Raw genomic sequence first — 72089 nt, forward strand, 5'->3', positions numbered from 1 at the left:
AAACCACTTTCACACTATTTCTCTACAGTTCCACTACCAGGTTGCGTGTCGGAAGAAACCAGCGCTTTAGATTTTCCATGCAATTTCTGATTTATCTTATTTAATTACGATTATCATTTCTCGCTATGTACGTGGAGACCAACGGAACATTTTATCATCGGGAGGGGAAGTTTCAGATTTTGTGAAAAGATCCGTCTCAAAGATAAACGTCTTTGTTTCAATGAATCAATGAATGCTACACAAACTCGGGGTATTGTATCCATGACAATCTGTCTCCTGTTTTTCTATAGTACGTGGCCTGCCCTTCTCTGAACTTTTTCAATGTTATCCATCTATCCCATCTGGTAAGGATCCCATACCACACAGCAATACTTTAGAGTAGGACCAGCAAGTTCAGTGTACAAAGATTGTATTGGATTTTTCGTAGTTTCTACGAACCAATAAAACACAATTTTTTGTTCGCCTTTCTCACAACACTTTCCAGTTTAGCTAGTTTGTAATTGATATTCCTAGGTATATAGTTGAATGTTTCAAACCTAATATTTTTAAGTTCTGGGATAGTCTTTCAGCCAAGTTTAAACTACCCCATGAAACCACTAAAGAGCTGGGTTCAGGCCACCATGCACTATCAGGTGACTGCCTGATGCTTGATCTAGACCACTTCGGAAACAGGAGTAGCTGGCAAGTCGTAGGACACCTGGAGTCTATCCTTCAGTTCCATTATCTTTCAGTTCTTACTGGTCTTATAGAACTGGTCGACAAGTGTCAACGCAGTTTCCATCAGTCCACAGAAAGCAGTGAACTCCTTCCTCCAAGATTGGCAACGGGCAAGAGTGCAAAGTCAAAACGTAGAAATGAATTAGTGTCACAAACTAGTTCCTTCTTACTTACAAACACTTGCAGTTAAAAATATTAAACTAATCGTAATATAGAAATGTGGCAATTATCTTTGTTTACGTGGGAGAAGCCACTTTTGATAATGTAATATTGTCTAGGAATGAACAGAGCTCATATTGACGCACTTCCGTGAAAGATTTCCATCAGGGCAGAAGTATGCGTATAAATTTTCCTCAATATGTCAAAATCCAACATTTGCCTAATGACGAAATCGTCAACTTACCAGAGGGTACACTGCCATGGTAAGGAATTTGGGAATTATTATGTCGAAAAATGTGAAACCTCTGGCGTAATACTGTCTCCAGCCTCAACCGAAAGCTAGGTACGGAAGTTGAACTAGGATTAGATTAGCTGGTGGTAATGATGGGCAGGATATTATTTATGACGAGGTGTATCTGATACTGATCTACTGATTTAAGTCTTGGACAAAAATGTTAGAAACTTTCAAAGATAACCGGTCCGTCGATGTCCCATTTCGCTCCGAAAGCGGGAACCGCCTTCACCGATCTGGCTGCAGCGGATCGGGCGCGACAGAATCTCTGGTGTGCTTGTCCCAGAAGCCAAAAACTGTACCCATAAATCACTCTTGGCAGTAGCTGTGTCCAGATCCTCACACCTATCATTAAAACAGGAACACCACAAGGATGGCCTTTTTTGATCTGCTTAGAAAAAGCCTTACTTATATCTAACTAGACTGTGCAAGCCCCCATTAGAACAAAAAGCTATTGAAATTTTAAGGACATTAATGAGTTGCCACCAAGTTGCCAAATACAACGGACCAATCATAAATAATTTTCATGAAATTGGCAAGGAAAACTAAAATAACGATATTAACTTTATCGACAAATTACAAAAAATTACTTAGCAAGCAATTTATAAATACTCAAGGCAGCCTCGGAAACTGTCAACAACTGATAAAGGAAACCTCTTAGAAGACAATAAGAAGATTCCATTCTCCACATACGATCACTTGGTCAAAAAAGAAAGAAACCACGACAAATCTCAGAACTGCAATTTCAATTTTTTCAAGTAATGACCTCAACCCTTAACCGCACCAAGGAACACCATTGTAGACCAGGGCACTACCGCAGTACAGTCACACACACAGCCACAAATCAGTTTAGAAAAACAGGTCGACGTTTCCGTCTTAGAAAACTACACTTCTCATCAAACAACGCCAGTAAGTCTGGGTCGCACAAATTGCAAGCACTGAGCAACCGCAATACACCCACCCACACCAAACTGTAACTTACTTACAAGAAGAGGATGCCTTGCCGCCCTAACGGACTACCTTGCGTCGTAAAATGATTGCCAAAACAGTGGAACCTCGCTTATCGATCATCTCCCACAACGCTCAGTTCGCATAACGAGCGAAACAAATTGCAAAAAAAAAAAAAAAAAATGTAAAAATGACTCGCTTAACGAGCTATATTTCGCCTGACGAGTTACGCCGATTTTGTGTGACGTCACGAACCGTTCGTGCACGGCGTGGGAAGCGATCAACAATATGAACACCTTTCACTGTACGCAGCGGCATATGAATAATGTCCTTAGTACGTACTGCAGTCTGGGTTTAGCTTTCGTTCTGCTACAGTCTTAGTGCAGCTTGTGATTACACGTTTATCTGAACTTGTGTTCACATTGTGTTTTTTGTGTGCAAATTTTAATAACCTTCGCAGTAATGTCCCCAAAGATAAAGCCTCAAGAAGACGAGCATAACAGAAAGAAAATGACCTTAGAATGAAACGCAAAAGCACTGAAAAAGGCGTTGCTGATTTAGCACGCGGAGAAAATCGGTCTACATCAATTAATAGTCTATCCTCAGGAGCTAGGAGAAGATTAATGAGACAGATACTTCAAATGGAGTGACAATGGTTTCGTATTCCGGGCGATGTCGAAAGGTTGCTCCTTGTAGGGATAAATGAAAAGTAGTTGCAAGTCGACACTATTAACGAGAACATAATGTGTAAGAATGTGAGACGATTTTCGTCGAACTCCTTAAGAAGACGCCAAGATTGCCGGCGGCCGAAAAAGTGTTTAGGGGAAGCCGAGGGTTTTTCGAGAAGTTTAAGAGTGGAACCGGCATCCACAGCGTTGTGAGGCACGGTAAAGCAGTTAGCTCTGACATAAAGGCAGCAAGGAACTTCATCAGCAACTTCAACATGCTCGCAGATTTGGGTAGTTACCTGTCGCTACAGCTTTTTATTTGTGGCAAGACGGGTATGTCCTGGAAAAAGATGCCGAAGCGGCGTCCATAACAGCAAAGGTAAATTCATTGTCGATCAGAAGCGAATGAAAGCCCGTCTCACATGCTATTCTGTGTCAATGCAAGAGGCGATTTGAAAATTAAGCCACTGCTTGTTCACCATTCACAAACTACACGACCCTTCAAGAAGTGGTAAGTCCAGAACAGCAGGTTAAATGTGATGTGGACATCCAACAACAAAGCTTTGGTGACACGAGATCTGTTTTGTGATTGGATGGATGAACTGTTTGGTCCTTCCGTGAAAAACCAGTTGATTAACATGAATCTGCCATTTTATGTCTTGCTTGTTATGCACAACGCTCCTCACCATTCTCCAGGCCTACAAGACCACCTCCTTGAAGAATTTCAGTTTATGAAGGCCAATTTCTGCCTCCCAACATCACTCCGGTACTCCAGCCTATAGAGCAGCAGAACTTTAGAAGCCCTACAGTAAAGCACTCTTAGAACATTACTTTGAATTAGTTGAAGATACCACTCTAACTCTCAGACAGTTTTGGACATATCACTTCATTATCGTTGACTTCGTCAAGATGATGGAAAAGGCGTGGGAATGGGTATCAAGAGATCCCTCACTTCTCCTTGGAAGAATCTATGACCAGAGTGCGTTGTCGAATCTGACTCTGAGGTATTTCAGTTAGTACCTTTGAAGCCTGTAATCAACGAGTTTGTGTCTTTGCTCAAGAGCATGGAACTACAATTATATAAGAACGATATCGGGGAGCTTGTGGAAGATCACAGACAAGAAATGACAGCCGAAGAGATTATGGAGTTGCAGAAAGTTTCACAAAAGGAAGTTGTTGAGGGGAGTTCTTCAGAGGAGGAGGAGGAGGAGGAGGCGGTAACAGCAAAGTAGCGGCATTCTGGCGCCGTCTTGGGAATCGGTTACATCGTACATTGAAAATCACCATCCCAGTAAAGCAGCGGCTACGAGCGCAACAAATTTATTTGCCGGTAATGCTGTGTCGCATTTTCCCCTACTGTCGAATCGTCAGCGGGAACAAATGACTATACCTGCTTCCTACTAAAAGAGAAACTTAACAGTGTATCGTGAATAATAAAGTACATAATACTGCACGTGTTATTTTCCTTAAATACATGGCATGAATGAGATAAAACTTTTAGTACTTTTTACGTATGGAACGCATTGTCGTATTTTAAATTAATTTATATGTGAAAAATTGTTTCTCTTATCGGGTGTTTCGCATTACGAGTAAGATTCTGGAAAGAGTTATGCTCGATTTGCAAGGTTATACGCCCAACAACAACTGAATGTTTTAATATAATTCTAATTTCGTTCAGGACACCATATCCTAGGTATATTATTCTGGGAATACCGGCCATGGCCTTCTTTTTCTGTGCGGATGACCACGTATTCCCCGAACTCTTACGAGACTAGGTAGAAAGTCTTCCACGAGTAATGAGTGTGCTGGGATAGCGCACTACGAATGTAGTGAGTGGTCATACAAGGTGAGAATATGAGTCTCGCGGGAGGCGAATGAACCGACACCAAATCCATGGAAGTACACAGTTCTTGCAATACCGGCCGTTACCTTCTTATTTTCGGATTCACTCTGGCAGGACTTGGTAACAATGTCTTCCACGAGTAATTAGTGTGTTGGAGTGGGAGTCTACGAATGTAGTGCGTGGATGTACAAGGTGAGAATGAGGGTTATGTGGGAGGCGTGTGCGAGATAGTCCCTGTAGTCGCACTATCCTCTGTGCCCTCGGTGGCTCAGAAGTCCGGCTTTCGCCGCCGTGCAGTGCGGGCGTGCTGTTGTTTCCGCCTGCGGAGCGCGCGCGCTCATTGTTGTTTACATTTCAGCGGCCGTCTCTTACGTGTCGCTTACGTGCACTAGAACCATGGCCAACCGTTTCCGAAGATCAACTTTACGATTCAACTTCTGCAACGAAAACCCACGACCAAACGTCTTGCAAGTGGAACGCTTCCTATGTGACGATGCTAAGATCCCAGCTTCCAACATCTTGGGCACCCATTTGTCCATATTAAGCAGTACTGTGTACGTGAAAGCCATCAATGACGCGGTATGTGAAAGAATACTTCGACACGAACCATGGATTACGCATTTGCCACGCCGACGGCAATGTCGGAGCGGTCACTGTCGACCATGCCGGCTTAGGAATGCGCACCATACGACTTTTCGAACTCCCGTTCGAGCTACCGGCGGAAGACGTTATCGCGGCTTTCCGCCCCTATGGCACTGTACTTGGCCACACTGCCGAACGCTGGGCGCAATTCCAAACGTACCCTGTTCTTAACGGTGGACGGCAGATCACCCTCGACCTCCATCACCACGTGCCATCTTACCTGCAAATTAGAGGGTGCCGCGTGGTTGTCATATACGACGGCCAACCCAAGTCCTGTTCCGGGTGCGGAAAAGAAGGCCACCTCAGATCTGAGTATCTTCAGCGACGGATCACCCAATTGCCAGCCGCAACCGTGGCACCTCCGGCTCCGACGACGATTTTACCGATCACCTATGCATCGGCGCTCTCTTCTCCTCCCACCGGCCGCCGCTCATCGGACCACGTACCGGTGACCCTTCCAGCTGCTATGGATACTGTCGGGGCCGACATGTCGCGCTCAAAGCCAGACGCTACTACGGCGCCACTACCAACAGCGACGGCTTCCGACAACCACCCGCCTGAACATATGGACGCCCCTTCATTTGACGTTCCCGCGACGGCCTTCCTCTCAGAGCGACGCGACTCTCTTCCGTCTTCCGACAAGGGGGACGAACCCACAAACAACGCGGTTCTAGGCGCACAGTCCGGAACCGTCCGACTGCTAGGGTCGCAGGTTCGAATCTTGCCTCGGGCATGGATGTGTGTGATGTCCTTAGTTTAGTTAGGTTTAAGTAGTTCTAAGTTCTAGGGGACTGATGACCACAGCAGTGGAGTCCCATAGTGCTCAGAGCCATTAGAACCATTTGAACCGCAAACAACGTTAACCTAAAAGGCGCAAGATGAGGCGCCGTACGGTCTCGGAACGAGACGGATCACCTTCCCCTGATGCTTCAGAGGCCGTCCGACCCGACGAGGCCTCAGAGAACGTACACGACGATTCGAAAGACGACAACATGACTCCGACTGTGGATGTTTCGATGCCAACTCTACTGGCTCGCTCAGGTGCTCCGGAACCAATGGACTCCACCGATGCGACTGCCGCCGAGACGTCCTCCGCCCGTACGACCGAAGTGGAAACTACGACCACCACAACGACAGCGCCCTCTATGGTCTGGAGTGAGGACGTCGATGAGGACCCGGATCATATGCTGGGGACTGATTTACCCCAGACGGAATCATCGTTACGCCGCTGATAACGCCGTCAGGTGGCGCACGGCACGACTCGCCGTTGCCTCGCCCCTCTTCATCCTCCGCCGGTGGAGTTCCCCTCCACGGCGGGGGAAGGCTCCAAACCTACCGAATAGCGAAGATCAACACTAACACCATTACCTCACCCGTGAAACTTCAACTGCAGCGAGAGATGATATGGGCGTCGGACGTCGATAACGCACTACTACAGGAAGTACACTTGCCCACACTTCCAGACGTCGCGGGATATAACATGTGTCCTTCTCCTGCTGACCACCTGGGACACGGCATAGCCATCTACGCCAGAGAAGGCATTCCAGTGACTGATGTAACATACCTTCCATCTGCCAGAGGCATGGCCGTCACCGTCACCGTCGCAGACGCGACAGGGCCCTCTTCTATTCAGAAGAAATCGCTTCTTTGTTTCTGGGACTCTGCGACCATTACTTGCTTGGGGGTGATTTTAATTGTGTCTTGCACCCTAATGATCAAGTGCCCCACTACAACACCTGTCAAGAACTGCGTCTTGTCCGAGATCTGTTGCTCCGCGACACATGGGAAGTTTAGCACGGCGACGCGCCTGGACATACTTACCAGACGAGCCACTCCGCGAGCCGCCTGGACAGAATTTACGACTCTCGGGAACTCACAACTGCAGTCCTAGGTACAGTACTTTGGCCCCTGGCCTTTTCGGACCACTATGCCTACATCTGCAACATTGTCTTCTCCAAGCAAGTGGCCTGGCGCAGTCGTGCACCGTGGAAGCTAAACACCTCCCATCTTCCTGATCCCGAATGTCTTCAACGTGTTACCGAGACATGGGCCACCTGTGAACTTCGCTTACCTAAATACTGCACGACCTTGACCTGGTGGCTGGAATGTGCCAAATGGGCCATTCGACGTACTTTGATTCAGTATGGAAAGGAAGTTGTTACGTGGCGCCGGCACACTACCGACTATTTCTTCGCCGTTCTCCGCGCCCTGGACGCCCAACCGCCCTCCCCCGACACCCAGAGGGAACGCAGCAGGATTAAGGCGCAAATTGTAACTTCGACTGCAGGGGGCTATGGTGCGAACCCGATATCACGATTCGGCGGAACAGGAACATCCGACCATGCATCATATCGACTCCGATAGGAAACATCGGCGACAACAACTCATCACCGAGATCACAACCTGTCGCGGCCAGCACGTCACTTGCGAGGCCGCAATCGTTAGTGCCTTTGTCGACCACTACCGCACAATGTACCAGGAGGAGACTGCCAACAACCACGCTGAGGAGTCTGTGTTACCACACGTAACTCGCACCCTCACCGGCGACGAAGCGGATGAGCTGATGGAGCCCACTACGCGTGACGAAATCCACGATGCAATCAAAAACGGTGCTCTGAATAAGTCACCTGGTGTCAACGGACTGCCGATAGAATTTTATCGCGCTCTCTTCACACTAATGGCGTCACGGTGGACAACGATGTTTCATGAACTGCTGACGGTGGGGAACGCCGTACTGCTGTCCTTCGTCACGGGAATTATTATACCCATCGACAAACGGACACCAGGTGTGACGACAGCACATTACCATCCCCTGACTCTGCTTAACCCAGACTGTAAAGTTTTTACACGCCTCCTGGCAACGCGATGCCGCAAGATCCTGCCTAGCATCCTATCCCCGGGCGGCTCAGTTAATATACAAACGGCCACAGGAGAATGTCGCGATTTAATTGCACTGGCAGCGGCGTGCAGACTCCGCGCCGCAGTGGTTGCCATTGATTTTGACAGCGCATTCGACAAAGTGCGGCATCCTTTTCTGTTCTCCGTGATGAACCGCATGGGTTCTCCACCAGCCTTTATCGACGTAATCCGGCGCCTGTACGGCACCGCCGAATCGCTGATTCAGGTTAATGGCCGTGTGGCGGGACCAGTGGCGATCCGACGTTCCGTACGGCAAGGCTGCCCACTTTCGACCCTACTCTATGCCATCAGTCTGGAGCCACTCATCGGGAGTCTGACGAGCCACCTTTCTGGTCTCACTTTGCGACAGCACAGTTTTCGATGTCGTGCGTACGCGGACGACCTCCTCCTCTTGATCCGCTCACGGGGTGAAACGCACACGGTATTTGATTTGATATCAACGTACGGCACTGCAGCGGGCAGTAACATGAATATGGCTTAATCCGCGGCGATGCCCATTGGACGCGGCCTCTCACACGACGACTTAGCACCTCTCCCGTGTGTACAAAAACTACGATACCTTGGTATCATTTTCACCTCCACCGTGCGCCGCTCTGCTGCCATAAATTTTCGGCGTGCTCTCCAAACTATCCGCACGACGGTGCGACAAAATCTTCTCCGACGACTCGACTCTTTACAACTTGTCCAATACCTCAATCAACATGTGGCACCCAGAATGGTCCACATTACACAGGTTCTTCCGCTTCCATCAACTATTGGACGCAGCCTCCAGGCTTCCTTCGGATACTTCCTTACGGCCGGTACGCTCTTTAAGGTCCGCTACGACGCGCTCACCCTTCCCCCGCGAGCGGGTGGCCTCGGTCTTGTCAATGTGCGACTCCGCGCGGTGTCCTTGTACATGTCCACCATGCACAAGCAGTGGCACGGGGACACCTCCCTTACGAGGAGCTTGCTGTAAATTCTTGTGCCCGCGACCATAACACCACCAGTACCAGTCGGACACATCAAGCACCATCTGACGCACATTTCTGATTCCATCGTTGACTTCAGTTATGCTCACACACACTTACCGACCACTCGTTCTCTTCGACCTAAAGATTTTTACACACCACTCCTTCGTTTCATATCCAGCAACAATATCGAACTGCGACATCCGTCTACGCGGTGGCCCACGGTTTGGCGTCACATCCACCAGCCATCTCTTCCCTCCAACGTCCGGGCAACATGGTACCAAGTCGCAAATGAAAAATTCGCCACTAATCATCGTCTTCACGCCATCGGACTAAAGGACTCTCCACTGTGCTCCATTTGCTACCTCATGGATGGCGATGTCCATCAACTGACTTGTGTTGCCTCCAGTGACGTCTGGAAACTTTCCCGACAGTTCGTTGCCTGTTACCTCCGTGTTCCGCCGGACTCGATTGACCCATGGAGTTTTATCCATCCTGAGAATACTTATTTCCCCGTCACCAAAAATCATGCGATTTTATGGGTCAAGGGATGGACCATCACCTGCATGTATAATGATGGCGACAAATCAAGCCTTGATTTCTGGCAGTACTTACAAACCGCCCACAGTGAAGTCGAACAGCGACAGCGCTACCGCGCCTTCTTCGCTAATTACCTACACGCGATCTTTACGTCACCCCCGCTCAGTTGGATGGTGCCACACGTCGACAGCACTCCCGCACCCCCTGCTGAAATCTGAGACACCTCGCGCTGCTTTCTACATTGTAACCCACAGTGGAGTAGCCGCATTGACACGCGCCTCCTTTCTTTTATGCACTACACCAGAAAACTATGGTTTTTCCCTCATTCCACTGTATATTGCTTTACACCTCTTAGCTTCCATCAGTATTATTAGTTTTTTCCCCTACACCTTGTTCATAAAAAAAATTGCTCACCTGGTACGAGTATCATGTCTTTTGTTATTTTCGCTGGAAGGGTGGCATTTTTGTTGTATTTAAGTTTGTACCAATAAAGATCTTTTGTTCATTTACCCTGTTCCTGGTGAAGAAAAAAAACATAATAAAAATAATAAAATAAAACGAAAATAAATAACAAAGCTTGTTTGAGGGAGTGATTCGAGGACGGGACGGGAAAGGCATTGCGGCCAGGCCTCGGGTTCCAACCCCTGCCCGCCTTGTCTCCACCTACTCATAACTGAACACTCTTTAATTCAAAGTAAATAAAAAATAAAAGAAAAAAGACAAAAAATCATAAAAAAGATGGATAGAACGTCTGCCATGTAAGTAGGAGATCCCGGATGCTCTGTGCATCTCTCCTGAATTGTTCGTGTCGTCTGTCCGATGTGTGAGCGGCCACACTCACTGGGGATATAAAACGCAGGCTTCCGAAGCACCAAATCTTTTTTAAAGGAACCCAGGAGTGGTGCAGTCATTGGTGGACTGCGAAAAATGACTTTCACTTTGTATTTACTGAGGACCCGTCCTATTTTTGACGAAAAGCTTCTTACGTATGGCACGAAAGCCATGGATTAAAAACCTTCCGTGTCCTCTTCCCGATTTTCTTGCGCCCACTGTTGATTTCATTTGTAGTGCCTTGCGTATCTGCTGTGGAGACTACCCGTTAACTTCAGAAATTCTTCTCAGGTGTAGTAGCTCGTCCTCCTGACTGCCCTCGTCAGCATTGAACTGTGCTCGGTGTACTAGAATTCTGAGTACACTCATTGTTTGCGAAGGATGGTGGCAGCTATCTGCACATAAATATAAACCCGAAAGAGTCTGTTTTCGTTACACTGCATTTCCAAAAGTGCCATAATCCTTACGCCATACCAGCATATCCTAAATTGGAAATCGTCCATCTATTTCGAGTTCCACCGTGAACTGAATTTGTCTGTGGATAGAATTTAGATAATTTAAAAATTCATTTGGTTTGTCTCCACGATAGGGCCACACTACAAACGTGTCATCAACATACCTCCTAAACACTGTGCGTTTCAAGCTATCAGATTCCAGCGCTTCCTCCTCCAAGCCCCCCATAAAGCAGTTGGCCACCAAGGGTGACAAAGGACCACCCAAGGCGACACCGTCAGTTGTTCATCAATTTCGTTATTGAATAAAAATTATGTCTAGGTCAAAACATGTTTAATTAAAGCTGAAATCTTTTCATCGATAGTCTTTGTAATGAGAGACAATGATTCCAAAAATAGGAACCTTTGTGAACAACGACACTACATCGAAACTAACAATCAGAATTGTTCAGCTTGAGTGATTTCAGTTTGTCAATGAAGTCCGCAGAGTGCTGAGTGGTGAGTGCATTTTCCCATCAGGGGCCCTAATTACGACGCTAAGTGTTTGGCGCCATCATAGGTTTGAGAGCCGATGTTATTCACTATCGGACATAGAGGAACGCCATTCTTGTGAATCCTTGGAAGTCCATAAAGCCTTGGAGTAACGGCACCACTTGGTTTCAATCTTCGCACAACATCTGGTTGAAGGAGGGAGGCGTTCAGAAGCGAGGCAGTCTTTCTTACGACCTGTTGGTGGAGTCTTTACTGATCTTCCGACATGTGCTGTCACATTCCCATGCATATGTTACACCTCTTTGCCGCCTATCAACGTCTCTGTCGCCTTGTGCATCTTTGGTCGCAAACGCAGTGGTTCGGTCCTTGGGTTTTAAATGACGGAGGAACTGCTGGGCCTTAGTCATCTCGGCTCACTCTGAAGATGGCTGGACGGTATTCAGCCGAAGTACTCGTATTAGAACAAAAAACTGAATTTATGCGGCTGCACGCCCGAAATTTTATGGAACATGTTAGCAATCGTCATGAAGGGTAGCAATTAGTAGAAAATACAGTACCTACCACAGAACAGAAATAACTACAAGACCATGTTAAACATGCAGACTTCGTTTAATAGGAACGACCACTGCTCATGTTTAAAATCCACACATATTACCAAAAGAGGATGTATGTATGCATTTGTGTGTCTATGTTTCACATCTCCTCCTAAACCACTGACCTATTCTAACCAAACTCGGTACAACATCCCTTACTGTCAGACAACAATCGCTGCCGGGGTAAGCACAATTCAGAAGATATGACGTCATAAACAGTGAGATGAATGAAAGAGTGCAAAATTGTGCATGACGTTTAAATTTATTACTTTGTGCTAGTAACTCTATTCACAATAAATTTCGCAGACGGTATCCAAATATGCCGCTTCATGGAACTTCAAAATTGTGAGGTCATCAGCGCTAATATGGGTGAAAACCTCTCCTATTGTGAATGACATTTAAATTTATTACTTCTTTACGACTAAATATACTCGCTACACATTTTGTAGACAGCGACCACATACTCGTCTGCCGCCGAATGTACCTACGAAATTATATTTTTGTATGACACATAGGTAAGGAGATATGACGTAAAATACACTGACATACATGGGAAGCGCCTCAATGTGCATGAGGTTTAAATTTATTACTTCTTTGCCTCTAACTCTGTTCGCAGTGTATTCAGCAGACGGTAACTACAAATGCCGCTGAATGTGCCTACACAAGTACATTATTATACGACACTTAATGGAAAAGAAATGACGTCATAAACACCAAGATGCGCGAAAAATGTCGAACCATACATTGAGTTATATCGCTTTTATTCTTTACTAATAAGACACTCGTACAGTCGAATCAACTTACGGAAATCCCCGACACCCAGCAGCGTGTTTTGCATCTGCGATGAAAACACGGCTGTAGTTGAAAATAATACTAGTCTACAGAACTATGAAGAAGCATGGCCATAGAGACGTTTGCAAAATGGCGTTGTAGACACGCAAAGAAGTTTTACTTATACATTTGTACATTATGCATCATTAACAGGTAAATCATTATGACCGCTGCCCACTACGATGATGGATGCAGCCTAGTGACATTGCGGGTTCGTGACGCTATAAGGAAAGTACGTAAGCGGAGCACACAAGGGCGGGGGATCAGCCTAGTGAAGATATGGGCTGGAAATGGGGATACCTAATGAGATAAGCGGCTTTCACAAAGGGCAGATTATTATTACGCAGAGCCTGTGAACGAATATCTCGAAAACGGGGATGCTGACCTAAGGTTCTCAAGCTCCTGTCTTGAGAATCTACTGAAAGAGGTAGAACGAGAGCGAATAAACCACTAGGCGCGAAATGGATGGACGTTCACGACTCTTCGCATAAAGTGGGCTTCGGAGGCTAATCTGCTCTGTAGAGTAGGACAGATGCTGGTCTGTGACATCTCTGTCGAAAGAGCACAAAGCTGGTATACGCACAAGTGTTTCAGAGCACACCGACAATCGTACATACCATTGGGATTCGACCACCGATCAATGGAAACGTATCATCTTTTCGGGTGAATCGCATTTTCGCTTCACTGGGAAGCTGGTCGTCTCCAAAACACCGCCATGGAGGTGTGCGGCTGCTCGACATGTGAAGAGCGCCACGCACGCCGGCTGGTGGGAACAGTATTATCCTTTGGTAGACATCCTCCTATGCTGCCATAGGACCTGTGTTTGTAATTGGAGGTACGCTGACAGCTGCGAATCGCCTGCATCCCTTCACACACGATTTCTTCCCCACTGCGATGTCGTCTTTCAGCAGTATAACAGTCCGTGTCTCGGAGCCAGAACCATGCTATAGCGGTTTGAAGAGCGTTGTAGTGAACTCACACTGATGTCACAGCGACCATATTCTCCAGATGTGAATCCTATGAAACACTTCTGGATCGCTATACGACGCCATCCAAGCGTACGCAAATCAGCGTCCGTTATTTACGCGAAGTACATGACATGGGCGGGGACATCTAATGGCACATACCTCTGTAAACCTACCGACAATCTTCCGGATCCCTGATACGCAGAGTCAGAGTTTTATACACACACAAAAAGTTTTGCTTCACTCCTGAAGATAAACATTGACTGTGAATATTCAGAGATGTCACAAAATCCGCCCAAGATGTGAACAACCATGCACGAGCAGCGCCTATTAGACGGAGGGGTCTGATAGCCGATCAGTTCCAGTCATTCCACCAGGAAGGAGGTACACGGCTCGTGTTGTGTGTAGTTCATCCACGCTTAGACAGTCAGTATGGCGGTGGGATTGCGTCCTCAGTGTTACTCTGTGCCAGGAACGGTTCTCAACAATTCGATGACATGCCTCGCCGAGGCCTCCCAAGGGCTCCTACTGCAGTGGATGACGGCTACCTACGGGTTATGGTTCGGAAGAACACTGACAGCAGTGGTACCATGTTCGATAATCCTTTTCGTGCAGCCACAGGACGTCGTGTTACGATTCAAACTGTGCGCAATAACCTGCATGATGCGGAACTTCACTCCCGACGTCCATGGCGTGGTCCATCTTGGCAACCGTGATACTTTGCAGCGCGGTGGAGATGGGCCCAACAGCATGCTGAATGAACCGCTCTGGATTGGCATCACGTTCTCTTTACCGATGACTGTCGCATATGCCCTCAACCAGACAGTCGTCGGAGACGTGTTTTGAGGCAACACGGTCATGCTGAACCCCTAAGACGCAATGTCCAGCGAGTGCACCAAGGTGGAGATTTCGTGCTGATTTGTGGTGGCATTATGTGCCATGCCGACATACACTGGTGGTCGTCATGGAAGGCGCCGTAGCGGGTGTACGATACGTGAATGCCATCCTCCGACCGATAGTGAAACTATATCAGCAGCATATTGGCGAGGCATTCGTCCTCATGGACAACAATTCGCGCCCCCATCGTGCACACCTTGTGGATGACTTCCTTCAGATAACAACATCGCTCGAATAGAATGACTTTTAAAACAATGGCTCTGAGCACTATGGAACTTAACTTCTAAGGTCATCAGTCCCCTAGAACTTAGAACTACTTACACCTAAGTAACCTAAGGACATGACACACATCCATGCCTGTGGCAGGATTCAAACCTGTGACCGTAGCGGTCGCGCGGTTCCAGACTGTAGCGCCTAGAAGCGCTTTGCCACCCTGGCCGGCTAATTGAATGGCCAGCATGTTCTTCACACATGAACCCTGTCGAACAATCTTGGCATATATTGAAAAGGGCTGTTTGTGGACGACGTGACCCACCAACCACTCTATGTGATCTACGCCGAATCACCGTTAAGGAGTGGGACAATCTGGACCAACAGTGCGGAGATGAATTTGTGGATAGTATGCCGCAACAAACACAGGCATGCATCAATGCAGGAGAACGTGCTACTGGGTATTAGAGGTACCGGTATGTACAACAGTCGGCACTACCATCTCTGAAGGTCTCGCTGTATGGTGGTACAACATACAATGTGTGATTTTCATGAGGCTGATGTGATGTTTATGTTGATCTCTGTTACATTTTTTTTTTTTACAATTTCCAGAGCTCTCGGAATCGAGGTGATGCAAAACTTTTTGATGTTTGTATTTTGTTTGAGACTGATGAACAAGCCATTAAATAGGTGGTCATAACATTTTGGCTCCTAAACGTATTTCTCTGTACGATTGCTTCATACTATCGAAGATTTATTCACCAGTGAAAGCAAATACATTTTCTCGATGTTATACAGCAAACAAAGTCAATCTTTGTTTCGTTTCAAATAGAAATTGTTAAATGGCACGCAAGCAATTGTTGTTTTGTCATCTAGTAGATTTTAAGTGACAGCCCTTCTCTCACAGCACGTAAGCAGTCTTCAGATCAGATGCTCAAAGCGTCTGCCTGCATTTCCAGACCCTTAGCAACTAACTTGATCACACTTCTCTGAACTTCTCGCAGCGTAGAAACAAGCGCAGTTGAAGGGAAACGCACTAACAAATCTTCCCTCCTCAACGACGGATATGAACATGTCTGGTCGTTCTGCTTCCCACACAGAAGAATCCTGGCCATTTAGGTCAGCAGAAGGCCCCAAAATTGGGCTTTTACAACCGGTCCATTTCCCAGGAAGGATTCAGCATAAATACTGTTTCACGTTTCTTCCTAATGTACAACCTACAATCGCACTATCATGTGGGAATCAAAACTTCGGTTGCATAAGAAGTGAAATATTTTCTTCAGACAAATTGTTTGTGAGAAATGTACGATTCTTTGCTCTGTCATTTGGTTTGTCACCTGCAGGGATCCAAGATGATAGGCGTTACGAGTAATGAAAACAGTTTCAATAGAGGTGATATACAGCTTCTAGGACGGCTTCTTCATTAGCTGGACTGTGACTATCCCGTGCCCGAGATCTGGTGAATGATCATCATCAAGGGTGATAACGTGACTCCAAAAATTGAAGTACCAGACAAAGACAAATATAATTGTATTGATTACCTCGACATGTATACCTAGCAGGGACTCTCGAACAGCAGCTCTAGGCCTGTTAATAGATGCACTAAAGACCAAATGCTTATTTACATATTTGTTCTCTTAGTACATCATACTACTGCCCGCACTATTTTACACAAGAAGAGAGTACAATATGTGCCTGATTGTACACTGAGATATATTGTGTTGGTTCGCTCCCGTCGATTCTGTAACTATGGTAAAGCGCAACGAAACCCTTAAAGGTTTCTTTGATGACGTTTTTACATAAGGTTTTATGGAACTCAACTTTGAGTTTTCTAAATGAAATTGTAAGTAGCAGTACATTCCTTGACAAAGAGACCGGAGTGATTTTCAGAATACTTTAGGAGTGCTTTTGGAGAAATAATCATTATGAGTAAGCAATCGTTAGAAAATCGGTGGCGAAGTGTATGATGTCGTCAACCATATTGCCAACAACTAATCGGCTGTATTTATGTTTAAAGACTTGCAGGAAGAAAGCATATGTTCAACAATATTCAGTTAAACACTGTTGGTAGTGAAAGAAGTTAGACTTCAGTCGCGCCGTTTACCTAGCAATATCAGGTTTCCATCGATGTAGCCAGTAATAACAGTATAAATAATAATAACAATAACAACAATAATAGCAATAATACTAGTGCACTGAAAAGATGACAATAATAAAATTGGTAACACAGTTAGACAACTAGCTGTAAAGTTGGTCGCTAACCATGCTGGTGACAGAAGGTCCTAAAATGATATAGGGACTGGAAAGTGGTAAGTATGAAAGTGCTAAACGACAGAAAGAATGACAGGAGAGCAAACCCGAAACAAAGTAGAATATATTTGATTAAATAGTGTGAAAGAATGTACTTAGACGATGAGATTGCTTGACTTATTTGGCTGCAGGCAAACTACCTACGATAAAAGAAGTTCGGATAGATGGAGAGGGAAAGAGATAGATGTAACTGAAGCAAGGGGCAGCAACGTCTACACTGGACCGGAATGCATAGAACAGTGAAGCGTGTGGAACAGGTAAAATAACAACTTAAAAGTGGTAGTGTAGAACGATTTCTGCTCTCATTTTAGTGTTATCATTAAATACTTGCTGCTGTTTTCTGATTGAGTTGTTGTAATAGCTGTACTACGATTAACCAGAAATATACCACATAACCCAGTCTAAAATTAGAAGGGAGATGTCGCTAGACACAGAACTGAACTAGAATATTCTAAAGCATAACTACTCCCACTGCCCTAATGGGCAGTACATCTTCTCAGTACTGAAAGAACTTACTTGTCATACATATGATTGCAAATGTTACCACATTTCCGTTATTTAACACACATTTCCTTCTCAAAATATGTACTGGATGAAATTTCGCTACAGACAAGTTTCTGCGGTTAGTATGCAATGAATACCTCCGTTTCGCCCAAGAGCAGTGCCTGCATTGTGAAAAATTACGATGACATGTCCTTCTGACGTCCATGCATGCAGTCATAGTGCAAGGTTTGTTCCCTTCTGACAATGCTAGAGCTCATTTGTACTATAATTTCAGGCTTGGTAAGCATCATTTTTCATCATAAATCCTGGTTGTTGAGGTGATCATTTTAGATAGGTTGTATGTAACGCATTTTTTATCCGAACAAATATGCATTATCTCCTCCCAGATGTAACTAAAAAATTTTTTTTTAATATAAAAACAAAATTTATTACGCAAGGGGTGATACGCACAGTGAGTGACAGGTGCAAACGGTGGACTTGAAAAATCGCAAGTCCTTCGGGCTCACTTTTCTTTTACCTAATTAATCGCAATTGTGGACTGTATGCACCAGGGCACTCATGTCGCGTCAAGGAGCACATTTTTCCAATTCGGTGACTAGCATATAGCATTGACGTTGATTAGGCAAGTTGTTGATCGTAATGTAATTTAGCATGCAGTCTTTCGAGGTGAGGGAACTGTGCTTATTTGGAAGTGTGTCGTTCGCATGGCTAAGGTTGCTGTCGGGTGAGGTCATGGTTGACTGTGTAGAGAGCAGAATGATCACTTTATTGCTGGTCTGGTATCCATGGTAACGATGCCACATACTTTCAAAGGTTGGCACTACCACGAGACACCGACGGCCGCGCCCTCTAGCTGGTGCTGTGCATCTCTACGAGCTCCGCTACAGATTCCGCCCATTTCATCAGGTGCAGCCAGCCAGGACACTTCGCTTCAGCATCGCACCTCATTCCAAGTTATGTGTTCTTATTGCCTGAGTAAAGGGGATTTAAATTCATACAGCAGTACCGACGTGTTTTACCTTTTCCTGATCCAAACCACGCTTCGCCTTCAGGGGGGATACAAAAGCTGGCAGTTTAGAGAATACTAAGAACCGACATCAGGTATACAAGATGATGGGCGGAGTGTCCGAGACGGCTTACTCGCTGTCGGAGGAACGGAGGGGAATGGGCCTTAACCAGCAGAGCGTTCGCCAGTGTGCTGTACAGATCCGTATTTAACAGCATACAGGACATTACCAAGCAGAGGCAGCCGCCTGAGATCTTATTAATTCCTTGCCGAGTCGCAACAGAATAGCGTGCTAATAATTGATCCATATAGGGGAGAGAGCTTCCTTTCTGCAGTGGTAACATCGGTTCCAGTTACATCACAGTTATGTGCTGTCATGCTGGGCTAGCACTTGGATGGGTGTCCATCTGCCGAGCGTTGATGGCAAGTCGGGTGATCTTAGCCCTTGTGAGGCAAATTGAGCAGCTACTTGACTGAGAAATAGCGCCTCCGGTCTCGTAAACCGACATACGGCTGGGAGAGCGGTTTGATACCGACATGTCCCACCATATCCGCATCCAGAAACGCCTCTGAGGCAGAGAATGATAAGGCGGTCGGTCAGTACCGTTGGACGTTCATGGCATGTTCAGGCGAAGTTTAGTTTAGTTTTAGAGGAGAGCACGCCTCGACTTTCACAACTAGCCCCAACAATGTTCTTCCGTGGGCCTTCCTGACAGCACCATATCAAATAGCGTAGAAACATTTTGCTTTGGTGTCCTTAATAGATCAGTGCGGCTACATGTCCTTCACAAGGTTGTTTGCGAAACTGCTGCATTTTTCTGAGGGTCAGTTTGGCTTCCATGCCAGTGGACCGGCATAAATGGTGAATCTACGTCTTGATTGGCGAGCTTACTGTGACATCGGAGAGCATACTGGGTGAGTACTTGTTCGATGCCACAGTAGAGGGAGGATTGGTGGAAAAGGATCTGTCTGTCTGTTGTAGGGGGACAGTACCGAAAAAGATGCAATTGGTGAGAAGCGTCGCTCATACTAAACCATTGGCAGAGTGTGCTTTTTCAAGCAACTCCATGTTAAGTGTTCGTTTCCTGGAAATAATGGAAAGGAGAATGGACAGTGGGTCGAGAGAGGACAGTCATAATTAGACTGCTAGAGTGTGAATCATAATGACATGGAGGTGTGTTGTGTGGTAGCCGTAATGCCTATCGTACATTCAGTGGTAGTAGCGAGGCGAGTGTGGTCGATTTTGCCATGAAGCAAATCTGAGCGACTTTTCTGACGAAGAGCCTCGGTTCGTGTGGAATTGCAATTCCATGTCTGGTTCGGAGACACATTATCTGATCCTGTGTCCAGCAGTGGAGGCTGTGGTACTTCAGTCAAGTCACCGCATTGCAGACCCCCATGGTGCGTTTTAAGCATTGCGCTGATAGATTTGCTGGGAGGGGGAATTCTTACATTTACTGCTTTCGCCTCTTCTAACAGCAGCAGTCTTAGCTCGAGATACGAGGTACGGCATACAATAACACGTTTGCCATTCACAATCCCTGTAAACCCAGTGATTTATTATTAGCATTACCACATTACAATAGGAAACCGTGGTATAGAGACGCCACCCTTTCCTGACTTCAATTGCACTGCAGAACTCTATGCATTGATCCTAGTTAAGAGTTATTTATCTTTTCTCATCGATTTTCACCATTGTGTTTTTCAACAATAAATCTGTGTAATAACACCGAACATTTGTTATTGCAGTAGAAATCCATCCCTGTAACCATTGTAGATTCGTTTATGTGGGAGATACTTAAAGCAGTTAGAAATCTAATGTCTTGTGTCCACCTGAGGTTCACTGTCAGGGCCAAATTATTGATCAGTGTCAGACCTTGAATGTGTATAATTTTATTGTGGTGTAGCTGAATGGTGGTTCCGTCACGTACAGTGATACATGGTGCTGCGACGTAAAGAAAAGTACACATCACCAATATAAACTCACCCCTATGACTTTTTGTAGACTGAAGTAAATAAAGTGAAGTGCTTCGGTTTTCGTATTCTAGTACATCCTGCAATTAGGAATATAATAATACAACAAAAATTCTCTATCACACTTCTGCGAATAGTCCGTAAGTTCAATGAGTACAATGCTCGCACTTCATTCAGTTGTGAGTAACTATAAAAAATAATAATAAGGGAATAGGTTTGCCATTTGAAGTTAATGAGGAGAAAATAAAAAAAAATTAAACATATGGTACTTTGTAGTACTATATATGCTTTCTTAAGCAGTGCAGCGTGCACGACAGAAGTGTTCAACACAGAAATATAAGTATCAGTGTTGTCCTTCCGACGATGATCTAGTTATCAGAGATGGAGCACACATTCGAATAGCAAAGGAATAAAGCACGCTACTAGCCGTGTTTCTTTACGTAATTTAGGAAAAGTACTGCACGCCTAAACTTCCGTGATTAGCAAAGTTCTCAAGCAGTTCGCGAGTGAAAAACGTGCTATACAGCTCTTTTATCCCTGAACTCATTGACTACGATCTTTATGATGAGAATGAGCTCCACAGCACAAATTCTTCCTTTGTAAGGGCCTTAAACGAGTTTTGTTTTTACTGTAATGAAACAATATTACTCATGAGTGAATGCTTCTGAACATTCTGTAAAGTATAAGAAAGGCACCGTTATTGTAACGCCACAAAAGATTTCTGCAGCCGCATAAGTATTTTCTTTGTTGTGAGAGTAAACAAAACGGAAACGTAAATGGAAACGTTTATCCTTGCGTCAAATTCTAAAAGCAAACTGGTTAACGACACGTACTTGTAATGCATTATCAATATTGGATACCTCAATTAACGAGATTGTAATTTTCTGTAGCAGACCCTTCACTCCGACAGTTTCAGTAGTAAATGACGGTTCCTTGTCAGTAGTGACGGACGGTTCCTTAAGCCATTTACTCAGCCTTCAGCATCGTAAGGGATAATGTAGCTATAGCATACACATACAGGAGCTATAGTAATCAGGAAATAAACTATTTGGTCACTGAAGAGTAGATCTGTGCCTGTAAGAATAAGAGTTTGACTTTAGCTAAAATCCCTGATGAAGGTAGACAACGTATTCGGTGCCGTTAAACCACTGTACTACTTGAGCAGGATGTTTGGTCTAGCCCCCTTTTCTTTCAATCCTAAAACCAGTAACTTCACGTCTACTCTGTATGACAGAATTTATCCTCTTGTACTGGTAACAGCTGCATTTGTACTGGGAGTTCTAGCCACAACAGAACGAGACGAGGCTACGCATTTCATACCAACTGTCGACTTGAACGATATGATTGAGATAGTAATGGTTACGTCATCTGGCACACTGATTCTGTTCAAATCGTTTCTTTCCAACTACAAGATTGTTAAGGATATTCTAAATAAGATAATCGAAATGGACAAAGTTTTCCTTACTGATTCCGTAGCGGAGTTCAAGAAAATATTCAGGATTCTTATGGTAGAAATAGCAGTGCTGGTTCCTACGCTTCTGTTCCTCTTTGTGTGTGATTCGTGGACGTGGAAGGAATCCATGAAGACCTTCGACCTATACTACTTTGCTGCGCCGTATCCTTATTACGCTGTGGTCGTAATGTCAGAAACGCAATTCTTCAACTTGGTGCTGCTGCTGAAGTGTCGCTATGCACGAGTGAACCAAAGGCTGAGATCAGTGTGGCAGAGAGCAGAGTCAGCTTCATTCCTAAAGCGGTCAACACCTTGGATGGACATGGTAGCAACTACCGACGACGGCCGCTCTTGCAGGAGACTCTTTATTGATACAGTGATGCGGCAAGCCAAGGTGAGTCTGGTGTATTTCCAGCCATGTTGTACATAAAGTCCTGAGTTCAAACCTGTCTACCGGGTATTCCAGAAATATTGTAACAAACCCCAGGGGGTCGTAAATAGTGTGTTGAGGAAAAAATCGAGGATAGAATTCGTGTCTGGAAACGTCATCCAATGATGCTGCAGGGCGGCCAGATTATGGGTGCAGGCGCCTATCACTAGGCCACCCCTCTTGCATAAAATGTGACTCTTTACATTAACGGGCCACAGGAGAAACGTTCCAGAATGTTGATCGTTATTTAGTGATCATGAGTAATTGCTACGATGGCCAATGGAGAAGATGGACCTGTCTACTGCCTATAATAGCCTTGTCTCTTATGAATCTGATTTTTGTTGCCTCAGTGGATGACAGTTTTGGGCAAGGGTTTCCATCTACAGTTCATTTTTCTCCTGGACTCCCCTAAAATCATCAGTGTTTTTCGGTATTCAGAAGAAATATAAACTGCACATGGAAAATTGTGTCCAGAACCGTCATTCACTGGCGTATTCATAGGAAACAAGCCGTTCTACACAGCAGTTAGCTCCATATTCTCCACTGGCGATCAGTCGCTATCACAGAATAACAAACAATATTGAAAGACGTTCGGCATACGGTCCGTCGTCATGCAGTCACTTTTGCTGTAAATTTGTGGCCCGTTGGCAGGGGACACACATAACTTCGCCGCACGGCAGCGTCATTACATGACCTTTCCGGGAAAGGTTTTCGTCCTCCATTTATTCCTCAAGACACCCTCTTCTAACCCTTCAAGTTAGATTTCTTGGACATCCTGCATACACCAAATTTATAATCTCGGTGTTTACAGAAACCTCGTCGTAAGGCTAGCTTGAAGCTTCTCTTCTCGCTAGTTTATCCAGCGCTAGTGTGCGAGTATTTGTCTCTGCATATCCAGCCACATGAAACTGTTAATTGTAGCCAATTCCTTACCATTTTACCTCTCATTGACTGTTCTTTAACGCCTTAGCATGTGTCCTAGGAACCTATCCGTTCTTTTATCTAGTTTTTGCCATAATTCTTCTCTCTCCTCAGTGAGGTTCAGTACACCTACCTTTCATAGCCAGTGTACACAAATGATCTTCACGTATGTACTTTACTCCATCGTTCCTAAAGCTTCTGTTCTCTTGCTGTCTATATTACATACTATCAATGGGTAACTTCTTAATAAGGCAAAACATTTCCTAAAACTTAATTAACCCATTTGCGTATTTCGTAAAACCTTTCCCTGCTATTTTCAGTGTGCATTTTATGTTGTATTTACTCCTGCCATGGTCAGTTCCTCTGCTGCCTCGATGGAAAACCGGCTCAGCAATCTTTTGTCCCTTTTTGTAATTGTTTCCTCCTGCAACACTTACTTCAATTAGGACGCTTAACGGCAAGGAAGCACACTGTTTCCAGTTCTGACATGAAACTATTAACATTCAGTGTTTTCAGATGGTCGATAGAACTTTCACTGTATCAAGAACATTAGCTTGGGAAAGCAAAATAGCAATAGACATACTGCAGAAATGTGTTTTCGACTAATAGGGATTTCTAATTACTCCTTACTGACAAATGTGTCAACGTTTGTGCGGAATGTCGACATAAAAGTTTTCTGGGCGTGGTACCGCGTCATAGTGTATACAAGTACTGCTGCTGGAGAAAAACCAGTGATTCGGCCACGGTTGCTGTGGCCTTCTGCAGGGCCTACAGGAGCGTTTTTGCTGTAGAGAGTCTCTTACATTTTGTTGTTACTGATCACTGCGCATGCCATTACGTCATAATTTTACAAAGATAGTCCGTTTCATTTTGGTCACCTAAGGAAGAAGGAGAGAGAACTTTATTTTAATAGGTTGTTGCCTGTGTTATCTATTGCCTGTGTTATCTATTGCCTCTTGTGTTATGTGCCATGACTGGTGGTCACCGTCGAATGAAAAGTTGGCTGCTGTTTACCAACTGCTGGACGTCGGCCGCGCGGCGGCAGCTACTCGCCGGTAGTGCTCGTGCCTGGTGTTGACAGTGCGGTCTCTTGGGCTCTGGTTGCTGGCAGCCGAGATGGGTTACGACTCAGTCCATCCTTCTTATTTACGTTATTAAAGCGTTCAAGTATTTCGATGACCTCTCTGATTTTGCGTTTCGTCATAACCGGTTGCTTGACCAGCACACAGGCTCCGCTGAATTTTACTTCTTTTCCGCAGTCTTACTGATGTTCTGTCACTGCAGATTTGTTGTGTTGTCATAGACGAATATAGCGCTCGTTTGCCCGAATGCGCGTTGCTATTGGCCTGCCATTCTCGCCGATGTATGCCTCTCCACATTCGCATTCAACCTTGTCCACGCCTGCATTGTCTAATGCATCTACTTTGTCCTTAGTGGAGCCTAGCACGCCTGCGACCACTATAGAAGACAGGCTGCGCCCCAACCAGGGGAAAGCTGTAGGCTTATTGGATCAATAATATGTTTCACATAAGGTAAGCGCACTGTTGGCTGCAGTTTGTCTGTTTATTGCTAATCTTTCTTGCTTGCCTTCGTCGACAAGGCTGTGTGGATCGAATTACTGCTGTAGCCATTGGCTAGAAATCTTGTTCATAGTCTTTTAAGCTCAGGTGCTATGCTTTGAGCATCACTTAGGCGCTGTGCACGAATTGCCAAAGAACGGATGACCAAGTTCTTCTGCCCTAGGTGAAGGTAGGATTTGGCGAGCAGATGCATGTCTGTATGTAATGGCACGCGCAGTGAACAGTAACAACCAATTTTAAGGGTCAAAAAAATGGCTCTGAGCACTATGGGACTCAACTGCTGTGGTCATTAGTCCCCTAGAACTTAGAATTACTTAAACCTAACTAACCTAAGGACATCACACACATCAGGATTCGAACCTGAGACCGTAGCAGTCGCACGGTTCCGGACTGCGCGCCTAGAACCGCGAGACCACCGCGGCCGGCTTTAAGGGTCACTGCACAGCTAGGGCCCACCTGTAGACCCAGAGGAGGTCAGCTGCAGCCGTGGCCGAAGCGTTGGTTTTCTCCAGTAGCAGTGGTTTTGATACTTTATGACGCGGTACAACACCCTGAAAACTTTGATGTCTATTGACTGTCCGCGAACGCCTTCGCAATTGTTTCGTTGCGGAGTGTTTACTGTCACAAACTGATGGCAAAGACTGCGAGATTGAAAAGAAATTGATAATAGAATGGTATCCAAAGCAACACGGAAAGGCTTTCTCAGAGAATAGTTCTTTTCTTATGATCATGTTTTCCTCGTAGTTGTTTGTAACTTTATTGTCTTATTTATAATATAGTTTCCAATCGAACGTATCTAGACACCTATTAGTGAACGTTAATAAGAGGTAGATAGACGGTTCGCCCTTATGATGGCTGGAACTCTGCTGAACATTTAAATGTTTTAAAGGAATAGCAGTATATTCTTCTTCAAGAGCTGAAAGCGGAGATTTGTAGTGGTGGTAGACGCTAGATAGTTATTGTGGTAAGTTACTGTGGGCCCAAACTGCTGAGGTCACCGGTCCCAAGGCTTACACACTACTTAATCTGACTTAAGTAACTTACGCTAAGCACAATACACACACCCATGCCCGAGGGAGGACACGAACCTCCTACGGGGGAAGCTGCGCGAACGGTGGCAAGGAGCACAAGATCACGCGGCTACCCCACGACGCGGACACTAGGGTTTTGTAGAGAAGTCGAGGTCCTAATTCATCCCAGAAGTGTCACGTTGGGATCAAGTATGCTCTGCGCGTAGGAAAATTTACTTCAGTGACATTATTGTCCACAAATCTTTTGCCTCAGAGATGCTGATTTATGACAGGGCGCAATGTCATGCTAGTACAATAATCATCTTCGAACTGTTCCTCTTCTGTACACAGTAAACGATACAGTAAAGTTTGTTCATATCCTCTGATTTTAGAGTTTTCCTAAGCACAGTGAGAGCACCACATTCTCACGAAGAGAAACAACCCCATACCGCAACATCAAATTCTCCGCACTTTACTGTTGCACTATAAATGACAGCAGGGAACATTCTCCAGATATCAGCTTAACTCAAACCCATCCACTGAATTATGACGGGGTATACCATGATACGTCAACGCAAATCACTTGTTTTCAGTCACCACATTCCAGTGAGGTCGCTCTTTACAGTACCCTAAGCGGTGATTGACACTGGCTGCAGAAATGTGTAGTTTACGAGGAACTGTTGGATCATTGTACCCCAAACTTTTTCACTCCTTGCGCGCAATCATTGAGCTGGATGAAATGTTTCGATATGCTAACCTGTCCCTCTCCATAAGGGACTTGATTCAGCCGTGTTTGTTCCTTCGGGTTTCCAATTCAAAATGACGTCACGAGCAGTTGATCTGGATGGACTTGTTCCTCACGTGACATTCTATGATTAGTGAACGTAATAAATCACTCAGCACTCAAGACCATCCCATTCTGCTGTTACTGCTTCGTTTCTAACAACGCAACACTCCCCTTTGGAAACTGTATACTTTTACGACCGGAATCGTCGCAATTAATAAAATGTTCCGGGCTGTTGTGCCATGGTCCAATGGATTTCACTTTAACACCCGACTTCTCGTCCCCATCTTCGGAGGACAGTCTCAAGGGGGATCGTAAGTTTACCCAATGTCCGATTCACAACCTGGAGAGCGAGCCAGGGTACGAATTGGACATTCAAGAAAGCTACGGTCCCCCTTGAGAATGACATCCGCAGATGGGGACGAAACGCCGGGTTTTAGTCAAACCCCTTCGATCACGGCACAATAGCCCGGAACATTTTATTAATTGTGACAACACTCCCCGCCCTCTTTTATACTGCCGTCCTCCCTCCGTGACACCTATTGCTAAACTCCGCATTACATAATTTTGTCCTGATAATTTTGGTCAGACGGTCTGAAGAACTCATGCTGCACTGTGACCAGTCGACATCTGATTGCTAGTAGAGGCTCTTCGGTACAGAGACTAAGAAAAGTGCTCCGTCTGAACGCGCCCGTGCCGACGGTGGACAGAATCCAGTATGATGATCTAGCAGATCTGCATTCTGTTCATACTTTCCACTTTGTTTTATACTGTCGGCTAGTCCTCTCGTTCATACTTTCCACATTGTTTTATACTGTCGGGTAGTCCTCTCGTCCTCTTCGTTATAGACCACTTGCACATAAAAAGCTGTTTATTCACCGTAGTTTCTAGTTCGCACAATACAGCCCTGACGTTTGATCCTGAAAAACTTGAAAACTAATGGTCTTAGTCTTCCATTTGTCTTCCGTCTAAGCTAATATGGTGAATAACACTGTTACTGTAACTGTTTCTGCCGGACACCAAACAGTTTTCCCGTTGATAAAGTATCTTTAATACTAAAGTTATCAATTTGTTACTTACGCTTAGATTATGACGTGAATTTTAATCACCGCTGGTAGAAAGAGACACAGTGCACTTTCTTTTTATATTCGTGTGTATGCCAGTGAAATTACTATAGTAGATGTATTACACAGATAATCTTTTATGGTTTCTACCTGACGGACAGTGTTGCCCTATGCAACGTTTCAACAACTACTCTTCATGTTCGGGAGAATATTATCACATACGAAGAACAGGATATTCATTGACATATTGCTTCAAGAAGAACTTTTCATCAGAGAATTCTGTTATGCTTTTCATACACTATCTGTAAAAAAGTTAAGCTCAAAGAATATGTAGTAAGTTTTCAGGTAACGTTGTAAACGTTCACACTGCTGACTGGTACGTGAATGACCGGAATTGCAATTACCTGTTTCAGGTGGAACGGTCATCAGAGGACACAAATTTTGTTCGTATTTAGTGTTGTTAAATAAGGGGCGTAAGCAACGTCAGATGTTGAGTGACCGCTGTGACAGACAGTGCTGCCTCGCAGTCGTATGGAACAACGTTATCGACACCTGACGGAGTATAAAAGGCGCCTCATTGCGGCTCTCGTTTTTTCCGGCTAGGATAATAATGCGAGGGTAGTCCCAAAAGTAAGGTCTCCCATTTTTTATAAGTACATAGACCCGTTTATTTCTACAATGGTTTACATCAATTTACAGCTTGAACATTTAGCTATTATTACAGATAAATACAATTTCTGTCGATGCATTTTTGTAGAAGCTGTGGCAGTTTTTGTATGCCCATGTCCTATCAGCTCGCCTCCATGCTGTTCAGAAAGTTATGAACGTCTTCTTTCACCTCATCGTCGAAGCTGAACAGCTTTCCGGCCAAGTGTTATTTTAACCTAGGGAACAGTTGATAGTCACGGGGCGCCAAGTCAGGACTATAGGGTGGGTGGGAGATTATGTTCCACTGAAACTGTTGCAGGAGAGCAACGGTTTGCCGAGTGACGTGTGTGCGTTCAAAAACCGAGTAACTGCTCGCAATTCGCACTTGGCGGTAACATCCAACGGGAGCTCCATTCTCAACGGCTGCGAAGCCAAGACTGAGCGCCTCAGCGCGGCGTGCGCATGTTTACATTTAGTGCGTGAAGTACTCTTCATAACCAACTGCCACATAAACAGAATTATGAAGTTATGAAAAACAGGAGACCTTAGTTTTGGGATTACGATCGTACAATATCCTTATTTTTATGGGTCATTCGTAGGTGACCACTGTCCGATGTGGGGCTTCTTATGGACGTTAGGGCTGGCAGACTCCTCGTAGTGGTTCCGGTCCGTCACATCTCACAATTGAAGGCGAGTATAGCCCTAATGTGCACCAACCGCATCGTAACCCCGTCACGTCAGCACCTGAAATCCGAGAACAAGTAATCGTCGGACTGCAGTAATCTGTGTTATCCTGCTCTATTGGCCGGAGACTAGCAGCAGCCGAACGACGAGATTAATGTCCCAAGCGTAGGCCGCCATAAGCAGAATAACGGAAGTGGTGGTGTTTGAGGGGTGCCGCGAACAGAATGGATGGGATGGTAATCACTGCCTCACATTATGAACAGTGACGAATCGTATTTTCACAAACCTCCGATGTCAGTCGTCTGCGAGAATGCCAACGACTTGAGGAGAGGCTTCAAACTTGCAAAGAGCTACAGATGTGTTACACCTGGAATGACTTTATGAGTAAGGCTTAAGTGTGGGGTGCCATTCGGTGTAACTTCAGGTCATGGCTAGTGGAGATTAAGGGAATTCTCACAGCTTAATGGTACGCTGCTAAAATCCTACGCCCTTATGTGATATGTCTTATGCGACAGTATTGTGGTGTCATTTCCCAACAGGTTAATGCACTTCCAGATATGACAAGTCTCCCTATGAACTGCTCGTTGACACTCGCCAGTTTCCAGCAAGGTCCCCAGATTCATCACCGAAAGAAGTTTTATCGGAGCATCTCAGTCGTCAACTCCACTCCTGAGCCGTTACACAGGATATCATAAACTAGTTACAGTTGCAGGCCACAGTGCCTCAGGAGAGCACACTATGGTTTTATAAAACCGTTCACAAGTGAAGCAGTGCATGGATCTTCGTCAGAGGGGATGCAACATACACTCGTAAGTGGGCTCATACTGCAAGGTGCTTGCCAGTTCCACTTTGTCATCAATGCAGTGACATAACACAGCTCTCAACTCGCAAAATTTCATTTCATTTCATTTTCTCCTCCCACTCTCGGCGCTTAATTTTTTTCTTCAGGCAGTGTGCATGGTACACTGATAAGCCAACACATTACGACCACTGCCCGCCTTGATGTTGGATTCCGTCTGGTGGCGTTACAGTCACTTCATGCGGCAAAAGAAGCATGTAAGCTTAACACGGATGGGAGAACACCATAGCGAAGATGTGGGCTGCAAATGGAAAAATCAGGTAAACAACATTGACAAGAGTTACGTCACGACGCAGAAAGAGTATCTCGTAAACGGCGAAGCTCACCGAATATTCATGTGTTTCTGGCTTGAGTATCTACAGAAAGAGTCAGAAGGACAGTGAAAAAATAGTTGGACATCTACGACCCTTCACAGAATGTGGGTTTCCGAGAATTGTGTTCACTGTAATGTAAGATTGATGGTGATCTGCGGCATGACTGCCGAAAGAGCACAGCACTGGTGCACACGCAAGTGTTTCGAAGCACACGGTTCACCGTATACTGTTAAACACGGAGCTCCGCAGCTGACCATCCCTACGTGTCCATATGTTGATCCCACGACATCGTCAACAGCGACTGCAGTGGCACAGGACCATCGGGACTCGGTCGTCGATCAACAGAAACCCTTTTGGCTCTCCAGGTGTACCACACTTTTGCTACACTAGGTCGATGGCCGTCACCAGAAAGCCGTCATCGCGGTGAGCGTTGGCTCTAAATGTGCAGCGTGCCACGGTTGTCGCCCAGTGGGAGCAGTATTACGGTATGGGATGTATTGTTCTGCACTTCCATGTAACCTGTTGTAGTAATGGAAGAAACAGTGACAGCTGTTAAACATCCATCCGTTCATGCTTGATGTCTTCGCCGACGCCGATGTCGTCTTTCAGTAGTATATCGACTTTGTCTCGGAGCCAGATCATTGCTACAGTGATTTGAGGTGCATTATAGCGAACTCACTTTGATACGTCGGCGATCAAATTCACCTCATGTACAACCTAAGGGACCACTGTGGGTCGCTATCGGGCACCATTTCCGCGTACGCATCAGCGGCCTGTCATTTACGCGAATTACATCACGCTGGCGGAGAAATCGCATGCCACATACCACCATAAAACTAACAATAGAACATCGGATCACTTGTACGCAGAATATGTGATGTATTTCGTTCAAGAGTCAGACAAACAAGCTATTAAGAAGGTGGTCGTAATATTTTGGCTCATCACTAAATATAGACTGATATTTTAAATACTGACGTCAGAGAGGGTCATTACGCCAATGGACGGGAGTGAAAGATGGATTACGGGGGAAGCAGAGGCGCTCAGAGAGGTGAGAAACAGGTGGCGAATAGAGAAGGAAAAAAAAAGAAGATGTGCCTCAATTAAGTGGGTGTGTAATGATCAGTCTATTAACTTTTGGGAGGAAAACCGTCTGGATGGCAAAAATAAGAAAAAGCCGACGGTCAGTTTTTTCGAAAGGCTACGAGATATTGAACTGTCCATAGAGCAGAAGGTACTTCCGTACCAGATGCGAAATCCTACACTCGAGATATTTTGTGAATGTTTTTGTTTAATGAATGTGTGTGTTGGATACGTGAATTCCTCCTATGAACAGTAAAGGTAACCTCCTGAGCTTTTAGGTTATGCAGTAGGCATAAACCTCACTCCAAAAAGTAGTTAGGAAACGAAATCTTACTTAGCATATTTATCAGAGTAAACATAGAGACATACAAACTGTTACAACGCAAGATTAACGAAAACGGACGTTGTATAGCTTTAGTGTGAACATTAAATAATAAATGATTGATCAATAAACCAATCTCATTTTATAACGTTTTTCCTTTCATCTAAAAACTTTTAGTAGTGTTGTAAGGCTGTCCTTTTAGACACGTAATCGATGATTCTAAGCATGAAAGAATACGTGGACCATTGACATCATGTTATCTTCCATTAGGAAAGTGCGTGCACTCAGTGACAGTGACATGACGTATAAATTATAGAGCGCGGCAATCAGTCGTCCATATCTTGCAGATTTTATTTGGCAAATCCAGATTTCGGCTGGTGCCTAGCTATTATCGAAATGTTCAAATGTGTGTGAAGTCTTATGGGACTTAACTGCTAAGGTCATCAGTCCCTAAGCTTACACACTACATAGCCTAAATGATCCTAAGGACAAATATACACACCCATGCCCGAGGGAGGACGCGAACCTCCGCCGCCGGCCGCAGTCGCCGAGCGGTTCTAGGTGCTACAGCCTGGAACCGCACGACAGCTGCGGTCGAAGGTTCGAATCCTGCATCCGGCATGGATGAGTGTCATGTCCTTAGGTTAGTTAGGTTTAAGTAGTTCTAAGTTCTAGGGGACTGATGACCTCAGAAGTCAAGTTCCATAGTGCTCAGAGGCATTTGAACTATTTGAACCTCCGCCAGTACCAGCCGCACAGTCTGTGACTGCAGCGCCTTAGACCGCACGGGTAATCCCACGTGGCGTCTAGCCATTATCAATGTACTATTTTGTAATCTCGATGAATGTCAGTTCCCTGTTGGTTGAGCGTGGAGAAAAACCAGTATATATCTTACCTCCACTGAGATATAGATCTACATCCTTACATTTGTCCTCTAGCCACACCTGCTGAGCCATTTTGCACTTCCTGTTGATCTCATATTTTAGTCGTTTGTATTTCTTTTTGCCTGCTCCATTTACTGCATTTTTATATTTTGTCTTTGTCTCAATTAAATTTAATATCTTTTCTCTTACACAAGGATTTCCTAGCCCTCGTCTTTTTACCTACTTCATCCTTTGCTGTCTTCCCTCTTTCATCTCTGAGTTGTACCCATTCTTCATCTACTGTATTTCTTTGTTCCGTGATTGTCAATCGTTCCTTAATTCTCTCTCTAAAACTTTCGGCAACCTCTGGTTCTTCCAGATTTTGCAGGTCCCATCTCCTTAAATTCCTATCTTTTTGAAGTTTCTTCAGCTTTAATCTCCAGTACATAACCAATAGATTGTGGTCAGAGTCCATATCTGCCCCAGGAAATGTCTAACAATTTAAAACTTGGTTCCTAAATCTCTGTCTTACCATTATATAATCTATCTGATAGCTTCCAGTGCCTCCATGCCTCTTCCACGTATACGACTTTCTTTTATGATTCTTAAATTAAGTATTAGCTAATACTAAGTTACGCTCTGTAAAAAATTCTACCAGGCGGCTTCCTCTTTCATTCCTTACCCCCCATTCTGCTTTCCCTGCTTTTCCTTTTCCTGCTATAGAATTGCAGTCCCCCATGACTACTAAATTTTCTTGTCCGTTCACTATCTGAATAACTTCTTTTATCTCATCTTACATTTCTTCAATGTCAACCTCATCTTCGGAGCTAGTTGGCATTTGTATGCCAACTACTACTGTGGTACGCGTGGTCATTGTGTCTATCTTGGCTACAACAATGCGTTCACTTTGCTGTTCGTAGTAGCTTAACCGCGCTTCTGTTTTTTATTCATTCTTAAGCCTACTATTGTGTTACCCCTATCTGATTTTGTATCTATAATCCCGTACTCAGCAGATCAGAAGTCTTTTTCCTCCTGCCATTGAACTTCACTAATTCCCACTACATATAGCTTTAGTTTATCCCTTTCCCATTTAAAATTTTCTAACTTACCTGCCTGATTAAGTGATCTGACTTCTACTCTCCGATCCGTAGAACACCAGTTTTCTTTCTTCTGATAACGCTGTCCTCCTCAATAGTCTACGCACCGAGATCCGAATGGGGGGACTATTTTACCTCCGAATAATTTACCGAAGAGGACGCATCATTATTTAACCATAAAGTAAAGCTGCATGCCCTTGGGAAAATTTAGGACTGTAGTTTCCCCTTGCTTTCAGCCGTTCGCAGTACCGTTCGCAGTACCAGCAAAGCAAGGCCGTTTTAGTTAATTTTACAAGACCAGATCAGTCAATCATCCAGACTCTTACCGTTGCAACTACTGATAACGCTGCAGCCCCTCTTCAGGAAACAGACGTCTGTATTGCGTCTCAACAGATACCCCCTTCATTATGGTTGGCCGTACACTACGGCTATCTATATCGCTGAGGTACGCAAGCCTCCCTACCAGCGGCAATGTCCATGATTCATGGGAGGTATAGTACATAGGGCATATGATTTCGGTAGACACGGGTTACGTTGTTTGATATCATGTTCTGAAAGTTTTGTGTACACAGAAAAAGGGATTTTTTCTGAATGTACCAACAGTATTTGCTACCTAGTGAAGTGACGATCCTCATTTTATCTACTACACTCCTGGAAATGGAAAAAAGAACACATTGACACCGGTGTGTCAGACCCACCATACTTGCTCCGGACACTGCGAGAGGGCTGTACAAGCAATGATCACACGCACGGCACAGCGGACACACCAGGAACCGCGGTGTTGGCCGTCGAATCGCGCTAGCTGCGCAGCATTTGTGCACCGCCGCCGTCATTGTCAGCCAGTTTGCCGTGACATACGGAGCTCCATCGCAGTCTCTAACACTGGTAGCATGCCGCGACAGCGTGGACGGGAACCGTATGTGCAGTTGACGGACTTTGAGCGAGGGCGTATAGTGGGCATGCGGGAGGCCGGGTGGACGTACCGCCGAATTGCTCAACACGTGGGGCGTGAGGTCTCCACAGTACATCGATGTTGTCGCCAGTGGTCGGCGGAAGGTGCACGTGCCCGTCGACCTGGGACCGGACCGCAGCGACGCACGGTTGCACACCAAGACCGTAGGATCCTACGCAGTGCCGTAGGGGACCGCACCGCCACTTCCGAGCAAATTAGGGACACTGTTGCTCCTGGGGTATCAGCGAGGACCATTCGCAACCGTCTCCATGAAGCTGGGCTACGGTCCCACACACCGTTAGGGCGTCTTCCGCTCACGCCCCAACATCGTGCAGCCCGCCTCCAGTGGTGTCGCGACAGGCGTGAATGGAGGGACGAATGGAGACGTGTCGTCTTCAGCGATGAGAGTCGCTTCTGCCTTGGTGCCAATGATGGTCGTATGCGTGTTTGGCGCCGTGCAGGTGAGCGCCACAATCAGGACTGCATACGACCGAGGCACACAGGGCCAACACCCGAGCGATCTCCTACACTGGCCGTACACCTCTGGTGATCGTCGAGGGGACAGTGAATAGTGCACGTTACATCCAAACCGTCATCGAACCCATCGTTCTACTATTCTTAGACCGGCAAGGGAACTTGCTGTTCCAACAGGAGAATGCACGTCCGCATGTATCCCGTGCCACCCAACGTGCTCTAGAAGGTGTAAGTCAACTACACTGGCCAGCAAGATCTCCGGATCTGTCCCCCATTGAGCATGTTTAGGACTGGATGAAGCGTAGTCTCACGCGGTCTGCACGTCCAGCACGAACGCTGGTCCAGCTGAGGCGCCAGGTGGAAATGGCATGGCAAGACGTTCCACAGGACTACATCCAGCATCTATACGATCGTCTCCATGGGAGAATAGCAGGCTGCATTGCTGCGAAAGGTGGATATACACTGTACTAGTGCCGACATTGTGCATGCTCTGTTGCCTGTGTCTATGTGCCTGTGGTTCTGTCAGTGTGATCATGTGATGTATCTGACCCCAGGAATGTGTCAATAAAGTTTCCTCTTCCTGGGACAATGAATTCACGGTGTTCTTATTTCAATTTCCAGGAGTGTACTATTACATACAATCTTAGTGTTACCTCAAGCGTACTTTCTGGTTATGCCCTCTGAACATAGGGTAAGGTGGAGCTAATAGAATTATTTCAACTTGTTGTACCCCATACAGGTAGAATTTTTTTTACTACACACATTAAACTATAATAGTGTACAGATTATAGTTATAAGTTTTGTGTGATAATGGTTCACTTCGTGTCTACACTTCTTTATTGCAAACTGCAAAATTCAAAATGTTGGCACCGTGGAACAATTAAAAATATTTGGAGCTGTTTGTCTCGTAAATGTGGGCTACGTGGATCATTGTTAGCTGTCACACACTTCTACACAATATGGTAGTTTAGGTTTTTTAACTGCTCCAGTAGTTCTAACATGTGGTCTCTAAAGTGGGACTGCTTATTACCAGCACACACCACACAAATTTCGTGATACCACACCTTGCACTTTTCACACCTGATCCGTTCCTCTTTCTTGATAGATCTAGGATCATAACTTTTGATGTTTTCTTCCTCCAAATCAGGTTCATGTGCTGATGAAGATGAATTTTCATCCGGCTTTGAATGTTTCCCTTGATAATCCAACGATTCCTGCAATAACTATTCTTCTTTCCTTAGTAGTTTCCATAATGGAATTTTCTCTTCCCTCTCGCTAGATTGAGATGGAATGCTGAGATCAAATGGCAAGCTGAATTTATCTCTCTCCTCGCACTTGGCGTACTGGTGTTTTTTTTTTTGTTGCGATTGGCAAAAAAAGAGAAAATTATGCTGCTGATCTCCGAATTCAGGAGTACCTGCAGGAATAGAAGGATTCGGAGAGCATGGGTTTGCTTCTGATCCTGTGGCTCTCATGAAGGGGGATGAAGAAAGAAATCAGTTTGACGGTATTTTGTTTGGTTTGAAGGGGAAAATTGCAATGCACTCAAATACCTTCACAGCATTTTCTGCAGTAGCTCCATGTCTCTGGGCGATGTATAATTTTACAAAAAACTAATTTTGTAATGGTTTTTGAGACATTATTCTTTATAATTTGTCTACATGAATACTTTAATAAAAAGGAATACATATTATATTCAGATTAAAAAAAATCCCACGAAGACATTCACATAGCCCCATTCCATTCTAATTTTTTAAATGTAAGCAGTTGTTCAACTTTATACTAGATGTCACTAGTTGTTCTGTTGACAAACTTGGTTTATTCTACATAAGTCGTAGCGAAAAGATTTATAACTAGCATTTTTGTATTACGGACTTTGCTTTGTTGTTGTTGTTTTCTTCAGTCCTGAGACTGGTTTGATGCAGCTCTCAATGCTACTCTATACTGTGCAGGCTTCTTCATCTCCCAGTACCTACTGCAACCTACATCCTTCTGAATCTACTTAGTGTATTCATCTCGTGGTCTCCCTCTACGATTTTTACCCTCCACACTGCCCTCCAATGCTAAATTTGTGATGCCTTGATGCCTCAGAACATGTCCTACGAACCGGTCCTTTCTTCTTGTCAAGATGTGCCACCAACTCCACTTCTCCCCAATTCTATTCAATACCACCTCATTACTTATGTGATCTACCCATCTAATCTTCAGCACTCTTCTGTAGCACCACATTTCGAAAGCTTCTATTCTAATTCCCTCAGCATCACCCGACTTAATTCCATTATCCTCGTTTTGCTTTTGTTGATGTTCATCTTATATCCTCCTTTCAAGACACTGTCCATTCCGTTCAAGTGCTCTTCCAAGTCCTTTGCTGTCTCTGACAGAGCTACAACATCATCGGCGAACTTCAACGTTTTTATTTCTTCTCCATGGACGTAAATACTTACTCCGAATTTTTCTTTTGTTTCCTTTACTGCTTGCTCGATATACAGATTGAGTATCAGTGATAGGCTACAGCTCTGTCTCACTCTCTTCCCAACCGCTGCTTCCCTCTCATACCCCTCGACTCTTATAACTGAAATCTTGTTCCTGCACAAATTGCAAATAGCCTTTTGCTCCCTGTATTGTACCCCTGCCAGCTTTAGAATTTGAAAGAGCATATTCCAGTCAACATTGTCAAAAGCTGTTTCTAAGTCTACAAATGCTAGAAATGTAGGTTTGCCTTTCCTTAATCTATTTTCTATGATTCGTCGTAGGGTGTCGTAGGGTCAGTATTGCCTCACGTGTTCCAACATTTCTGCGGAATCCAAACTGATCTTCGCCGAGGTCGGCTTCTACCAGATTATAGACTTTGCTTTAAACACACTTAATATTATATTGCGAATTGTTATAAGTAGTACTGACTGACGTCTGTTACTTTCATCTAGGTTATTGCTGTCTAGATTAAATATATTCGGAGAAGCCTTCTTGCCACTTGTACATGGCTTGTCTAGCAACGGTTCTGTAACATAACGGTGTCCGAGTTAAGCAAACGGGTTACGGAGTAGAATATTTTCTTATTTCTGTCAGCATTTCCCAATGATTCAAACGCCCACCCTGGTACTGATTATCGTATGGTGAGTTTATCATGAATCTGGTGTTAAGAATATAAATGCCTCTGCCAGCAGAACGTTGACGACCCTGGAGAGGTTCATCTGCTGCGTCAAGTGCACGGTCAGCTCTTCGACACAGCAGGACTCGTTAATGAAGCGTTCGGCCTGCCAATACTGAGTGCTGTCGCCGCCCACTTCATCCACTGCGTATCGCTGCTCAACCTGACGCTGGCGCTCAAGTTACAATATCAGGTGAGATGAGTTAAGCAGCTAAGCGCTGTTCAAACTAATTGACAGAGTTGTCTCATCTTCGGTAGTCTAATAGTTTTTAGTTCCGGAAATCGCCACACAAGCGTTGTATTGCATTGTTTTGTTTTGTCAAATGACAGTCGCCAGATAGTGTTTTGTACTTAGTTGCACCTAGCTACTCGAGTAAACATGGCTGGCGCCAGGCTTACATTCGATAAAAGGAAGTCAGTTTTGAAGTGGTATTTTGAGCAGGAAAGTGGAAGTGCTACATCCCACGATTGCTACACGTATAGAACGAGAACGACCCAGATCGTAGAATGGAGTACTGCGAGTGGTTTACTAACATGAAGAGTTTGCACAGATGATTGTGTCGTCTGATGAGGCACAGTTCAAACTCAATGGTTCAGTAAATCGTCACAATTGCATCTACTGGGCCGCCTAAAATCCAAACATCCATGTAGACAAAGCCATGAATGTGCCAGGAGTAAATTTTTGGTGTGGGTTGTCTTACCGGGTCTTGATCGTTGATTGGGCCATTCTTCTTAGACGGCACAGTTACCGGAGAGGTGTACAGACATACATTTTACCTGACATCAGAAACATGTATGGAGACGTACGAGTTTACCTTCAGCAAGATGGTGCCCCAGCCAACTACCAAAATCGTGTTAGGGCGTATCTCGATGAAAATCTACCAGGAAGATGGACAGGCCGTAGAGGTGCTGTGGAGTATCCACCACGTTCCCCACACCTAGCTCCTCTGGACTTTTACCTAGGGGGAACACTAAAGGACGTCGTTCATCGACAAAAGCCACGTACATTGGATCAACTTCGAGAATCCATCGTACATTCATGTGCAAATATCCAACGGAACAAGTTACAGTCAGTAGTTCGTGCTGCAGTTCGGCGGCATCGTTTGTGTGTGGGTGTTAATGGTGTCTATTTGGAATACATATAGTGATATCTTTAAGTTGGACTTTAAGCTACTCTTTCACCAAAAAATGAGACAACTCCGTCAATTAGTTTGCAAGTTATGAACTTTTATAGAGTGGATACATTTTATTGGACCCCTCTGTAGTTTCACACGATCTATAGAGGCACTTAAAATTTGTCACGTATGTCATTTACCTTGTACCTAACAGATTAAAACTGTGTTGCGGAGAGAGACTCGAACTCGGAACCTTTGGTTTTGGTTGACAAATGCTCTACCGACTGAGCTACCCAAACACAATCAGGAACACCCCCCCCCCCCCCCCCCGCTCCTCCTTCACCATTACTTAAGTGTCTTATACGCCTGGTCTGGTACACAGTTTTTAACTGCCAGAAAGTTCCGTATAAGCGCACACTCCGCTGCGAAGTGAATATTTCAATCTGGTGTCAGAAACATTAACTGTGAAAATGTGTTACCGCAACCAAAAAAAAAAAACTCTACCAGAACATTGTGGATTAGGGTGCATCTCGTTACTACATATTGTAGCCTAGGCATGACAGTATAATTATCACGTAGGATAATCAGAATAGAAGGGTTTCTTTCGAAATAAAATAATGATAAAACACCCTTACATCTTCGAGGATAAAGCATAAGGTATAGATCAAGTAACTCTAATAGCTGTACTCACTGACGTCGAAAGGTTGCTGTAACGCTGAAAAATATTCTGCCGGCTGGCCACTCTATGCAAAGCAGATGTTTCTTGTTACGGTAAACTTCTTTTAGAGACATTCTATATTAACGTCTTTTTCAGTTTCACTTTTATTGGTTTCTCATTTTAACTCCAACTGATTGATTGACCTCTCTGGAGTCCTGTAGGTCCTCAGAGTTTTGTAATTTGGCCACTGCTCGTGTCCATGCCTGTGTGTCGTGGCGGGGGCTGTGTCAGGAGGATGTCTGGAAACTTTACAAAATGTACAAAACGTCAGCTGTAACCATATCATAAGGGGCCATCAAAAAGTTTCCGTCTGAGGGTGTTGGTGCAGCGTTTATGAAAGAAAGCGCGACTCCAGTGTGGGTATGTCAGCAATGACATGTGGACAAAGGGATTAATGTGGCATTTGTGCCTTTACGATGTGCGCGCAGCAAATGCGGAAATGTGAACTACGGCTACGTTATTACTAAATGCGTCCAAGCAGGACCAACGTGCTTTTATTCTTTTCTTTGCTGCCGAAGGAATGCAGAATATATGCGGGGCAGCACATCTGTCGATGTAAGGAGTCAGGGTTTTGAACAAGATACATACCGGGTGCCTCAGTTTTAGGTGTCGTTTATAATGTTGCAAGGCAATGGTTTTGCTACTTGTGACGGTTTTTTGTGTGTATATTTCACTTGTTAGAGATTTAATACACGTGGCTAAAAATGGTTCAAACGGCTCTGAGCACTATGGGACTTAACATCTGTGGTCATCAGTCCCCTAGAACTTAGAACTACTTAAACCTAACTAACCTAAGGACATCACACACATCCATGCCCGAGGCGGGATTCGAACCTGCGCCCGCAGCTGTCGCGCGGTTCCAGACTGAGCGCCAGAATCGCTAGAAGTACACGTGGGAATGACAGTGACGGTAATAACTCCCTTACGTAAATTTGCATTTTTAAGTTAGGTAGAACAGGGTTAAAGCAACACTGGTGGGGAGGCCAGTTTTAGTTAGCCATGCTGTGGCACAATGGCTTGCAGAGCCGCTGCCTAGCGAAGGTCAAGTACAGGCGACGGGCAACGCAGAGAACCGGAGGAAGAACAAAATATCACGTGGGCGGCGTGTGAGAACTTAGCGTACCACTCTTGTAGATCATGGAATGTTAATAAGGGGGATAACAGACTTAGCTGTTCACTTGAGAGTCAGCCAGTTACACGACACCATACTTATTAAGCCATTTGCTGTTTGGGAAACCATGGCAACTACAAATGAAAGTGTAACTGCCATTGGCTGTTCCATCCAGTGTCCAACCTCACTGTAGAGGGAAGGGAACCTAAGCTGAAGAGATGCGCAACTACCCAGCGCGACAGGCACTTTCCCTTGAGACGTCGTCGAGTGTAGTCGGAGGCGTTCCCTCTCTGACATGTTGACATAAAAAGGAGATATGTTTGTGTGAAGACTTTGGTCACCCGGCTCCAAAATTCAGTTAAGAGCTGCCTCAATTCTTTTCGTAAAATCTCCTGTGCAAAGAACAAAGAGAGCCTATACAGTTAAGTTCTTGCAAGAACAGCGAGAGCAGAGTAACACACGGCGAGTCAGCCTTGTGCGTGTGTTTAGCCATTAAAAGCAGACTAGAGTGAAGCTTAAGGTTTTCGCTTCACGAAAACGTAGCACAAAGTTTGCTGATATACAATCAGCCGGGCTCAGTATAGGATTTTGTTAGATTTACAGATCGGATGGCACACAGCAGCAGACAAGCCGATGATGCTATGCAAAACAATGTAAATAACGAACCTTCCTGGCAGATTAAAACTGTATGCCGGACCGAGACTCGAACTCGAACTTCCGAGTTCGAATCTCGGTCCAGCACAGAAATGTTCATATCAGCGCACACTCCGTTACAGAGTGAAAATCTCATTCTGAAAGGTAAATAACGCTGCACACCACTAAATGTACTTGTTGCGACACAAGCCAGTTCTTACTCCATTGATATGAAGCTCAAAGTAGGAATAACTACCCTCCTTGCAGAATTTGATTATCATATTTCCTCTGTGCTTTCGAAGGCAACGTTTGGTTACCATTTGTGGGGAAAGAATGAAGTTTATTAAAGCTGGTAACATTGTTCAGCTTGTCATTAGGATAGTCTTCCACCAGAGAGTCTTTTGCTCAGTTAAAATAATTAACCATCCCGCTTTTTAAGATATTATTTATCTTTTATATTTTATGTACTAGGGTCCCCTTGTTTGAACAGATGATACATGAGGTTGTTCTTGTGCATAATAATGACCCAGCATGTGCAAAAGTCATTGCAATAAATAAAATTACAGGGAAAAGTGGTTGTCTATTGTAAGGCAGAGGTCCCCTCCCTACCTCATTGGAGTATTTTAGGAACATGATGGTCATTGCTGTAAAGTCTAAACCTTAGGTGAGTAATAGCACGTTTCCTTACAGGTCGGGTTCAGACTGTATTATGCGCACTAGGAGGAATTGTAAACACAATGCAAACATAGCATTCACTTATTACCAACTAGAGGCATCTTTAGCTCGGAAACCAACATTGTGGAATGATGCGCAAAGTTCCTTGCTTTTAGCGATTTCTCATGTTGGTCTTTTCAGATTTTTCATCGGTAGGAAAATTAATGTAGCAAGTGAACTCAGTATACAGAACTACCATTTTTGTATTGGTACATTTTTAAAATATTCAGATGGTTCAGTATTAAATGGGACCATGTCCATTACTGTAGGTTTTGTGAGCTTGTGTAGTTTGACGATTACATCCTCCTGTGTTCACAAAGTCTTCATATTTACTGCTTGGAAGGGTAAAACGTAATGATTTCCAGGGCTTGTTTAATTTTCCCACTATCTTTCAGGAAAATATTTCACATTAGATTTATAATCAATATAATAGACTACACAGATCTATATCTTTTTATATTAAGATACAACAATTATAGATACAACCATAGCTTCAGCCTTGAGCGCTCTTAAGGCCCCACATCCCCATAGCTTCAGTTGTAAAACAAATCGTGTCTATAAATCCTGCTATATTTCTCAACTTTCTGGTCATTACGTACCATCATTCTCATTCTGCCAAGTTGCCAGGTGTAATCATGTCTACTAGAATGATTTCGAGGTACTCGTGGTGGCCCATGTGGCCAGAGTGATTTCACATCGCTTTTCGTGTACATACTTACGTACTTATGAATCTTGATGTACTTTCTATATAGTCTACATAGGTTTTCCTTCTCCTTTCGCATCCAGACTAATGTTTCGAGAGGAAGAACAGAGTTCATTGAGTTTTTCATTGAATTTAATCAAACACGGAAAGTCGTTTTCAAGTTTCAGGCATTGTATATTCATTCAGTCGACAAACTGGCATAGTGTACTAACTTCCCTACTAACTATGGAGATTTCCGAAATTTTGGTGCTTCGAATCTTGCTATAACGTGAAAATAATTACCAAAGTATGCCTCTACTTCTATGTTGATTTCATCACTGTCATTCGATCTTCAGGTAATATGAATATATTGCTTTTTTACTGCCTTCTTCGATTATACTGCAGACAGCATACCTGGAGAGGAATGAGTGCTTTGACATTAAGAAATTAAAATCAATGGTTTCCATTATTTTCAGACCAGGATTTTCAGTTCATATTAATGGAGTTAAATCCGTTTTAATATTTTTATTATGTCCAGTTCCTGAGTCTGAGAACGGAAGATGATTCCACTTTCCCAGATTCTCTTTCAATTGGTTGCTGTTGAAAGATGCCAATGACCTTTTTCTTTTACCCTTCTCTCATTTCATCAAACTATAACAACTCAGATACAAGCTTCACTGTTTGTTTACAAAAATTAAAAGAAACATCTTTGTCATAAAATACGACTATTGTGGACTTCTACGTAAAAGAGATTGGAAAGCGTTTAGTGGATGGAAACTCAACTGTTTTTTATTTAACACATGGCTGCCATGTGTATCAAATTGTTACACACGGTGATATCCCTGGCACGCTACGTGCAGCAAATTGATAAACACATTTGAGAACGTGAATGTAAACATAGATACATTCTGTTGAAATGGGTATATTGTTGCCAGGGCTGCTGGAGAGGCTGTGCACGTTTTGTTCCGATAATCGTGTAGTGGTTATGTCATAGGATTGTCTTTTCATTAGTGACATTTGTATAGCAAAGAATACAACCTATAAATTAATTCATCTGCCTTGTTACATCTGCTATGAATTTGCAAACCAGCCCATTGAAATGTTATTGATGTAGCATTTATATTATTTTGTCATTATTCTTCCGAACAATACATGTCATTTTTCTGAAATGCTTAAATGTGTCTTGATTTGTTATTAAAGATTTGGATAATTCCTGTACACGATAGCGAAACAGGAACAATACTGAAGAAATTAACTTCACAGGCCATGAGTCTAACAATTATCTACAGCTGTAAAAGGCCTCGGCGTGGTACATAACCTTGGGTGATTCAAGTCTGGCAAACAATAAGTCAGATAATACAATGGAAAGTGACAGAGTGTTACCGTTCAACTGTAGGTTTTATTTAATAATAGTTGAAGTTGTCTTGGTTCACAGACATTCGGACCTCTCCTTCTGAAAAGCTCATAGTTCTTAAGTCGGCCCTCGTGAAGGGTTAGCAGTGTAGTTTACTGTAGTTTGTGTGTCGCCGGCAGCCTATCCCGCCCAGCCAAGTGGACCTGTTGATGCTGAACCTGCTGAGCTGGGTGGTGCTGCACGTCAGCTGCGTGCTGGCCGTGACGTGGTGCTGCAGCTCCGCCGTCGCCGAGGCGCGCCGGACAGCTGTTCTGGTGCACAAGGCGCTGCTGCCGAACGCGGGCGCCGGCGCGGCTGGCACACAGCTGCGCGACCAGCTGCAGCTGTTCTCGCAGCAGCTGCTGCACCACCGTCTGCGCTTCACCGCTGCCGGTGTCTTCACGGTCGACCTCACCATACTCCTTTCCATGGCTGGCGCCATCACCACCTACCTCGTGATTTATTTGCAGTTTAACGATACCAAAAAGATTTAAGCGCCTTCATATGTCTCGTAATGGAATTGGTACTAGTAGTTTGACATACAGCAGTACTCAATTTTTTTAAATGTTCATACACACGTGGACAATGAGCACTAGAAGGTGGAATCCACTTGAAAATGCTAGTGTTATTCATACGTCAAATTCTTTTCCTCGGACAAGTCTCAACAACATTAATATACTTGGATAAATGCATGATACACAATGTGCTGTCTTACAACATATTTATTCTCTAGCCTTTTCTATCATGGACCATAGCCTCAGTGGAAAAACATCTATTGTGACAACCTCTTGTTGTATAGATGCTAATTAACCACAAAGGTATATGGCATTCTTGACTTGACAAAACAAGGAAATCATACTTGACACAATAAAAAAGGGTTAACGAAGCAGAAACCAACATTGAAAACATGTAACAGCAGTAAGTGCACATCACCATTGCTCAGGCACAAGATCCAGTGAAAAAATATAGTGTAAGACAGGACAGTGTGTATAACACTTTCCCCATGTCGCTCATAGGGCTGTATACCTCTACAGCATTTAATTAGGCATTCTGTTACTGAGTCTGGATATAGCTCGAAACAATAACGAAAGCCTATTAACAATATCCTATGCAACGAAAACCAAGTTTGTGTATGTTCCATAAAACGTAAATATGTAAATGAATCTAAGATTGCTCTTTCAATAAATTACACTGTAGTCCAAACAATGTCGTAATGTGTATACTGTTGTTGCTTCTGTCCTAAATGCTTGTTTCTAAATATGAAATGTAAATATGGGATTCGTACGACATTTTCCGGTGGCCAGTTTTCCTGCGTGATATCAACTGAATATAAGTTTGGACAGCTAACTGTCTGCAAATGTGGAACAACATTAATCTGATATTGCCAGTATTGCAAGGCCACATTCTGACACTTCAAAACTCAAGCACAGTAAGCCGCTACGTAATCACAATATTAGAGTATGGTTTATTAAACATAGTGATGTCAACTTGTAGTCTACCACAGCCCAAGGCACCCTAATCTTATTTGACTTAATTTTAAGGATTTATAATATTGCCACTGTGAGTGTTGCCCGGCTGAACCTCCACCAATAATAAAAATGAAAATGTTCATCAGAGGTTCTAACACTGAAGAACAATGCCTTTGAAAGGAGAAGAGCTCTCCCGATGGATTGGTTCCTTATGATATTATCCCGATGTCTGTAATGCAAGTGGGCCGGCCGGAGTGGTCAAGCGGTTCTAGGCTCCTAAGTCTGGAATCTTGCGACCGCTACGATCGCAGGTTCGAATCCTGCCTCGGGCATGGATGTGTGTGATGTACTTAGGTTAGTTTGGTTTAAGTAGTTGTAAGTTCTAGGGAACTGATGACTCCAGATGTTAAGTCCCACAGTTGTCAGAGCCATTTCAACCATTTTTGTAATACAAGTGTGCAGTGCAGTACTCTGTTGCAAGTTCCATTATCTTAAAATATATAAACTCTCACCTCCATCACCCAGAAACTGCTGTTTCAACACTTTAAGCAGTGTCGTGGACAGTTACCATCATGAAGACTAACAAATATCTCCAACATCGCTCGGTTGACACGCCATGCTAGAAACAGCTGCATTTCTTTCTCGACCCAGCTGTTCTCTGTTTTAACTTTCTGCAGAGCATTATGATCTGTTTTCAAATGAGCTCCATTTCTATTTGAATAACAGTGTTCTATCTCATCCTGGATAGATGCAGACATATAAGCTTGACTCGCTGTTTGTTAACCGAGAATTCTGTCTCCTGTGAAACTACCGTTCCATCTCTCCTAGATGGAATAATTGCATTATCAAAAAGACCATACAAGTTATACTGTACTAAAAACGTCAGAGTGAAACAAAACCGGAGATATCGGTCCTGGGGAGCCGAAACATTACCGCCACCTGCTTTATAGCTTGTCTGTCCGCCTTTGGAACGAAATAGATCCGACAGTTCGTTGTTACTTGTGTAGAGGCTTGTGGCAAAATGTTCACGCACAGGTCAGGTAATTAGCATAAATAATGGGCATCCAATTTGTGAACGCAGCGATGGCACCGTATGGCGGCCCTGACGGGTTCGATAGTAGTTACACCAGGCGAATTTGGTCACCGAAAAGTCAGGGTGAGTTCACCATAATGTTCCTCAAACGACTGTAGCATGGTTTTGGTTCCGAGAAACGGATAACTATACTGCTGCACTGTGACATCCCCGACATGTAGGACATTAAGCATCAAGTGATGCAGGTGGTTCGCAACCGTCAACGTATCTCGGATTACTACCATAGGTTCCATGCAATCCATGAGAAAGTCTCCCACCAGTGGGCGTCCGTGGCATAGTGCTTGTTTTGCGGCGCTGTTCACCTACATGACGGTGTTTTAGAGACGGCCATCGACCTAGTGTAGAAAAAATGTGTTTCACCCGAAGAGCCAACACGTTTCCATTGATCAACGGTCAAATCCCGATGGTCCCATGCCTACAGCAATATTAATTGATGTCGTTGGGCTGGGTATGAGTACGATGAACCGTGTACTCCGAAACACTCGTGCGTGCACCAGCATTATGCTTTTTCGGCAGAGATACCACAGATCACCATCTATCCTACTTTACAGAGCAGACAAGCCTTTGGACCCCGCGTTCTGTGAAGAGTCTTTCACGTCCAACCATTTAGCTCCTAATGGTAGTTTCGCTGTCCTAACTCTTTCCGTAGACACGGCAGTTGCCTTTAAATATTCGACCAGCTTCGCCGTTTTCGTGATACTCTTTAACAGGATCTGCATAATCATAATGTGCCCCTTCTGAAAGTTGCTTATCTCGGAGGATTTAACAATTTGTAGCTCATATCTTCGCTTATATGATACCCCGTCCGTGTCTGCTACGCTTACAAACTTTTGTTACCACATCAAATGCCCGCAACGCCACCAGGGGTATCCAACGTCGGTCGCAATGTTTTGGTCTGTCAGTGTATTTTTGGTTAAAAGTATCTCCCATGGACAGTTAAACGTTTAGTTGCGTGAAGCTAACAGATTACTCAGTTCTACCTCCGAATTCTTATATACAGTACTTCTCTTTGCTCATCAGGTACTCAATTTCACTCCTATGACAGGAAATAAGAAAATTTTCGTTACGTAAATTTGTGTTGTTGGGCTGTAGTGTAATGTGTCTGAAATTATTCTACACAGTCTGAGTGAGGGGCGAAAGTTTGATATTAACTGATGTATGTTTGGTACTGTAGGAAAATGTACAATCAATTTGAAGCATAACGGGAAAAAAACATATGACTAAAGTTAAAGAACATCCCTCCCATTGGAAAAAACACTCCCGTTTTCAGCTCTGTATCCATCGTTGTAGCAAAAACAAAACAAAAACATTCAATAAAAGTTAACTCTCATTTTTCTTTGCCTTTTCTCACCTAGTTTTACTCCAGATATTGACTGAGGTACTGCCGTAGGTTTTCCGTAGGCCATTGTGCAACCAATCGTGTTCAAACCATATTTTATGTGGAAAAACATTGTGTTGGTTAAAATGGGTCTTAGCACTATGCAACGTAACTTCTGAGGTCATCAGTTGCCTAGAACTTAGAACTAATTAAACCTAACTAACCTAAGGACATCATACACATCCATGCCCGAGACAGGATTCGAACCTGCGACCGTAGCGGTTGCTCGGTTCCAGACTGCAGCAACTAGAACCGCATGGCCACTCCGGCCGGCAACCTTATGTTGGTAAATGTTCATTCAAACATAACAATTAGAAATATAGATGAAATTTTTGTTACTCATTTGTCTATTACACTATGGAAAATTGTACAGGTCATGTGTTAAATAGTGCCGTTTATAGTAGTAGCATTGTGTACATTTGTGTGAGAAACGTTCATTCGGCTAGTATCTGAGTATTAAAGTGAGATGAACATAAACCTGAACTATTTCAATTGGTCAAACTTTTGATCCGAAAGCTTGTACAAACGGAAGTTGTTGAAATGATCTCAGATATTCTGGGAGAATCTGAAGCACCGCTCGTTGTTGGAAAGTTGATTTTTCTTTCTGCTCGTGAGGTCCTTTGTTCAGAACAATGCCGCTCTCGCTCGGCTCATGTTAGTTCGTTCGTAGCCTCACCTGCCGTGGTTTTTGATTTTTTTAAATTGTGAAAACTTATTGGAAAACCGACTCATTGATTACAGCAGATCGGGCAATACGGAGAGAATTCAGTGTGCACTATGCACTTAAAAATGTTAGAATACGCTTGAAAAACTCTCCAAGAAAATCATTGCGTCGTCTGAGCCACGGCACTGGCATATAGTATCGAAGGAAACTGACGAAGATCCGAAATGTGAATTAATTTGGGTGTAGGTCACGGTTAAAGCACGCTCAGACAAGGTAATTGGATTTCTCTACAGGCCCCCAGGCACAGCAGCTGTAGTGCCTGTGCACCTGAAGAATAACTAGAAAAATATTTCTAGTAGATTTCCCCATCATATTATTGTTCTGGGTGGAGATTTTAATTTGCCTGATATAGACTGGGAGACTCAAACGTTCATAACGGGTGGCAGGGACAAAGAATCCAGTGACATTTTTTGAAGTGCTTTATCTGAAAACTACCTTGAGCAGTTAAACAGAGAACCGACTCGTGGCGATAACATATTAGACTTTTTGGTGACAAGCAGACCCGAACTATTTGAAACCGTTAACGCAGAACAGGGAATCAGCGATCATAAAGCGGTTAGTGCATCGACGATTTCAGCCGTAAATAGAAATATTAAAAAAGGTAGGAAGATTTTTCTATTTAGCAAAAGTGACATAAAGCAGATTTCAGAGTACCTGATGGCTCAACTCAAAAGTTTTGTCTCAATTACAGATAGTGTTGAGGATCAGCGAAAAAAGTTCAAAACAGTCGTACAATATGCGTTAGATGAGTATGTGCCAAGCTCTAAACATTCATGATGGTGTCTGATTGTACTATATCCAGTCTCCCTACCACTTTCGCGCAACGACGCTCTGAACGTGTTTTTTTAGGGAATTAACTAGTTTTAACCTGGGACCTGTTGCTGGTAAGGAGACGCCAGACCACACATGACATGTAGAATTCAGAAGAGTTCAGTGAGATTACCGATGATATAACCAAATACTAAATGATCTCAGCGTCAGCTCCACTGCACTCCCTGTAAAAGAATCTTAATACTAACTAAATGTAGTGGAAAGGGTTCAAGGCTTTCCTATTTTTAGTTAGCTGGTAAAATAACGTTGAAAAAGCAGTTAAGTTTACCATTGGAAATTTATTCTATTCACAAAACATCGTTTAGAAATTGCACTATTGATAAAAGGAAATGTTTTAATACAGGATGGTAAAAACCAACTGCGTTCAACAAAAATGTGAACAAATATTTCCTAAATGGGTTTCCAAGTTCTACAATCGATCGAAGGATGACCTATGCAATATCACATCTATAATCTAGGTTTAAATTAAGTTTCACAAAAGAGAAAACTATCAAAATGGTCTACAGTGACCCTCAATTATCTTTAATTACTTATCTAACTTGTCGTAAATTACAGTGGCTGATGTGGCTTCTCAATAACTATATAAAAGAAAAATCATCGCGTTTCAGATCTGTTCTTCAAGTGACAAATGTGAACACCATGAGTTTTAATTAACGATCGCCATTAGTATTACGCAAAAAAGGGGTGTAACAGATGAGACTTCTGCAGTTCTGAGTGAAGCTTTATGCGCTCAAATATGCGGCATCGCGTGCGTCCATTACCTTGTCGGTGTTTAGGCAGCGTCAGGGCGACAGCGGCTGGCGCAGCAGCCATCCAGCTCGCCGTCTCGGAACCAACTGATTCTTAACTTCTCCTTACTACAATTTACCGAAGTTAGTTTAAGAAAACTATCTGGCTATGTTTTCATCTGACCAATCAGGGTCTCCATGTTAACCTTAAGCTCCGCCTACAAAAATTCTGTCTATCCACTGAGAAACGTTATACTTTTCGTGGTGGGGCAATGTTTTTAAAGTTTGCAACGTAACAGAGACGCTAAACAGAGTCTCACGCTAAAACCTGCCACTAGTGTGGTCCTTTTAGCGTTATCGTGAGATCTATACTGTTCTTCTGGAGGGCTCCATCTTTTAACATGGGCTGGAGGATTAACCTAATGTAACAGACACGCGAAAAAGTCTCACGCTGAAACTTGCGGGTGGTAGTGGCCCTTTTTGTGTTATCGTAAGATCTATACTGCTTTTCTGGAGGGCTCTAGCTTTTAACAGGTGCTGGGGGTTGTCCTTGACATACCTGAGACGCGAAAAAGCCTCACGCTAAAACGTGCGGGTTGTATAGTTGTACAGGTAGGCTCGCGGCGTGGGTGCCCAGCCCCTCCCTTTTCTAGCTTAACACAGTTCTGCTCTCGGCTTCTGTCCTCGTTTCTCCCCTCGGAACTGCGTCTGCCTCACGGTGGGAAGGTACGACATGCATTTAGGCATTCTTGTGTTAGTCTGTGGTATTCCATTTGCTCACTCGTTACTCGTATTACTTTGGTTAATTTAATGTCACGACTTATTCGGAGCTATGTGACATACTACTGGATTTGCTTATCATGTCAGGGTTTTCATGTAAGGTGTTAGATTTGCCTGACACCTTAAAAAGCCAGACCGTAAGAGATGGAAAAGAGCCACCGTGGTACAACAACCGAGTTAGAAAACTGCTGTGGAAGCAAAGGCAACTTCACAGCAAATATAAACATAGCCAAAGCTTTGCAGACAAACAAAAATTACGCGAAGTGTAGTGTGAGGAGGGCTATGCGAGAGGTGTTCAATGAATTCGAAAGTTAAGTTCTATGTACTCACTTGGCAGAAAATCCTAAGAAATTTTGGTCTTATGTCAAAGCGGTAGGTGGGTCAAAACAAAATGTCCAGACACTCTGTGACCAAAATGGTACTGAAACAGCGGATGACCGACTACAGACCGAAATACTAAATGTCTTTTTCCATAGCTGTTTCACAGAGGAAGACTGCATTGTAGTTCCTTCTCTAGATTGTTACACAGATGACAAAATGGTAGATATCGAAATAGACGACAGAGGGGTAGAGAAACAATTAAAATCGCTCAAAAGAGGAAAGGCCTCTAGACCTGTTGGGATACCAGTTCGATTTTACACAGAGTAGGCGAAGGAACTTTCCCCCCTTCTTGCAGCGGTTCATCTTAGGTCTCTAGAATAGCGTAGCGTTCCTAATGATTGGAAAAGGGCTCAGGTCATCCCCGTTTTCAAAAAGGAACGTCGAACAGATGTGGAGAACTATAGAACTATATCTCTAACGTCGATCAGTTGTAGAATTTTGGAACACGTATTATGTTCGAGTATAACGACTTTTCTGGAGACTAGAAATCTACTCTGTAGGAATCAGCACGGGTTTCGTAAAAGACGGTCGTGTGAAACCCAGCTCGCGATACTCGTGACGAGACTCAGAGGGCCATAGACAAGGGTTCACAGGTAGATGCCGTGTTTCTTGACTTCCGCAAGGCGTTCGATACAGTTCCCCACAGTCATTTAATGAACAAAGTAAGAGAATAAGGACTATCAGACCAATTGTGTGACTGGATTGAAGAGTTCCTAGATAACAGAACGCAGCATGTCATTCTCAATGGAGAGAAGTCTTCCGAAGTAAGAGTGATTTCAGGTGTGTCGCAAGGGAGTGTCGTAGGGCTTTTGCTATTCACAATATAAATGACCTTGTGGATGACATCGGAAGTTCACTGAGGCTTTTTGCGGATGATGCTGTGGTATATCGAGAGGTTGTAACAATGGAAAATTGTACTGAAATGCAGGAGGATCTGCAGCGAAATGACGCGTGGTGCAGAGAATATAAATTGAATCTCAAAGTAGACAAGTACAATGTGCTGCAAATACATAGAAAGAAAGATCCTTTACTATTTAGCTACAACATAGCAGGTCAGCAACTGGAAGCAGATAATTCCATAAATTATCTGGGAGTACGCATTAGGAGTGATTTAAAATGGAATGATCATATAAAGTTGATCGTCGCGAAAGCTGATGCCACACTGAGATTCATTGGAAGAGTTCTAAGGAAATGCAATCCGAAAACAAAGGAAGTAGGTTACAGTACGCTTGTTCTCCCACTGATTGAATACTGCTCAGCAGTGTGGGATCCGTAACAGATAGGTTGATAGAAGAGATAGAGAAAATCCAACGGTGAGCAGTGCGCTTCGTTACAGGATCATTTAGTAGTTGCGAAAGCGTTACGGAGATGCCAGATAAACTCCAGTGGAAGACTCTGCAGGAGAGACGCTCAATAGCTCGGTACGGGCATTTGTTGAAGTTTCGAGAACGTACCTTCACCGAGGAGTCAAGCAGTATGTTGCCTCCTCCTACGTAGATCAAGCGAAGAGACCATGAGGATAAAATCAGAGAGATTAGACCCCACACAGAGGCATGCCGACAATCCTTCTTTCCGCGAGCTATACGATACTGGAATAGAAGAGAACACCGATAGAGCTACTCAAGTACCCTCCGCCACACACCGTCAGGTGGCTTGCGGAGTATGGATGTAGATGTAGATTAGATGTAGATCTTATGGCACACGTTAGAGAGCTGCGAGGAAATCGCCATTACCACCACAAAGAGAGCACATAATGCTCGCAAGGCAAGAAACAGCTCATGAGAAAAGAAGGTGTAACTGTCGATGGTTTCATGGGTTTCTTATTCTAGGTCCAGACATTCTCTCCACAATACCATCTACTAATGAGGTTCCCAGTTTATTCCACGTTACACCAACTCTCTGGTTACACTAACACACAAAACAGCAGATGCTGTGATGGTGTAAACCCCACATTTGTGGAGCAGCTGGAGTACGTGGAACTCAGAGGCCACAGGTCAGAGCAGCGTGTCACACGTCTAACGCTTCCACGCAATTCGTAAGCAGTTTGTTTCGTAACCAAATAACCACAAAAAAAATGTCGCCCCCTGATCATTTGACATAACTCCTACCCCTCCCCCCCCCCCCCCCATCCCCTCAATTCCCATCCATTCACCACCACAGATACTTTCTTGTGGGCGTATGTTAAAAGCTGAGTGGAGAAAACCACAGACAACTGTAGATTTCCGTGAGGCAATTACACATGAAATAAGTAACACGGAACGGTAGACACTGCACGAAACGTGGCCTAATGTGATCGAAAGATTATAGCTGTGCATCGATGATGGTGGAGATCTCTCTCATCCCGCAGAGATCTGAAGATATGGCTGATCTGCCTCACGTTTCTCAATACATTCCACATTCTTCTTCTGGTTATGTCTTCGCAGTGGCGTGTCTGCATATGTTCGTTAAGGAACCAAACATGACGAGACATGTCCTTCACCAGTATCGACATGCATATCATCGACAACTATGCACCATCTGGTTTCACCCGCTGGCAGAAGAGAGCCGTCCTACTCCGAAGACATTGCTCTTAAGGTATTACGATGGCTGAATACTATGAGCCGAATACAGTTTTGTTTTGCAAACAGTGATATCAGGCACTCACTTCAATACCTGACCTGAAATCCACAAGATCGTCCGATACCTCTGGCCTAGTTACACAAGGGAAGAGAAGATTAGTAATAATATTTACGTCTGCTGGGATCTAGCATTTGATGACCAAGACGCTGAACTGTGGCCGCTGGCTTTCCCTGACCACATTGCATACATCTGCACGATTCTCCTTGAATCACAACCGGTCTCCCGTGGTCGACATACTTGGACAACTTGTAAACGACGCCTTCTCACCTATAGAACGACCTTAGTGTGTTGATAACGTGCCATGCCCTTTTTACCAGGCCGTGTTGCAATACAGGAAGGACATGGTGGAATGCCGCCGACAAACAGTTAACTACTTTTACGCCATCCTACGACACGTAGACACCCAAGGATCCATCGCCGTCATCCAGAGAGTTAAGCATCGGATTATGGTGCGCATAATAACGATTGCCAGATATCGTCTACAGGGAATTTTCGTGAGAATGCGTCTATGGGACCCACTGTATCAGTAGACACTTACCATCCATGAAATCGCAACCGGTGACCGACGACGACGACAACAGTAGCGCATAACCAAAATCATCATCTCAATGATATAAACTCTCACCAAACAATCTGAACAGAACAGGGACAGAAAAGGGAGGCAATGGCAGTGGCACGTAAAGTGCCCTCCACCACACACCATTCAGTGGCTTTCGGAGTATAAATGTAAATGTAGATGTAGATGAAATATTCACCACTTTCGGCGATCACTAACGGAACATCTACGGCAACGTGATTGCCGATAGGACACCAACTGGTCCGGTCTTGCATTACATCAAGCGCAACATTTTGATGAAGATTACTCACTTGAAGGAACTTATTACCAGGGACGAAATAGAAGCTGCCATTGACAAGGTTGCGATAACAAATCTTCCGGAATGGATGGTTTGCCAATACAGTTTTATCGTGCCTTCTGGAAGATAATGGTCTCGAGCTGGTCCAATATGTATCAGAACTTCCGACACAAGGCTACGTCATCCTTCTCAGCTTCGTCACGGGCACCATCATTCCTACACATAAGCTGCGCCTTGGAGTACCAGTGTTTACTACCCACTTACTCTCTTAAATGTTGTTTACAAAATCTTTGACAGCGTTCTGGCGGCGCGCCTGCTTCCGCTTCTTCCCAGCATCCTTTCCCTGGAAGAGACGACAACAGGTGGTCAGGTGACTATGAAGACTGCAACCGGAGATAGTCGTGATATTGTAGCATTAGTCCCGAAGGGCCAGCTCCGGGTAGCTATGGTTGCAATAGACCGCGGTAGTACATACGACAAAGCAGACCACAGTTTCCTGTTCCCTGCGATGGCCCCTTCCTCAACGTCATACATGGCTTAGAGTTAGATCCCACATACATGATGGCAGTCGCTTAACGTGTCCAGTTCCGATAATGCGATCTGTATGTTAAAGCTGTCCGCGATCAAACCTGCTATACTCCTTCGTGCTCGAACCCGTCATTGGGAACCTGCTATATATGTCAATGGGAGTCACATAACAACAGCACGTCTTCCGTTGTCGAGCGTAAGTCGACCATCTACTCCGCTCTGGAACGGAAACACGACTGACCATTGAAGCAGTAGTGACATTCAGCGCAGCTGCAGGCAGCTCGATAAACGTGAATAAATCTGTAGCGCTGCCAATAGGACGTGGCGTCCCACATACCGAACGGGCGCTGTTTACAAGGCACCAGACCATCGTGTATCACCCTCTACACATTCCTCTCGACAGCCACTAACTTTCAGCGCGCATTGCAGATTGTCCGCACAGAAATCTACAACAATCTACTCCACCTTCTCAACCCTCTCAGCGAGTGGTATGCCTCTCGCTATGATGCATGAAAACAGGTGCAAGTTACACAGTTCTTGCCCTTATTGCACCACGATTGGTCTCCAACGCAAGTGGCCTTCGGCTACAATCTGACGGCGGGAGCGGTATTTAAAGTCCGGCATGAAACACACATGAGTGAGGACTTGATCTACTCAACGTAGAGCACAGGACAAATGCTCTTTACAGGCAAACGATGCAGAAACAGTGGAATGGATCGCAGCGTTCATTACACTCAGTTTGCTAGACGTCTTCATGCCAGTATGTCTTTCCAGCAGTGCCGGTTGGTCTCATTCATACCTTGTCACGTATTACGACCTTAATTGTGGCCTCCTGTATGTGCATCCTACACCCCCGACCACATATCGTAATACGGCCAAAGACATTTGTGGTGTCACCGCCAGACACCACACTTGCTAGGTGGTAGCCTTCCAATCGGCCGCTGTCCGGTAGTATACGTCGGACCCGCGTGTCGCCATTATCAGTGATTGCAGACCGAGCGCCGCCACACGGCAGGTCTAGAGAGATGTCCTAGCTCTCGCCTCACTGAAAATTATGTGGGCTGACAACGTAAGGAATGAGTAGGTTCTCCGGCGATTCGGTGAGGAAATAAATGTATGGAGAACACTGACAAGGAGAGGGACTGGATGGTAGGACATCTGTAAGACATCAGTACAATAACTTCAATTTACTGGGGAAGCTGTAAAAGGTAACAACTTAGGCTCTTCACAGATCGGGAGAAAGGCACTGCGAAAAGATCATTAGGAGGTGCACGTCACAACTAGGTGAACAGCAGATTAGAAGCCGCTTGACCACTGTTTCCTTTATTCATTTACAGCTTGCGTAAGGGCAAATGAAACAAGGGACTACAATGATGCTATTTGATAGTGTACCTAGAAAGGCAAAATCTGTCATCATATTGAAGACTGATCTGATCGCCAAAATACGTTACTAGGCTTCGTCATACTGGATATGACCTTTCATTTCTCTGAAATATGAACAGTTCCACCCAATCAGTTTGTACGAGGTGACATACAGTTTAACGTGGATTCCAGACGACGATGGAACTCAGTAGTTTTCACATAGAGAACGATTTGCAGAGCTCAACGGGGTTTATGTCACCGATAAAAGTCGAGGGTGTGAACGGAGTTAGATTTTTGTTATGAATAACTTGACTCATTTCATATTCCTGACAGAGACATGCATTCTAGGATGTCTGATAATCGCGAGATGATTTTTTAAACTTTCGTATCTACCAAATTCTAAAAAGTCCAGCTGTTGGTTAAGTGGTTGCTTGAATTAATAAAGTCCGGTAATATTATCTGATGTTTACATTTCCCTACACACGTTGTACATCCCGACTTGGTAAGAAAATTTCTCGGATTTTGAGTATGGAAATACGTGCCTTACATCAATCAGGAAGAATATCCTATGTTGTGATTATTGTCAACACCATGCAGTTAGCTGCCACGCATGACGCTACACTGAAAGCTTAATTAGAGGGTGCCTTTCAGGCGCTTCCAAGAAATGTTCCTGGTGCGGAACGCAGTGCTAATATGACGTTCCGAGAGAACACCAGGCCTGCATTTGCGGAGGCAGCTTCCAGCGTTTTACAGCCTCGTAAAAGCGAGTAACGCTAGTCTCGTTAACACGGCAACGTAGCCGGCGTTCCGGCTAACTTTGCGACGAAGCGTGCTGCGTATTGTTCGCTACACCCGTTAGAGGAGTGGTAAAACAACTCCGCAACTAAATTAGGGAGGACTTCGTTATCAGATTATTATTAAAGCAGGAGTAATGTTACGTCTTTGAGTGAGGAACATTACAAATGTTACTTTGCTTCGGCAGGATTTACGCTTTGTACATTGGTTGTTTGATTTTTCCTAAAACAACTTCAGTCTTCGTCATTCAAACGTTCTACATACAAAAATGTCTGTAACAACAGGATGATCAGTGCTCTCTCATAAGATACTCTGACGGGAAAAGATTAGTACACCCATTTAGAGTTTCCAATTCACTCAAGATTTATTTTTGCAACAGTGCATGTGTAATACATGAAATGATTACTTATACAGATTAATAGCACAAGTGGTTCTTAGGTATCAGGCGGGTGTAAAAATGAATGTGCGCAACGGAAAATAATAAACGCTGAAACACATCTTAGGATCTCTTAATGCTCTTCTTAACATATAAATTACAATCTAAACATAAATGAATGATGAAGGCAACTAACGCTACTAAATGATAAACACTGTTGTTCAGTATATATTTATTATAGATTAAAATCAACCATTTAAGTACAATTGTCTATATTTCCTAAACAAAATTATTAATCAATTGCCCAACACTGCCCCTTAGTATGACTGCACGGTATAATATCACTAACGCGAAATGACTGACAATGTCTATGTACCAAACACTGGAAGACACTATTTCAAAGATGATCTACCGTGGTGTGGAACCTCAATGGAAATAAACTAAGGTGATCGCAGCTGTTTAGTTTTCTACCCCTAATAACCCGAAACACCGTATGAAATGCGTCCGGTGCGTCGAAGTAATGGTACTCGTACTCGTCTGCAACGACAAGAGGACTCCAGCCACAAATAAACGCTTTCAAACATTAGGACGGCAGAAGGCGGTCATCTGACTAATATACTCTAATAATGTCTTCTCCTCTCTATGTTCTATACATGAGAAAAGCGAACTCCCAACCACAAGGACGGAGTCTGATAACGTCTCAAGGTAAGTATAGGCAGAAGTGCTCTCAATTCCCGAACGCTGTATACTCAACGACGACATCCAACCCGGAGGTGAATTCCAGAATCGTATAGGTTCGCAACAGTGCAGTGCCTAACTGTTGTAACTATAAACTCTCCTGACAGCAAAGACAGAAAGTCTGTCTGTACCTACAAACCTGATACCAAGCGACTTTCACACATGGGCGTTCACAACGGAAGACTCGTCTCTCCACCGCTGGCTTCCCAGCAAGGCTCGGTTCCCCACCGTCGTAATTCCGAAAACGAATCATATTTCCGAAACCACGGAATATTCCCCCTGTCAACAGATTCTTCCGAAAGCCGACCAAGCATATTTTAGTTTTTTGTCGTCCAGCGTGGAACATTTACGAGGAAAAACCTATCCTCGTACAATGGTACCCTTCTGAGTAACAATCCTTGGAAATAACCGAGCCTTCGTGGTTGCCGAGGTGCCACTTCTTCGTTCCTCTCACCTGCGTCCAACATATGCAGAGTTCCCGGTTACCCCCTACCAATACTGCTACAATAGCATTGTATTGTGCTCCAGAGCTCAGGTGCCACGACGTCCGTCTAGCTACTTCCTGTTTTTAAGCAATATTAACACTTGTGAAGGCCTTCCACCCAGAGCTTGAGTTTCTAACAAGCCTTCCACAACAGAGGTCAAAAACTAATTATGATTGTTGTGTTCCTCACGCTGCGAAATATTGCATTTTCGGGCAACAACAAAGTTATATAATGTGGCAGGTGTCGTTAGTGCACAGCTAATAAAGTCATTTTTTTAAACAATGGTTGAACTAGGCACTCATCTTTTCGTGTTTCCCACGCTGGTCTCGGTGTGAACTCATGGCTCAATCGTCGAAAATCTAGGTGGTGATGATTCCAAGCTCGGATTCTTGAACTTGAAGATTAAAAAAGTAATCAGCACTCCGAATTTAAGTTACACTTGGTTTTTTTTTTCGTAGCAATATCACTTTACAATATGAAACAAACTTGAAAATATCTTCCTCACTGTTAAAGTTCACATTTCATAAACTGACTACACTTTGCGTCTTTTCAACATGACGACCAAGACTTGACTCTCTAATAACACCTTACGAGCCCAAAAATCATAGTTACAAGTACGTCAAAGGTCATAGTGACAAAAGAAATAATTCACCTAATAATAACACATTCCAATATAAACATATCGATATATCAAAGTACCTCTACATTAAGAAAATCAAATCTGAATGTTGTCTCACAAATATTTTAACTACTTTACAGGAACACAGTAGAACATTATTGGTATCGAGAGGTTGAGACGAGGTGCCGTAATGGTTAGGTAATTGAAGTACCGTTACAAGTTCTGCCTGCCGTTTTATCTCCACTGACCTTCCAACCACTACTAGTACAGCCAATCATTCATTAGGCTATTCTGTTAATAAAGACACTCCGTCACCTTTCATGCAATAAGAGTTAACATACGTGGCAATGTCAGTCTCCTTTAAATATTCATGTATACGATGTACAACCTATGAAATTATACCCAATAGTGGTTGTAGTTCACGGCAAAGTATGTGGATGAGTGCTTGTAAGGTGCGAAATTACAGCCACCTTACAGCTGAAACACCCATGTCACGAAGTAATGCAGCCTTCACAATCGATAATGTAGGCGCTGACTCTGGTATGCAGTCGATCGTAGTGAGGGTGAATACTGTCCTGGAATACATTATGCCACTCCACCTCCACTCATTCACTTAGTTCCGTCACGGTTGTTGGTTCACGAGTCGCAGAGTCTCTTCTCGTCCCTTTGTATCCCACATACGCTCCATTGGAGACAATTCCGGAGATCGTGCTGACCAGTAAAATTGTTGCACGTCTCGTAGAGCACATTGAGTTTTACAAGCGGCCTGTGGGTAAACATTACTCTCTTGGAAGAACACATCACATTCCTCTTCCAAGAACGGCAAAACAGTGGGTCTAGGAACATTCTGTACATACCGAGCACTGCTTAGCATCCCGTCCAGAAACACCAATGGTGAACGACAGTTGTAGCTTATCGCCTCGAAGACCATAAGAACTGGTGTGGGCCGACGGGTCTTGGACGAATCACTCTACGAGACGGCGCTCACAAATCTACGTCGTACGCGCAAACGACCATCACGTGTGTGCTCGCAGAACCTGCTTTCAAAGCTAAAGACGACGGCGCCACCTTCCATCTTCCAGGTGATCTTCTGGTGACACCAGTCGAACCATGCACGTCGATGCTCTGGCGTGAGTGAAAGACGGGCTAAAGGTGAACGTGACCATAGTCGCAATGTTAGTAGCTGGTTGGCAACAGTTAACAGTTAACACGTCTGGGCTCACAAGCCCTCTTTTCTGTGTTGTGGCAGTTGTACGATCTGTCACTGCTGCCATTCTAATATGTCGAGCAACGGGCGTCTGTGGTGGATGGTCTTCCAGAACCTAGCCTACGAGTGTGAGAATATTCACTGATCACTGAACTACCACCGCTGCGCAAATGACGCAACATGTCCTACTTGCGTGGCAATTATCCACAATTACCATCCCGCATCTCGGAAGGCGACAATTGGAAGCCCCTTCAAACTCGCTCAGTTTGCTGTAGGGAGCACTAGAGTGTCTCCGTAGAACGATGGCGTGCTTGTTTCACACGTTTGCACCATTCTGAGCCTTCTGGCTGTGAGCATTCCCTATGACAGGGTAGACAAGGTGGCGCTCTGATGGCTATGACACCACACTGTCTGTTGGCTGACGACGTTGAAAACGTTATCAGTACATTTACCCCAGGAGCTATATGCCGTAAGCGTATCAAAATCGACGTCGTCTTTTGAGGAGTTATAATTCTATTTCGGAAGTGCAGAAATAAATAGTTGCAGAAATAAATAGAATACCCGTGGCAATTAGACCAATGTCAGTAGTAACATGTCGTTGTCCTGAAACTGGTTTGATGCAGCTCTCCATGCTACTCTATCCTGTGCAAGCTTCTTCATCTCCCAGTACCTACTGCACCCTACATCCTTCCGAATCTGCATAGTATATTCATCTCTTGGTCTCCCTCTACGATTGTTACCCTCCACGCTTCCCTCCAGTATTAAATTGGGGATCCGTTGATGCCTCAGAACATGTCCTACCAACCGATCCCTTCTTCTAGCGAAGTTGGGCCACAAAGTCCTCTTCTCCCCAATTCTATTCAATACCTCATTCTTAGTTATGTGATCTACCGATCTATTCTTCAGCATTCTTCTGTAGCACCACATTTAGAAAGCTTCTATTCCATTCTTATCTAAACTATTTATCGTCCATGTTTCACTTCCATACATTACTGCACTCCATACAAATACTTAAAAAAAAGACTTCCTGACGTTTAAATCTATACTCGACAACTACTTTACGAACCATTATCAGTCTATATTTTATATTCTCTCTACTTCGACCACCATCATTTATTTGCTCCCGAAATAGCAAAAATCTTCTACTACTTTAAGTGTCGCGTTCCCTAACCTAATTCCCTTACCAAAAAACAGTTCAAATTTGTGTGAAATGTGATGGGACTTAACTGCTAAGGTAATCCGTACCTAAGCTTGCACACTGCTTAACCTAAATTATCCTAAGGAAAAACGCACATATCCATTCGCGAGGGATGACTCGAACCTCCGTCGGGAACAGCCGCACTCCCTCAACATCAACCTGATTTAATTCGACTACATAACAATATCCTCGTTTTGCTTTTGTTGATGTTCATGTTATATAATCCATACAAGACACTGTACCAACTGTCCAACTGCTCTTCCAGGTCCTTTGCTATCTCTGACATGGATTTTAATACCTACTCCGAATTTTTCTTTCGTTTCCTTTACTCTTTGCTCAATACACAGACTGAATAGCATCGGGGAGAGGCTACAACCCTATCACATTCCCTTCGCAACAACTGCTCCCCTTTCATGTTCCTCGACTCTTATAACTGCCATCTGATTTCTGTACAAATCGTAAATAGCCTTTCGTTCCCTGTATTTTACCCCTGCCACCTTCAGAATTTGAAAAAGGGTATTCCATTCAACATTGTCAAAAGCTTTCTCTAAGTCTACAAATGTTAGAAACGTAGGTTTGCCTTTCCTTAATCTTTCTTCTAAGATACTTCGTAGGGTCAGTATTGACTTACGTGTTCCAACATTTCTACGGAATCCAAACTGATCTTCCCCGAGGTCAGCTTCTACCAGTTTTTTCATTCGTCTGTAAAGCATTCGCGTTAGTATTTTGCAGCCGTAACTTATTAAACTGATAGTTCAGTAATTTTCCCATCTGTCAACGCCTGCTTCCTTTGGGAATGGAATTATTATATTCTTCTTGAAGTATGAGGGAATTTCGCCTGTCGCATACATGTTGCTCACCAGATGGTAGCGTTTTGTCTTGACTGGCTCTCCCAAGGCTGTCAGTAGTTCTAAGGGAACATGGTCTACTCCGGCGGCCTTGTTTCGACTCAGGTCTTTCAGTGCTCTGTCAAACTCTTCAAGCAGTATCATATCTCCCATTTCATCTTCATCTACATTCTCTTCCATTTCCATAATATTGTCCTCAATAACATCGGCTTTGTATAGACCCTCTATTTACTTCTTCCACCTTTCTGCTTTCCCTTCTATGCCTAGAACTCGGTTGATATTCATGCAAGTGGTTCTCTTTCCTCCATAGGCATCCTTAATTTCCCTGTAGACAGTATCTATGTCACCCCTCGTGAGATAAGCCTCCACATCCTTACATTTGTCCTCTAGCCATCCCTGCTTAGCCATTTTGCACTTCCTGTCGACCTCATTTTTGAGACGTTTGTATTCCTTTTTGCCTGCTTCACTTACTGCATTTTTGTATTTTCTCCTTCCATCAATTAAATTCAGTATCTCTTCTGTTACCCAAGAATTTCTACAAGCCCTCGTCTTATTACCTACTTGATCCTCTGCTGCCTTCACTATTTCATGCCTCAAAGCTACCCATTCTTCTTCTACTGTATTTCTTTCCCACAATCCTGTCAATTGTTCCCTTATACTCTCCCTGAATCTCAGTACAAACTCTTGTTCTTTCAGTTTATCCAGGTCCCATCTCTCTAAAATCCCACCTTTCTGCAGTTTCTTCAGTTTTAATCTACAGTTCGTAACCAATAGATTGTGGTCAGAGTCCACATCTGCCCCTGGAAATGTCTTACAATTTAAAATCTGGTTGCTAATTGTCTGTCTTAACATTATATAATCTATCTGAAACCTTTTAGTATCTCCAGGGTTCTTCCATGTATACAACATTCTTTAATGATTCTTAAACCAAGTGTTAGTTATGGTTAAGTTACTCTCTGTGCAAAATTCTACCAGGAGGCTTCCTGTTTCATTACTTAGCCCCAATCCATATTCACCTACCACATTTCCTTCTCTTCCTTTTCCTACTGTCGAATTACAGTCACCCATTACTATTAAATTTTCGTCTCTGTTCACTACATGAATAACTTCTTTTATCTCATCATACATTTCACCAATTTCGTCATCATCTGCAGAGCTAGTAGGCATATAAACTTGTACTACTGTTGTAGGTTTGTGCTTCGTGTCTATCTTGGCCACAATAATGCGTTCACTATGCTGTCTGTAGTAGTTTACCCGCAATCCTATTTTTATTCATTTTGAGATCTACTTCTGCATTACCCCTATTTGATTTTGTATTTCTAACCCTGTATGAACCTGACAAAAAGTCTTGTTCCTCCTGCCACCAAACTTCACTAATTCCCACTATATCTAACATTAATCTATCGATGTCATTTTTAAAATTTTCTAACCTACTTGCTCGATTAAGGGATATGACATTCCACGCTCGACCTGTAGAATGCCAGTTTTCTTTCTCATCTTAACGACATCCTCTTGAGTAGTCCACGACCGGAGATCCGAATAGGGGACTATTTTACCTCCGGACTGTTTTACACAAGAGGACGCCATCATCATTTAATCATACAGTAAAGCTGCATGCCATGGGGAAAAATTACGGCTGTAGTTTCCCCTTGTTTTCAACCGTTCGCAGTATCAGCACAGTAATGCCGTTTTGGTTATTGTTACAAGGCCAGATCAGTCAATCATCCAGAGTGATGCTCCTGCAACTACTGAAAAGGCTGTTGTCCCTTTTCAGGAACCACACGTTGGTCTGGCCTCTCAACAGATACCCCTCCGTTGTGGTTGCACCTACGGTACGGCTATCTGTATCGTTGAGGCACGCAAGCCTCCCCACCAAAGGCAAGGTCCATGGTTCATGGTGAGGAGGGGGGGCTGTGGGACGGGAAGTAAAATACTACCGTACAATTTAAAAACATTGTTTTTGCCTCAAAATAATGCTAAATTATTAAATTTTCCCTGAAAGTTTGTTTCATTGATAGGCGTTGGCCTTAGATGCTTACGAGATTTGAAGAAAAATATTTCTGTGTTAACTTACCTCATAGCTGCTTGTTTCTCATAGATTCCCGTGATACAAACAAGAAGTTATCCGGAAAGACATCTGTATCTAACAGCGGAATGGTCACGCTGTATGGGCCATCAAAGTCCCTGTATTGTCGGTTGAAAGGTAAAATCAAACACACACACACACACACACACACACACACACACACACACACATATATATATATATATATATATATATATATCCACATGGGAAAAATATATTAAAAACAAAGATTCCAAGATTTACCAAGCGGGAAAGCACCGGTAGACAGGCACAATAAATAAAACACACACACAGAATATCTAGCTTTCGCAACCGACGGTTGCTTCTTCAGGAAAGAGGGAAGGAGAGGGAAAGACGAAAGGATGTGGGTTTTAAGGGAGAGGGTAAGGAGTCATTCCAATCCCAGGAGCGGAAAGACTTTTATATATATAAGAGATGAATTGATCAGATTATAAAAGATGCTACCTGCAACCAATAACAATTGGACCAACGCCATATGGAATGTTTTACTGGAATTATGTGTACATTGTTCTCGAGATATCCCGAAATATTGACCGTTCTCGTTGGGACACCCGGTTAGTAATACCACACTTCCTCCCTTTTAAGACAGAGCTACGGGCAGCACGGTAACATAAACATATAGATTACGGTACACCAGTGCACCGGGAGACAGAATCCAGGTTTCGACTACGTTTTCTCTGTACATACAGAGAGAAAACGTGTTATGAAACTTCGAGTGATTGTGAAATATAATAAATGAATTTCTGCCAATTTTTAAATACACGAATATAACAATACCTCAATACTGCCGCACAGCACAACGGATGTAACCAATTCGCTGATAACAAAACAGTCCGTCATGTGAGTAACGTAATTCTGAATGTGGCTGTCATTCACTAGACATTTGAATTCACATTACGTAATTGACGATGTTTGAAATTAATTTTTCTCGACACGTTTCAGCTGCACAAATCCTGTGAGGCAAATCATTTTATGAGAGAATGAAAACTAAATTTACCTAAAGCCACTGCCCTCTTAGATCTTTTTCGCTGAAAAAAGTGAATGAAAAATACAATTCACGATATGCTGATAGTATTTAATTTGGATCGATTGCATCGCAACTTTCATATCATACCCGTTCCGTCTTTATTGTTTGCAAGAAACGTGTGTGGCAGATTTCGTGACTATTGTGTTTTTCTTTCTTTTTAGCGCTGTTTTCTTCCTTATAGCTGCCACGTGAAATTTTGTTTTCAGACTTCGCAGAAATAAGAACTAAACACTCATTTTTATGGTTTGTTTTGGTTCACAAAACGAGTCTTCCCCAAAACGAGTGTTCGGATACTTGTACTTTGAGGTCTGGAAGCAGAATTTCAAATGTCATTTATAAGAAACAGAGCAGTGATAACAAAGCAACGAAAATGCAACATGTAGATCAATAACCACGAAATCAGCCACTGAAGATGCCTTGCAAAGATTAAACGCCATACGCCTGTGGTACAAAAATTGTGTTTCAGTCAGTTGTCATAAGACGGTCACCATACCGTAATATTATACGCAGATGACGAGGACAGGAGTGAAACAGCTGAAAATATATAAGGACATTTCAATGATATTCATGAACCAATCACAATTATTTTATATGGGTTACTAATTTTATATGCTCAGTAATTAAGTTACTCCGCTCTTGGCAACATTTGAAACGATATTGTTGTATTTTATACACTAAATAGAAATCAGCATTAATTACAAAATTCTTCTGGTTTGTCACTCTTATTTTACAAGATTTTTTGATATTAGCAACAATTTGTAAATGAATCGCTAATAATACATAGAAAATTATTACAAGGACAATTGTTTCCATCCGCTTAAAAACATGGGATCTAAAATATGCGTGTATATCAGATATGATTCAAGTGCATATAGTTTTCATGTGACTTGGTTATCTTTCAACGTAATCAACGCGGGGATTAGAGGATTTGTCGTAATGATGTTCTTGTGTTCGGAACCATTCCGTCAGTGTACAATGCAGTTCATTAGGCGAGACGCCTCCAACAGAATCACTCCTTCATCTATTTGAAAAGTAGTTTTTCTGCTTCAAGCAGTCAGACAGAACGATTGATTGGAAATGCCTGTACTACGATATTAAATGTTTTGAGAAAATTAGATCTGGCAGAAAATTTAATAATATTGTGGTCTCACTTGGTCACATAGGCCTACTGTATGTGCAAACAAAACAGTGGAAGCAAAATAACAAAATTGCAAACACGTAACATGAAGATATCAGCAGCGTATTGGCAATTCCTAATGAAACACAGCCTCCCCCCCCTCTCCCCAGCTTTCAGCATAATGAATTCGTTACTATGTACGAATATCATGTTTAAACAGTAAATTGGTATAGTATTCCGGTACATCTACATCTAGATGATTATTCTTCAGTCGATACTCAAGGGAATGGCAGAGGGTTTGTTAGAACCACCTACAGGCCCTTTGTTTGCCGTTACATCCCCTAACAGCGAGTCGGAAAAAATTAACACTGAAATGTTTCTGTAAGAGCTTTGATTTTTCAATTTTATTCCGATGATAATATCTCGTTGTATAGGTGGGTGATAGTAAAATATCATCGAATTCAGGGGGATAATTTGTAATTGAAATTTCACAAAAAAATCACGTCGCTGCGAGAAACACCTGTGTTTTAATGATTGCTACCCCAACTCGTTTATCATATCCAAGACATTGTCTCCCCTGTTTCACGATAATACAAAAAGGTCCTCCTCTTCTTAGGACTTTCTCGATGTCCTCTGTCAATTCTCACTAGTAAGGATCGAATATTGCATAGCAGTATGGAAAAGATAAGTGTAGACCGTCTCTTTAGTAGAAGTGCTGCATCTTAGAAGTTTTCTGCCCAAAAATGTAGGTTTTCGTCCGGTTTTACCACGACACTATGTGAACGTTATAATATAAATTGTTCGTAATTGTTAATTGCTTTGAACGTATTTAGTTGGATTGACAGCTTTTACATATGTGTGATATGTAGTATATCGGCTGTATTTTTATGGATGACCTCACGCTCTTTGTTCTTCAGAGACAATTCCCACTTATCACATTATACAAACAACGTGTCTAAGTAGTTTTTCCGATTGGTTTTGATCATCTGATCAGTTTGCTAGACGTTAACTGGCATCATCATCTGCAAGCAATCTCAGAGGTCTGCTCAAATTGTCTTCTAAATCACTTGTGTAAATTAGAGCAGCAGTCGGCCTATAGCACATTTACTCGATGATTTTCCATCGCTTACTACTTACTGTGACCTTTCTGTTAGGATAACTCAACTAAAGCAATGTTCCATACACACGTGCCATTATTAGAAGTCTCTGGTGAGAAAGGGTGGAAATACAGAAGCATGATGTCTTATGTCCATTGCACTCATAACTTTGTGTGAGTAAAGAGGTGTTTGTGTTTCACAAGAAGGAAATTTTCTGAATCCGTTCTGACCTTTACTGTAAGTCATAATGATGAAGCACGCTATGTGTTCCAAAATCCTAACTTAAACCAACATTGTACACCTAATAATGAGCTTTATGGCAGATTCAGGAAATGTAAAAACATAAATTACTAATTATAGCAGAACAAAAGGAAAATGAGCGTAAGATAAACAATTAGAGAAACATTCAAAGACATCGAAAATAAAACGATATCAACCGATCTGACTTAAAACCTGTTGGGTACTGGTCTTATGTAAGATCTGTAAGCGTTTCAAAATCATTTATTCAATAACTCAGAGATCATAATGTCACATAAACTGGAAATGCCAAAAGGAAGGCCGAAATACTGATTCCGGTCTTCCGAAATTGTTTCATCGTGCAATATCGGAGTACGGTTCGTCCTTTAAATCATGGTGCGAACTTTCAAATAATAGATATTAAGGTAGAAGTCGCAAAATAGAAAAATAGCTACATTCAATTTGTAGTGGAAATGAATCATGACCAGATTACGTAGTGTATGATTTTACAGAGATTATGTGACAGCAAGTGTTCTCCCTCCAGTAGCAAATTAACGCAGGTCGCTGGAGAAACTAACGGTACCCGATAAAGGAAAAATAACGCAAGCCATCTACGTTTTCAAGAACGGTCGTAGGACGTAGTTACAAGCCTATATCGCTGACGACAGTCTGTTGTAGAATAACGTTTTATGTTCTTGTATCATGACGTTTTCGGGGAAGCAAAATTTCTACAAAGATCAACAAAATGGCGCTGAGCACTATGAGACCTAACATCTGAGGTCATCAGTCCCCTAGACTTAGAACTACCTAAACCTAACCATCCTAAGGACATCACACACATCCATACCCTAGGCAGATTCGAACCTGCGACCGCAGTAGCAGCTTACTTCCGGACTTAAGCGCCTAGAACCGTTCGGTCACAACAGCCGGCTAATGATCAACAAGGATTCCGCAAACACGGATCAAGAGAAACTCAGCTCCCTCTGTCCCTACATGAGATCCACTTAGCTGTAGACAACGGTGTTCACGTTGATGTGTTCCTTAACTTCAGGAAGGCATTTGAGATCGTCCCGCACTCCTGTTTAGTGAAAATAATATGAGATTACCAAGCATCGAAACGCGGTTTTCGTAAATGTTAGAGTGTCAAGGGGCACATATTTTTTGATTGGGTAATGATTTTAGTCCTGGTTTCAACAGAGATACTGAAGCAAGTACGTATTTTTTAAATGTAGCCGTTTACTTTGTATAATTGCATTCGACAACTCTTGACAAGACAATTACAGTGATGTAAAGTTTGTCAATATTAACGTTGAAACCTGTCAAAAAATTCCAGAAGTGTCTAGAATGTGAGAACACGGTGGCCAGAAATGGCATTAGCGGTGCAAACACCGCCAAGTAAAGCTCTCGTGCTGTGCTGTGTCGGAATGTTAACACATTTACCTGTTTACTTGTTTGCTCAGCCGGCTGCTCATTTCTGCAAGAAGACTGCACCTGGCGAACATGAAGAAGATGTTCGGGCTACAGTGCTAATGAATCCGCACAGTGATACATGGCATATTGCCGAGGAACGTGGAATCAGCCAGACGAGCGTCATTCTAGTTTTGCATCGAAAGAATATCCATTCCTCAAATCACTGGGACACGTGACACTAAAACGACTATTACGTTGGCGGAAAGACGGTATGAGTCTGGCGACATTACATCACACTTTCGGAAAAGTGTCTTCCACACAGTTCCACAGACTTTAAGAGCGGACGAGTGCGAGAATTATCGCACAATCAGCTTAACAGCTTATGCATCAAAGTTATTTCCAACAATAATAAACGGAAGAATGGGAAATATATTCACGATGTGTTACATGACGTTCAGTTTGGCTTTAGAAGAGGTAAAGAGACCAGAGAGGTAATTCTGTCGTTGCGGCTGATAATGGAAGCAAGACTAAACAAAAATTAAGACACATTCGTAGGATTTGCCAACCGGGAAAAGGCGTTCGACAATGTAAAATGGTGCAGGATGTTCGAAATACTAGGAAATGTAGGGGTAAGGCATAGGGAGAGGCAGGTCATATACAATATGTACAACACCTAAGAGGGAATAATAAGAGTGGACGACCAAGAACGAAGTACTCGTGGATGTCGTCCTTCGCCACTACCGTTCAATCTGCGCATCGAGGAAGCAATGATGGAAACAAAAGAAAGGTTCAGGAGTGGAATTAAAATTCAAGGCGAATGAATATCATTGATGTGATTCGTAGATAACATTGCTATCCTGAGTAAAAAATTCAGAAGAATTACATGATCTGCTGAAAGGAATGAACAGTCCAAAGAGTGCAAATTATGGACTGAGAGTAGAGTGAAGAAAGACGAAAGTAATGAGGAGTAGTAGAAATGGGAAAAGCGAGATACTTAACATCAGGATTGATGGTCACGAAATAGATGCAGTTAAGGAATTCTGGTGCCTAGGCAGCAATACAAACAATGACGGACGGAGCAAGGAAGCAGGCTAGCACTGTCAAAAATGGCATTCATGGCCAGGAGTCTCAAACATAGGACTTAATTTGAGTAGGAAATTTCTGAGAATGTACTTTTGACCCACATCATTGTATGGTAGTGAAACATGGAGTAGGAAAATTGGAACATAAGAGAATGGAAGCATTTGAGACGTGGTGCTACTGACGAATGTTGAAGATTATGTGGACTG

At 43.6% G+C, this 72089-nt stretch overlaps 1 protein-coding gene across 1 annotated transcript; it reads left to right on the plus strand.

Moving 5' to 3' along the window:
* The first annotated feature begins 22383 nt into the window (after positions 1-22383).
* On the plus strand, positions 22384-45286 carry LOC126267646 (putative gustatory receptor 2a). Its single transcript, XM_049972946.1, has 3 exons — positions 22384-22590; positions 38443-38619; positions 44933-45286. Exons 1-3 carry the CDS (start codon positions 22384-22386, stop codon positions 45284-45286), a joined length of 738 nt encoding a protein of 245 aa, XP_049828903.1.
* Positions 45287-72089: the final 26803 nt, after the last annotated feature.

Source organism: Schistocerca gregaria, chromosome 4 (assembly GCF_023897955.1).
Source record: "Schistocerca gregaria isolate iqSchGreg1 chromosome 4, iqSchGreg1.2, whole genome shotgun sequence".
In the NCBI taxonomy this organism is placed as follows: Eukaryota; Metazoa; Arthropoda; class Insecta; order Orthoptera; family Acrididae; genus Schistocerca; species Schistocerca gregaria.

Excerpts from the sequence above, each read along its gene's own strand:
- LOC126267646 (XM_049972946.1), top strand. The coding sequence starts at position 22,384 with ATGTCAGAAACGCAATTCTTCAACTTGGTGCTGCTGCTGAAGTGTCGC. Across the intron at positions 22,591-38,442 it reads CAGTGATGCGGCAAGCCAAG|AACGTTGACGACCCTGGAGA; the intron begins GTGAGTCTGGTG and ends CTCTGCCAGCAG. Across the intron at positions 38,620-44,932 it reads CGCTCAAGTTACAATATCAG|CCTATCCCGCCCAGCCAAGT; the intron begins GTGAGATGAGTT and ends TGTCGCCGGCAG.